Source organism: Pteronotus mesoamericanus, unplaced genomic scaffold, assembly GCF_021234165.1.
Source record: "Pteronotus mesoamericanus isolate MK-2021 breed Mesoamerican mustached bat unplaced genomic scaffold, CSHL_Meso_final scaffold_174, whole genome shotgun sequence".
NCBI classification, from domain to species: Eukaryota; Metazoa; Chordata; class Mammalia; order Chiroptera; family Mormoopidae; genus Pteronotus; species Pteronotus mesoamericanus.
In genome coordinates this window covers 31417105-31489193 of record NW_026555309.1, presented here as the reverse complement: position 1 = coordinate 31489193, position 72089 = coordinate 31417105, and the positions used below count along the sequence as shown (strand labels likewise).

Below are 72089 nucleotides of genomic sequence, written 5' to 3'. Positions count from 1 at the left end.
TAAATTCTAGCCACAAATTTATTTAGAATCTCTAAAAGTTTTTCCAAATACCTGTAATATTAGCCCCCCTTTGATAGACTAGAACTATATTTTATTTATTATTGTAGAGCACTAGGTACCAACCACAGCCCATGGTAGACTTGTATTTATTCATTTATTTATTCAGCCAATATTTCTCAATGCCTCTATTAAATGTCAGATATTATGTTAATCACTGGCATATACTTAAGGTCAATATAAAGTGACAGAAACAGACATTTTAAAAACACAGAAACCTATGTTTAATTGTAAATGTAGTTCGTGCTACAAACAAGTTCAGAATTCTGTGGGAGTGTGATAGAGGAAGCCTCATTGTGTGTCATTTAAATCAAGACCCGAATGAGAATTTGGCCCTTACTCTATAAGGAAGAAGGTGGGAAGCTTCCAGGCCAAGAAATAGAATAGGCAAAGTCCCTGAAGAAGAAAGCTGGGCCTTCTGACAGATAGAAACATAGCTGTAGTGAGAAAGGGGTACGGGGTGTGGGGTGGGGGGAGAGAAGTGTCAGAGGAGGCTGGGGAGATGGAGCTTGTAAGACATTGTCCACCATGGTTTGTATTTCGGATTTCATTCAAAGGGCACTGGGAAGTCACATGAAGGGTTTGAAGCTGGGGTTGTGACATCATAGTAACAAGTCAGGAATTCTAAACCCTTTATATATGTTAACTCCACAGCCCTCCCATGCACATAATTGGGGAAATTCGCCCTTACAAAATTTCAGTACCTGATGTCAGACAACCAGAATAAAAAGCTGAACTGGGAGTCACAGCTACGCAGTCTGGCTCCAGAACCCAGAGATCTCGCTGCCTCTGGTGATTAGCTTGGTGTTTCAGAGGAGAGCAGATGGGTCAGTGTGCTCCAGACACCAGCCATATCAGTTCACATTATAACATATTGTGCACATGAGTGAGCGAGAGTGGACTAAGCTTTCAAGAAGTAATCACTGGTCATCTATCTGCCTCGGGTACGTACAGCCGGAGGAGGCTTTTTGACAAATGTGAACATTACTGGCGGGAGTACTTTCTGCAATTCTCAGACATCTTGCACTTAAGAGGCTCTCCAAAAATGAGAGGCAGTCCCATATTTCAGCCACTTTCATTAAGCGGTCATATACCTTCCCTGTACCTCCTGCCTTATAGCAAGCCTTGGATTAATCATAAGATCTTCTCTTTACCTAGTGAAAGTTTCCCCCGCCCTCACCTGCCTAGCCCTCCTGCATTCTGCTCCTGATATCACAGTGTAATGATTTTAATGTGAGCTGCATAAGGTCAAACCCAGATCTGGGGCCCTTGGGTGGCTGTGAATCATTTAGCAACTACAGCTAACCTTTAATGATGGCTAGAAAAAGTGGAAAGTTTTGAGCTTTTCTTTCCCTCGAAGGACCTGTGCAACAGACCAGTAATAATCACACTCATAGGCAAATGCCCCTTTTCTGAAACCCTAGTTAAAGCTCTGCTCCACCCAGTTCCTGAGTAAGAGAAACAAGGAGACTATAGTAGCAAAAGCTAGTCATTTACCTTTGTTTTGTATATGCTTGTATATGGGAAATTCAAAAACTGTAGATGCATTTTAATTAACCATTTTAAGCTGCTGAAAGTGCTTGCTTTGCAAAGTTTATTTTTTAAGTAATATATTCACAATACAAATGCAAACACAATTTTCTACTCATTTCACTAAAAATTATATTTTTATATAATTTTTAATAATTTATATGTACATAAGTAAACTCTAGTCCCCCATTCTTGAAGTAGAATAAGTTGAGGCACATTCAACGCCAACAAGCTTCTTAGGTCATTTGGTGTTTTCAGGACGTTGTGTGTATGAGCTGCATTTATGATTCTATGGCTAATGAACCTCGGCACTATTTTGACTATTATTCAACAACCGGAAAAATTTTCTCTGATGGTACGTAGCCCTCATCCTCACTGTTAGTATAATTGGCTTGCTCAAATGAGGCGAAGTTCTCACTACTCCTTAGGGTAGTGGGTTCAGAAGACAGACTGCAAAAGAATAACATTAATTTGCTTTCTTTATTTCTAGTCTGCTCACGGCAGCCCTGCCTCACTGCCTCACCTTCAACAACTACCCTTTGGTGGTAATGAGGGACTTGAAGGCCCCCTCTTGCCGCGCAAGCCATTTTTCATGTTATTCAAATAGACCGATGAGCAGTGAGCTGCAGGAGGAGTACGTAGTTTTAGAGCCTGTGCTCTGGAATGACCCACACTTGGGTCTGAATCTCAGTTCTAGTACTCGATAGCTTTGGGCAAGTTACTTAAACTCTCTGAGCTCTTCCTTGTGTGTACCATGGAGGTTATCATACGTACCTCAAGAAGTTTTGTTAAGGGTTAAGGAGGGAAAAGTATTTAATTTCTCATCCCAGTACCTGACTCCTTGCCAGACACTATTATCATTGATATTACAGCAGCAGTATATCACTCTTATGATTATCATTTGTAGTGAGGAAAAGGTTGGACCCTTTTCTCTCCCTCCAACAGTCAGTTCAGTTATCTCCTGTCTCCTGTCCAAGACTCTTGAAGGGATATGCCAAGTTCAGGCTGTTATTGCTCTTTAAATGATTTAATACTCACTGGGTGCTGAGACAGTAAAGCACTTGTGAAGCAGCAGCGGAGGCGGGGGCAACCTCTCCCGCCCTGAGTGGGGCCGGGAGCGTGGAGCTGGCGGGGTTCACGGCCGAGAACAGCGCAGCCAGCAAAGACCATCTGCACCAGGGCAGCCAGGGCTCCCAGGAAACCTGGGGAGGTCTCTGACTAAACCAAGGCATTTGGCTTCTAATCAACTTAACATTAAAATTCTCCAAGCCCTCCTGTCCAAGACGCTAATTTCTCCTAAAGAGGCGTGTGATGTATAGGAAGCCATCTCAGTCAGGCTGCTGCTGTTTCTTCTGCCTCCTCTTGTTCAGCTGGATTGATCCACTGAAAACAGAGACTTTTTCCTTATGATAAGGCAGAACCTTAATTTGGATAAACAACACTGCCAAACCCTCACTGTAAGAGGCCTGAACACATTTGGGGGTTTATGGCCCTGCCATTCAATAATACTTCTCCAGGCATGGATGCCAGTTTCTCTTTCTTGTTTGGGAAGTAGGCAAGCTTTTTTAAACCACCTGTATTCTCTAGAACCACCCAGTCCCAGTCTTTTGTTTTTTTTGTCTTCTTTTTTTGTTTTGTTTTGTTTTGTTTTGTTTTGTTTTGTTTAGACAGAGGGGAGGGGAGGGAGAAAGAGAGGGAGAGAAGCATCAATGTGTGGTTGCCTCTCGCAGGCCCCCTACTGGGGACCTGGCCTGCAACCCAGGTATGTGCCCTGACTAGGAATCATACAGGTGAGCCTTTGGTTCACAGGCCTGTGCTCAGTCCTCTGAGCCACACCAGCCAGGGCGAGAACCACCCAGTCTTTAACTTTCAACCCTTCTAAATGTGCCTGAAGGCCAAGGATGTCCTGAATTCCAGCATAACATCAGTTTAGAATCTGTCTCCAACACGTTTATGTTAGGATCCTATACTAAGTTATGAAATGCATCCTACAATTGCTTCCTTGACTTCATTGCCCACTTCGGCCAGGTGAAAGGCACTCAGAGAAGTCTAACTGTGCCCACACTCCCACAACAAGTTAAGTGAGACCTTGCTATAAAACCCTGTATTATAAACTTGACCTACAGTGCTGGGGGAAGCTTGAGATCAGACCCTTGGCCTCCTTTTTCATTGAATTGCCTTGAGTTCCCCAGGTAGTATCCGGCAAATAAAAGCTGCTCAGTAATGTTTGCTGAACTGAGTACAACAGTTACTACCAGAAGAATTATTTTTCAGCTTCCATGGATTTTTATTTGCAACCTCACGGTCAAGTAGTCTTATAGGAAGACCTCGATGAGCAATTATCCACAATTCAGACAAGCAAACAGCCAGTGTATGTATAAATGTGTGTATTTTAGGTATGTTGGAGGTTGGAGAGGAAGGGTCACTATACTCTCATGGAAAGAGGTAAATCTATTGTACAATTTCTACAATATAGTGCCATGTAGTAATATTTGTAGTTAGTAATAACAATATATAATTATTATATATTATACTATGGAATATATATATTATATAATATGTAATATATATAAATAATGACAGATTATATAATCATTTATAATTTACAAAGCACTTTTGATCATATTATCCCATTTGATCTTTATAACAGTTGAAGGGAGTAAGAAGGGTCAAGATTGTTGTCTCACTTCTTCTTGTGGGGAGGCCAAACTGCAGAGACAGCTGTGACTCATTGACAGTGACAGAACTGGCTCTGCTGACGCCTGTCCTGTTATACTTCCTACCACCTCTTCCCATCTGCTCCCCTTCCTTAAGGGCTCAACTAGGGACCCATGAGCCACATCTATATTTTAAAAGTTGATATAGTTCATAGTCACTCATTCAACAAACTATCCTGTGATTACTTAGAGATGCTAGACACAATGATGGGTTCTGGGAGAGGATAAAAAGATAAATAAGAGAAAGACCACTGCTTTTGAGGGACTCAGAGTCAAATTGGTAAAGTCACATTGTAAATAACTATTTTTGTAGATGTAACAAATGCCTACAAAGCAAAGAGATGGAGAAACTAACTCTTCTGAGGGACGGAAGTCAAAGAAGCTTCAAAAGGAGTCAATCTTTGGCAAGGCCTTGGAAGATGAGTAGGAGTTTTTTTTTGTTTTTGTTTTTGTTTGCTTTCTTTCAGTTTTACTGAGCTATAATTGACATATAATATTACATAAGTTTACTGTATATAATGATCATTTAATAAGCTAACATCCCTCATCTCATATAGTTACACGTATCTTGTAACAAGAGTTCTTAAGATCTACACTCTTAGCAGCTTTCAAAGATAAAATACGTTATTGTCAACTATAGTCACCATACTGTACATTGCATCCCCTGGACTTATCTTTTAACTGGAAGTTTGTAGAATATGAGATTTTAAAGAGGAGGAGAGGAGAAGAGAGGCGATATCAGATTGAGAAATGAGCCAAAACATAGAGCCATGAACTAGTGTGGTCTACTCGTAAACAGGAGAGAAGCTCCGTGTGTTCTAAGTATAGGATACTTGGGAAAAGTGATAATAGATGAACCTGCTAAAGGAAATCAGGCCAGATGACCCAAACTGAGAAGTCTATCTTTTAACCCAGTATGTTATACATATTTTCAGAATTTAATTTTTTTAAAAGGCAACAAGATTTGCAAATAAGCAATTGTACTTCAGTATTGGTAAATAAACTAAAATTCCTTCTTTGGGACAAGAGTGTCCCAGATCAGGTATGGACAGGGTATGGGCCTTGAACTCAATGGTGGGGACTGTCAGGGTACCATGGCTTTTCCTCGGTGTCTGCATGAAGGAAAGGGACAGCTCCTATAGACCCAGAAGAGAAAGCCATGCCTTGAAAGCCAAAGGAAGGAAGGAAGGGATAGGGGAGGAAGGAAGACCAAATGTGGGTTTATTTTATTATAAACTTTTTGAAGCATTGGTGATGGCAGATGGGAGAAAAGCTCCAAAGGAGAGAGGCATCTCAGGAACATGGAGATAGTATTGGCTGGCCATCCAGTCCCCCACCTCCAAATGATGATTATCCCAACACTGAGGGCAGGAGATACTTCCTGAATGTAGTGCTTTGCATTCTGGCTCCGCGCGCGCGTGTGTGTGTGTGTGTGTGTGTGTGAGAGAGAGAGAGAGAGAGAAGGAGGAGAAGGAGGAGGAGGAGAAGAAAAGAAGAATCAGCCTTTCTTTTCAAGGGATTTTAGGGTACTTGGTAAATTTTTGATGAATTAGTTTGAAAATGTGTTTTGCCAAAATAATACAAGTCTATAGAATTGCAACATGCTAAGCATCCACCCAGTGGAAATCTGTGCACTTGCTAAAAATCCAGGTCCTTACCATGTCTTACAGGGCTGTTACGCATTGCAGCCTAGCTTGACCATCTTCCCTCAGCCTTTCTGACTAAGCTCAAGCACACTGACTCCTTGTTTTCCTCAAACACCCCAAGCTCTTCCTTCCGCGGGCCTCGGCACATTCTGCCCTCCTGTTTCCTCCACCCCTTCGCATGGCTGGCTCCTTCCTGACTTTCTGGCTCAGCCCAAATGTCATTTACTTGTAACAGCCTCCCTTGATCCCACACCAGTCGTTACCATATCATCTGGTCTCATATTTTTCTCACCACTTACCACTGTCTGAAAATGCTTTCTTTAGGTCTCTGTTCATTTGTTTACTGTCCGGGCCCCCCATTAGAATGTGTCATCATCACTCCTGGGTCCCCATGGCTCCCAGAGGACCTGGCACAGATTAGGCAGCCATTAAATAAATGTTTGCATAATAAACAAGTGGGTGAAAAAGCAAAGGTAGTTTCAGGGTCACTTAAATTCTGACCTACATTCCCATTAGTACTAAAATATCCCAATTTCTATTTGACTTTGCAAAGTATAGAGGGAAGTGGGCATATATTGTCACACCTGTGTCATGTAATTTCAGTGTCTTCCACCCAGAATATGTGTAACTTAATGAATGTTTTACGCTATTATCCCCAACCTCTTACCCTTCTCTCTACTCTATCTCATTCTCCGTTCCATGTCTTCATTTTCCCAGTTTATTCTATTTCTGTACACAGTAAGAAAGGAAGTTACACTCACCCTGTTACACTTATCCCATATCCTAGCACACCAGACACTATGCTAAGCATTTTATATGTATAATCTCAGTGCCATTTTCTATAAACACCCTCCAGATGTTGTCAGCCCCTACTAATTTGCATTGTAACTGCCCCACTGCTTTTATTTTTTTAGATTTCTTTTTCCCTTCTGTCTTTTCCAGTTTCTATTTATTTCCACCAGTTCCTTAAAATAACTGTATCTTCAATAGAATGAATCTAATTTTTAAAGGTCCTGTGATATAGGCCAGAAAATTTGTCTTGGCATATTTATATCCTCTGACTCTTCAAATAAGTCCATAAATCTTTCTCTTTAAATACAAAACTCATACTGTCCATGATACCATCAATGTGGTTCATAACTTCGTGTTTGAAGAACAGGAATCTATTTCAGAGAGAATAAAAGTTTTATGTTCTTAGTCAATGGTATGTGTAAGCTACCAGACTGTGAGTGTCACATTATTATAACAACCCTGTTATATAACAACCCTGTTATATAGGTGATTATAACAACCCTGTTATATAAATGTGACAACCCTGTTTGTCACATTTTATTGTGACAAACTTAAATCTGCTTCATAGTGTGGCCAAAATCATGCAACTAAAAATATGTCTTGGGTTAGAAGCAGAGTCTGAGTGAATCTAAGGCTAGATATTGAGTGTTTACAATGAAATATGTGGAAGAATTAAAATGCCTCACTATCTTGCTAATAACTATTAGGTCTGCAGGGTAAGGATATGTTTCTCCAGATTAGGTAATTCATTAAAAACTATTCCATGGTAGCCCATATGCTAAGTGTTACTGTTCAAAGATAAATAGGGAAGGACACAGATTGTCTTCTTTCTCAGGGCTGAGTGATATCACATTGTAAATTTATACCACATTTACTTTATCCATTCATTTGCTAATGGACATAAAGTTTGCTGCCACGTCTTAGATATTGGGAGTAATTCTGCTATGACTATCAGAGTGCAGATATTTTTTTGCAATACTGTTTTCATTTACTTTGGATATGTACTCAGAAGTGGGATTGTTGGATCCTATTTTAGTTCAATTTTTAGTTTTTGGAGGAACCTCCCTACAGATTTTCATAGTGGCTATACCCGTTAACATTCCCACCAACAGTGTAGCAGCAGTGTCCAACCTGTGGCCCACAGGCCACATGCGGCTCAGGATGGCTATTAGCATGGCCCAACACAAAATCATAAATTTCCTTAAAACATTATGAGATTGTGTGTGTGTGTGTGTGTGTGTGTGTGTGTGATTATGTGTTGCGGTGTATTTAATGTGTGGCCCAAGACAACTCTTCTTCTAACAGTGTGGCCCAGAGACACCAAAAGGTTGGACCCCCCCGGAAAGATTCCCTTTACTCCACATCCTTACATTTCGAGAGGTGTGAGGTGATTTCTCATTTTGGTGTTGGTTTGCATTTCCCTATGGTTAGCGAAATTGAACATATTTTCATATACCTGTTGGATATGTGCATGTCTTCTTTTGAGAAATGTCTATTCCGGCCCTTTGCTCATTTTTTGTTATTTTATTTTTGCTATTGGATATTAACTATTTGTCAGATATAGGGTTTGTAAATATTTGCTCCTATTCAGTAGGTTGTCTCTTTACTCCGTTTCGTTTGCTGCATTGAAACTTTTTAGTTTGATACAATCCACTTGTCTATTTTTGCTTTTGCTGCCAGTGCTTTTGGGGCTATACCCCAAAAATATCATCACCCAGACCATCATCAGGAAGCTGGTTCCCTATGTTTTCTTCAAATACTGGGTTGGCCAAAAAGTCCATTTGTTTTTTTCCATAAAATAAAAGAGACATTTTTCATTTTCACCAATAACTCTATTTATTTGGCTATTTTGAGAATGTCAGCCATCTCCCGCTATTGGCTTCTAGGGATGGAGGCCAGGGGTGCTGCTAAACATCTCCAAATGCATAAGACAGCCCCATAGCAAAGAATTATTTGACCAAAATGCCCCTTGTACCAAGAAACTTTACAAATCACTTATGACACATTTGATTAGTCACAGCACCTTCTCCATATACTGCACAAATCTTTTTTTGCATTTCAGTTGTGCTTTTACCTTTCTTGAAATAATAACACATAATATGCCAAAAATGTTGCATATCTTCTTCCATCTCCAATATTAAAATAGCCTCACAAAAATTCACCAATTTTGATAAGTTTTTTTTAAAAAAAACATCCTGATATAACAGCCGTCACAATACAATCTAACAAAATTGACTCTAATGAAGTTAAAGACAACTAAGTACTACTAGAGCCATCATACAGAAAAGACTAAATGACTTTTTTGGCCAGCCCAACAATTTTATTGTTTAGGTCTTGATTTTAAGGCTTTAATCCATATTGTGTTTACTTTTGTACATAGTGTGAGACAAGGGTCCAATTTCGTTTTTCTGCATGTGGATCTTCGGTTTCCCCAACACCATTTGTTGAAGAGACTCTCTTTTTCAATTGTGAGTTTTTAGCACCTTTTCAAAGATCAGTTGATTTCAGGTTTATTTTGGGGATCTAGTTACATTGGTTTATGTGTCTATTTTATGCCAATACCATACTGTTTTGATTACTGTAACTTTGTGGTATATTTTGAAATCAAGAAATGTGATGCCTACAGTTTTGTTCTTCTTGCTCAAGATCACTTTGGCTTTTCAGTGTCTTTTATAGTTTTATGTCAATTTTAGAATTATCTTTTCTATTTCTGTGAAAAATGCCATTGGAATGTTGATAGAAATTATATTGAATCAGTAAATAACTTTGAATAGTGAGATATTTTAACAATATCATTTCTTCTAATCTATTTGATATCATTTCATTTGTTTATGTTTTCATTAATATCTTTCATCAATATCTTATAGTTTTCTGTGTATAGATTATTTTTTACCACCTTGGTTAAATTTATTCCTAAATATTTTATTCCAACCTTTTTGGCACTAACATTCCAAAACCGTCTAATCTCCAAGTCACTGACGAATAGTGAGATCCTACACAATGAGAGGCATTTATACCTCAGTAACTGGAGAAAGAAGTAAAGTGAAATTTTTCACCAGCTTCTGGATCAGCAAAATCTCATCAGGAAATGTGACTAAGTTGTAATTTGATTACACCTAAGCAATAAAAAGAAATTATGAAATATATTTTTAAGGAAGAAGTGATATAGGTGTGTTTACTTCTCAGAATTGATGCCTAACATGAGTACTGGGATTTTTTTCAGGGTTTAATCATTCAGTTATTTCTTAATCCTTGATAAAAAATAAAAGTCTTGTACACTAATATTAATGTATCTAAAGCAATATTGTACTTCCTGATATGTGTCTGACATGTAGTTGATCAATAAATATTAGGAAAATGAGTTGAAGAATGAGATACGTGAACTGATTAAAAGTCTCAGGTTAGGAGATTAGAGGTTTTCTTCAAACTCTATATACTGAAGTATCTCTACTGTTGTGCAAATTTTTATACCCAGGTAAAATATTCTTCATAGTGGAGTATGTAGCACAGGAGCCCCAACCTGGGGAGCAGCTCAGGTATTTGTGATATTCAGGGGGAAAAAAAAGCATCTGGTAGGCTAGCAGATGTGGACATGCCATTTATTACTCACATTACAGGGCAGTGCACCAACGGTGGCTGGTCAGTGTGAGAGACCACATTTCTTCCTGTCTGAGGCTCATTATAAGGGTCCCAAACAAAGGCAACAAAGGTCCAGGTTGCACAAACCTACGTCTGGCCCAGAGCTACATTACATCAGTCTGTACATGCAGAAGGGAAAGGTCAAGAAGCAGTCACAGGACAAGAAACCACTTCCGAGAGAAGATAAGGAGGGAGATACAATCTATTCCCAAAACAATATACATTCCTTCATCACAAGTGATGGAAGAGCCACGTATTGACCCCACAGAGTATAAGTGGTAACTTCCAGTATATTTAAAAGCTATCAAAATAATAATGAGAAGGAGGAGGAAGAGGAAGAGACGAAAAATAATTGCATGCCCTCATTAGCTGTGCTTGATCATAGTGCCTTCCTCAAAATTTTTTCTTTACTTAACATTAAATATTATGTAATCTAAGACCATAAAAAGTCTTCTCCATGGTTTTATGTTTATAAATGATTGGAGATTGAATGGAAAACGAATCTGCTTCTTATTTCTTAATTCAGAGCTTACCGAGCCAGGGAAATCTCAACTGTCATTTCCTCATCCAAATTCCTACAAGTTGCTGAACTATATGAGAAAGTGGAAACCAGAAATAGAGGCTTCATCTTTCTGGGCCATTAATTATTCATAGAAAGTATTGCTCTAATGAAATGTCAATACAGGGTTCTATACTTTTCTGATTGTGGACTTCTGCAATGTCAGAGAAAAATTTGAAGTGGAGAATGGGACAGTAACAGGAATTCTTGCCAAAAAATCCCATATATTTGCCACATAAAATGCCCCATTCATCTCTGAAAAAATAGGGGAAGAGGATGGGGTAGGACTTTAGTTTATTAAGTTCCTACTGATTCTATTTGGAGAATGCAGTTCAACTTCAAACAAGAGTCTAAAGTGATATATGACTCCAATGCTATTATACAGGTTAACTCACCATGTTTTACAATATCTTCAAAAGAGCTGGTGCTCTTTCTTCTTCTATAATATCCCAAAATATGCCTAAACCCTACAGACCAAGGGGAATAACATTTGTGGTAGCATTAGACTGTGCATGTAGTTTTAATGGCTGCAAATTGGACAATTATGTTTTTACCAAATGGGTACCCCTTTGAAGAAAGGAAATATAGGGCAATTGATACACGTCTCCTTGTGCTTGATTGACACACTTGAAAGGGGTGCATTTCAGCTTGACACCTCATTGCCTCTTGGCCTTTATAGTTGAAGAAGCACAACTTGTTTGTATTCTACAACCGCCAAGGGCTACCGCTGCTTCTGACCACCATTGTTTTCCCCCACTGGGGTTTCACACCAATGAGCAGAATGGTTTCAAAAGTGTCGCTGATCAGCTTTGATCTCTCTGAAACCAATCTGCTCCCCAAATAGGTTCTTCCCTGCAAGAAAAGATTGGCAGTGGAAGAGCGTGTTCTTGTTACAGTCCTGATTGGTGTCATGAGAAACATTTTCTGTCACGATTTTAGTGATCAAAAGATGACAACTTAACCCAAAACACTTTTTCCTGATTTTGCTTTAAACAACACACTTTAACATTTTAAAATAATTTAAACAGGTGTCCAGTAACAGAATGACAACCGTTAAGTGTGAAATCTGAAAGTTGAGAAACTGAACCACATATGGTCACCTTTTCTGTTTTTTTTAACATCCGCCTGCGCTGGACTGTTGAGTGATTTCATCACTGCCATGCCAAGCAGGACTTGTAAAACCTGGGAGGTGGGCATTCCAAGGCACCCTTCGCTTGGTGCCTTTAATGACTTTTGTAATTCATCATTTAAACAGATTGTCCTGTGATCCAAAACTGGAAATGCAGGGACATAAGCTGAGAAAGTCATTTCCTGGAGGTACTTTAAAGCTAATTGCAGAAAATGAGGCTTGTCTCTTTGCAGGATTCTCTGGCTCCTATTTCACTGCGTGGGAACGGAGCTGGGGAGCAACATTCTCTGACAGTCTATATAATGTATATGCCCAGAGGCACTTTTTTTTGACACCAGAGCGCTAACGGCCTTTGTTGGCTTGCAAAATTTAACACATGTGTAAGTGATCCAAATAGGCAATGACAACTTAAGAGATCAGAAGGAGAGGAACCAAGGAAGTGACATCTTACAGAAACAGGGGGAAGGGAACCAAGAGATCCGTGGCTCTGCCTTCATTGAGCTGGACAGTTATACTTCGTTAATGCACTTTGAGTAACTAATTCAGCTTGCACTTTAGAGATAAAAGTAGAATTTTTCAGAGCACGTCAGAAAGGGACTCAACTATTTTAATGACTCCATGACTCCCTCCCTAGGCAACACTCGCAGATAACTGCCTTTATCTTTGCAAGCCTCCATATGAGAGAAAGGGTCCTTTAATTCTCACCCAGACATTGTCTCACTCTCTTATGAGAGTTATGTTGACGACTCAAAACCTTTTAAAAGTCTGACTGATAAAAATCTCTGTGTGTGTGCACACATACATACACACTCACTTCGTTTATAATACTAAATAATACTTAACATTTACTGAGTGCTAACTGCATGCTGTGCACAAGTCCAACCTCTTTAAGTCTCCTAATGCATTAAACTCATACCTCTGAATAGGGAGGCTTTGCTGATCAGGAAACAGAGGGCCAGAGCATTTAAGTAACTAGTTCAAGGTCACAGAGCTAATAAAGGGAAGAGCTAAGATTCAGACTCAGGCAGTCTAACTAGTGAACTGATGTTCAAAGTACAAACCTTCTTCCCTTCATGTCCTTCAACATCCCCATTCCCCATCTGTAACCAAACATATGGAACCCATAAATTTCTTTTATGGTCCCTAACATCACCATGGAGCCCGAGATAGATGTCGATTGGGTGCTGGGCGACAGAGGAACATATTGTGGATGGAGTGTGGCAGTAAAGTCGGTTGATTCCAGTAACTCTGAAGAATAAAGCGTGTTGGTTTGAAAGACATGAAAGATCATTAATGTTTTGATGGCCACAGGGAATACATTGCCATGAAGTCAAGAATTCTACTGCCCCCTCCCAATGACCTCAGTGGCCTGGAGTTCCAACCGTGCCAAGAAAAGGCAAAGGGAGAAGCTGACCTTCAAAACTGATGTCTGGCACATAAAGTCCCTCTGTGGCATCTGCTCTTTTATCTTACATCCTTGAAATCCCCATTGCAGGCTTTCTTGTGTTTTATCGCAAAAGCATCTACCATCCGGAGTTTTCAGTCTAGCCAACTAAAGAAGTGGAATCTCAGGGAAATAGCACAAACAGAGCGAAGGGCAGTTCCTTTGGTTGACATACAGATCCCCTTTCCTTATGATTACCTGGCATTCAGTGTGCCTCTGACAGATAAACATGATATCAAAAAGAAATCAGAGCAAAGAACTACAGTAGGATTATGTGTTTGCAAGATCATCTGGTCTTTAGGGTGCAGTCCTGCACAAAATATGGAAAAGCAAAACCATCCAGTGGCCCTTGGGACAGGAGAAATGATTGGGGTGACCTGTCCTTTCTGTGTTGAGAGCCATCTGAAGCAGGAGACATTAGGAACTTGAGCAGCTCGAATTCTGGTCGCCTAATCCTCAGCGCTTCCTGAGGTAGCAGACAAGTCTATTTGTCTCCCCTGAGCAGGGCGAGCTGTCAGCAGAATGCTAAGTAGCTATTTCAGTGGTGCTGATTGATTCGCGGAGACGGCACAGATGTGACCTCCTTGGTCAAAGTCAGTGTTTTCTTGGCCCTCAAAATTTCAGAAAAATACAAATGCAAATGACAAATAAAGACAAGGCCCACATATCGCCCCAGAGTCATTGCCTCAACAATCACTAATGCCTGCTAGGCCTCCAGCGTCCTGCTAGGTGCCAACAATGACGTAGAAGTCATTGCAGACATAACTGCTGGTCTCTACATCAGTACCGATACAGCAGCAAAAGTTATGTAGTTTTAAAGACCGCAGAGTTGAAAATTTCTTTTGCCACATGTATTCTGCTTTTTAAATAAAAACTAACAGGCAAACATAAGCATGCCTGGCACATAATCTTTTTATCTAGAATACCCTTTTCTTTATCAACCTGGAGAACCTCCACAAACAATACAAAGTCCAGCATGGCTGTCACCTCCATGACCTGAAGCCTCGGTGGCCATGCCCACACTTCCATCCTCACCGCTCTCCCTGTGCCCCCCTTACACCCCCATCCACAGCGTTGCAATGCAAGATGTTACTGTGAATATCTGACTGTGTGTCCGAATCCCCCATTCTGTTGGGTGAGGTTCTTCTACATTCTGGCTGTTCTCAGAAACATCTCTGGGTATGTTTAAAAAAATACAGAAGTTCAGGTTCAAATTAGATCCATTGGCTCAAGACTTGCAGGATAAAACCTGCACACTTTTATTTTATTTTACTCTCCACAGGTGAAGGTGCCTTACTGTCAGAGCATAGACCACTCATTGTGCCCGCTCCCTTTTTATGGCTCCAGTGCCAGGAACAGAGCTGAGCACACAGCAGGTGCTCAGATCACGCTTGTGGACTGAGTGAATTACTCACCTCCACTTATTTCTCTTTGTAGGTAAATATTTAAATTACACATGGCACCAACTACTGGGGTCAACTCAGACATGTCATAGGCTTATCTTGCAGTTCTCTGGGTTTCTACAGCCAGTTGCATTCTTTGGTTGGTCCCAATGCTTTTGCACTCAGGTAAAGGCAGTTATCTGAGGTAGAAATATTCTCTCTTGTATGGTGTTTTGAAATAGACAAGTTAGCATTTAAAGATACAGTAGAAAGGACTTATTGCCAAAAATGGGACAAGGAAATAAAGATTAGCTGTAAAAAGCCTTTCTGTATATTCATACACCTGCTCAGACTAGAGAAAAATCCCAAGAAGTTTTCTATTCTAAGGTTAATGACCAAATTTCTAACTGCCCAATGGACATTTACACATTTAGATAACATACTCAGAATGGGACTTACTGATCCTTCCTAAACACCTGCTTCTTGTTGGTGGCAAGGACTGCAGCTGAGATAGTGTGAGATGGTATTGTATGATCAAGGACTCAGAATGAGAGGATCTGGCCTTGTCACTTGCCCATCTTCCCTGTGGAGAAGAGAAGTTGCCATACAAAGAATAATAGCAGAATACAAATCAAAATATCACATTAGTACTATGTAGGTCTGGGTCCAATAACCCAGTGGAATATTTCATGGTTTAGAATGAACTGCTTGGACTAGAGACTGAAGCGAGCCATCCATTCCCTTTCTACTATTTAAATCTAAAGTTTGACAGCAGGACCTTCAATTCTCCCTGTGCAGAGAGGAAGTAAGAGGGAGAGATGGGAGATGGATGGTCAGATCTGCAGATAAGGCCTTGGTCTAGCCCACCACTCAGCTCTGTGCTCAGAGGAACTGGGAAAGAAAAGGAGAGAGCCATGCGTGGGCCTGAATCAAGGAGACACACTCCACCTAAGTTTACTTATCAAGGGAGCAAGAAAAAAAAAGATCAAGGGCAGGTGCCCCCTACCCCCCACTATAAAACCCAGTAACCCTCTCTAAGAGGAAAATAGAGCCCATAGATTGTCCTAGTTTCAGACAAACCATATTAATCCTTCTGCCCCCTTGATGGGGGACCTGGAATGAATGGAGCAGCCTTAGGTGACTTTTCGTCCCACTGGCCTCTTGTCAAAAGGCTGCCATCGACCATCCACAGCAAAGAATGACCTGGCCTAAAATATCAATAACGCTGAGGTTGAGAGACCCCAGATTGAAAAGAACATTTATTGAATGCTCACTTTTATCACACACAAAAACTGTTCTTTACATTTATTGTCTCATGGTATTCTAACAGAAACCCCTTGATGAAAAATATTGAACATAATCCCCATTTTTAGATGAGGAATTTGGAGCTCAGAGAACGTGAGGACCAGCTCGAGGTCACAGATCTGGGAGGAAGCAGAAAGGCACAACAACCACGGTTTCTAACTCCATCTCATGTGTACGTCCCCAACAGAGTTCCCTACTTCCACCGCATCTGCCCTTCGTATCCCCAGTGTTCCCTGCATAATGCAGGCTCTCTGTGGGCGAGGTCTCTTGGCAGGACAGCCCACAACCATTTCCATTAGTCCAGGTTTCCTCTCTCCTCAGCCAGACTCTGTGTAGGGAGGGTATAAATTTGGAGTCTCTTAGGATAGGCTGCATTAAGAAAACACTGTGAGTGCTTCACTTTTAAACTCAGGAATTTTTTCATCTCATTCTTTGGAAGAACATAGATTTGTCTTTCGCATGCCATTCTGAAATAGTGGCTCATTGTCAATGCAGATTATTTGGTCAAAAAGATTGTAATAACTATGTATAGGGCTAGGTGGGTACTTAAAATACTGGGGGACCCCCCTCTGTAAAGTACATGATGGTCTAACCACTACACGTCTGAAACCAATGCAGAGTCATATTGATTGTAAACTATAATGGGGGGGAAGAAACACCCAAAAAATAAGTGTTCAAAGATGAAGCATAGATGAAATTTTGGATAAAATAGATCTGGGTTTCAGCGACGTTCCCACTGGAACTTCCTTCTCTCGCCCATTTCATGTTTTGTGTTTTTTTTAATTCACTGCCTCACTTAGTGCCCCAGCCACAAGGTGCTCCTTCAGTTCCTCAGATGCACCAAGTCCGTTCCTCAGCGTCTCCAGTCATAACCTTGCACTTCAAGAACCAGCTTCCTCCTACCTTTCATTTACTTACCACTCACTTTTTTGTTCAGCTCTTAACTGAGAAGCTATTTCTTCACAGAAGCTCTCCATCAACTGTCCTGAATCTAAATCAGCTTCCCTTCTCTCGTCATCACACGTTGCTATTTGTATTACTTTCTTGGTGGTGTTCGGTGGTATTTATTACTATAAAGCCTGTCTCCCCAACAAAAGGGAAAGGACTCTATGAAGGCAAAGGCCCTATCAGCTTGGTTCACCAATGCTCAGTCAATAGCCTTCCTCAAAAAATATTTTTGAATGAATGAATAAATGACATGGTTAATTTGCTTAACCTGTGTGAACCTTATGTCCTTATCTGTACAATGACGGTATTAACTACAACTTCTCAAAATTATCATTAGAATGCAGTGAGGAGATAAATAGCCCAGTAATATACTTGGATAATAGTCAGTGCTCAGTAAATATTATTCAAGACCTGAGAGTTCTTATCTTAATTCTCTGATTAAATTATTTTCCATGTGACTTGGGATGAGTACTCTGCCTCTTTATGTCTCCTTATCTTATTTTATTAATAGGTCATGCCATTTGAAAACACCACAAAACAGTAATTACATAAATTTTAATTTATAAAGAATTTTAATATAGAGAAGTAAGATATAATTCAATAGTTTCAGACCTATGACAACATAACTTATAAGCAAGATGAAGAGAGGACATGCCTACCCCATTAGGTGAATAGTGGTGTTGATAGACAATGATTCAAAAGAACTGCCCCACTTTGGCTGGTGTTGCTCAGTTGGTTGGAGCCTTGCCCCGTAAACTGAAAGGTCGCAGGTTTGATTCCTGGTTAGAGCACATTCCTAGGTTGTGGGTTGGGTCCCCGGTGGGGGCGCATACCAATCAATGGTTCTCTCTCTCTCTCTCTTCCTCCCTTCCCCTCTCTCTAAAATCAATAAGCATGTCCTCAGGTGAGGATTGAAAAAAAAAGAAAGGCCCCAAATCATATTACTGCTTGACAGCTTGGTGGAAAATTCAAGTTCTTAAGAAGTATTAGGCCTCCAGGTTCTCTTTTACCTCTAACTGGGCTCTTCTTGCTTTTGTTTTTTGTGTTTTGGGACATTTTTGTGACTCTTTTCCTTGCTGCAGATTCCTGACTAGACTTCCCTGAGTTCATTTTCACCCACTCACCCTTGGGCTGTGCCACTGAAGGGCAATGGACTTTTTATTGCCTGCGGTGACAGACAGCTGTCATTTCAGCCCCCACCAGGAATGACCTGCATGCACATTCCTGAAATTGAACACAGCTACTGATGAGTTGATAATCCAATTGATTGGTGAATCTAAATTCATCTCATTCATGGTGGATGGAGCTAAATAAAGAAGTAAATAAAGAAGTATAAAATGTGTCTTGTATTGTGTCATCAATTTCTCAAACATCTTCCTTTGGTTCTTTATTTCTTATGTTCCAGAAACTGCAGAGCATCATTCAGTGACCTGTCACACTAGGATACTGATGGCGTGGCTGAACTAGTCCTGGGGATCTTCACAGAAAAGGCAGTCGGGGTCCTGGTCGGCTGGAGATTCCATCTGAATGGTGAGTGAATGCACAGGAAAGCGATTTCTGAGGGCTTTAGCGACCTCTCTCCGAACACCGTGGCTGTCCCAGCTGGCTGCTGTGGAAAAGGAACCCCAATGAGACTGGCATTGATTGCACACACATAGGTGACCACTAATCCTCCAGCTTCGTGGGGCGGGGCACAGGCCACGTGCTCAGAAGGAGGCAGGTTGGTCTGACAAGCATCCGCATCCACACAGACAAGGCAGGGAGGAAATTCTAGTGCAGCAAAGTACCCCATCACTACGGGAGCTCTTCCTCACAGTTTTCTCTGGGGCCTGGCCTTCCTATGAGCTGTCTATAGAAGGGGAAATGAGCCCTGGAAAAAGCCAAGATAGAACTGTTATTTCTTATACAACTTTGCTCACCAGTCCTCAGGGACCTCTGGGTTGCAGCCCTTGTATCTAATCAGAAGCCATATGAAGACTAGTGACAGGAGGCAGGAAGCATTTAGAGCTCCCCACAGACCTTTCTTAGAGCAGCAACCCTTACTCCATCTTTTCTCTTGTCCCCAAATGTGTCAGGAGGCTGTAAAGTTCCCTCCATAGTAACCTGATTACTGCATTCTTCCATTTGCAATAAAATATTGGTGTAACGGAGGCTGTAAATTCCCTGTAGCCAGATCTGAGCCTCTCAGAGAAAATGAGGATGTCTGAGAGAGCAAAGTCCTCAAATGACTGTCACCGATGTCCCTGTACCCTGCCACTAAGTAAGTCCTTGAGTTATTTTTTAGCAGCCTAATGTATCACACTTGACCTGAGCTGTCTCGTGAGGCAGTGAGGCTCCTCCCACTGCCCACTTTGTCAGTGCTGGGGCTCGTCATGGACAAAATCACCTTCTACTTGAGAAAGTAGTTTTTACAATAAACCCAACACCCTAAGTATTATCTCACATGGTTACAGAATTTCAAAACTTTCAGTAAAAAAAAATCATTAAGTTTTACTAGCATGTTTTTTAGATTGTTGGAACCTTAAGGATACAGCCTGTGTATTGTTCATCTTTCTATCTTCGGTGATAGGCAGAGTATCTCATGCACAGGAGATGCTCAATGGAGATTAACTGTTGAACTCATTCCTACTATTTAACTAACTGTTTGGGTGCCAAGTCAAACAGGTGAAGTCTAATTTTTCAGAGCCTACGGTCTTGATGTTTGGGTGGCATTTTACCCCTTTGTTCTACTCTCTACCCTCTTCAGTTGGCCTCAAGGGATGGCATCACTATCCCTGTTGCCTTGACGACATTGACAGGAGGGATGGTTTTCAAAGGCCCCCAGTAATACAAAACACTTCACAGCTGTTTTGACAGGCAGCAGGCACTAGGGGCAGCTCTACAAAGAGGAAGAAAATTACTGAGTTTTCAGAACAAGGGCTGAATTTTGTCCCGGGTGTTTACAAAACTCACTGACCTGCAGCAACATGTGCTGAGAGAATCACCTGGTTCATTGTGAGAGACCAGATGTGCAGGCTGTGCACAGACACCACCCCGTCCACTGCTAAGATGAGCTCTTTCACAGCATTGTAGCTCAGGTTCTTTGGCACCCCTGACAAAAGGAAAGAGTGGGAGGCTATTGAATGGGAGGTTGCTGTTGTTCAACTGAAAATAGCTCATTGACATGGCTAATTGGGTCTGCAGAGTCCTCACCCAGATACCAACATGTACCCTCCCATTTATGGTTTCTTATTTCAAATGTGTACAGATCAGATTCATCAACTGCAAAGGGTTTACAGTCCATCAAAAGCTCATGAGAAGTATTTGAAGATTTTATTGTGCAATAATCAACAACAGTGATCATCTTTCATTTGCAGGGTATATTATTAAACTGATTGTGCTTTTCCCAATGATCTTTGCTTACATCCTGGACGCAAAATGAAGTAACTTGGGATTTGGTATCAGATAATCCCAGGTTAGCACTCTGGCTACAACTATTTTGAATTTATCCAAATCTTAGAACTTCTCTAATTTTTAGCATCATTTATAATAAAATAAGGTTGATAAGAACAATATGTAGTTCACAGAGTTCTTCGAGGAGCCCATCAGAAAATAACTGCCCTTTGTAAACTGCTATGCTATACCAATGTTACTTATCCAACAGGTCACTTTAGTGAATTGTGTTAATAGGCGATCCTAACATTGTGATACCATTTTATTATTCAGCTTGTAAAATTTTAATAAACTTTCAAGCAAAACAGAAACAGACTCATAGAGGCAGAGAACAGACTGACAGCTGGGTGGGGGGAGTTGGGGAGCTGGGTGGAAAAGGTGAAGGGATTAAGCAAAAAAAAATTTCATAGATACAGAAAACAGTATGGTGATTGCTAGAGGGAAAGGGGGTGGAGGGAGATAGAAGAGGCTATAGGGGGATAAATGGTGATGGAAGGAGACTTGATTTGAGGTGGTGAACCCAATACAATATATAGATGGATTTTGAATTGTATGCCAGAAATCTATATAATTTTATTAACCAATGTCACTCTAATAAATTCAATAAAAAATTAAAATTAGAAAATATTAATTTAGATTCATTAGTTAGGGTTTAAAGTTCAGGTCACAGAATGTAATAGATTAACTGTCATCCTTGTTTCTAAAGGAACAGTGTGGAACGCACAGGAAGATGGGTGGTCTGACAGGCAGCCAGTGAGCTGTTCTTTGGGGCTGAAGGGACTGGGGTGTCTTGGACCTGGAGAAGGGCAGGCTAAGGAAGTAGGATCACTTTTTCTCAAACATTGCAAGGATTGCCATGCAGAAGACTAGAGGGTATGAAAAGTTTGAAGTTGCTTGCATTGGCTCACTACAGAAGGAGCCAATAGTTGGTTAGAATTATAAAAGATATCAGTTCGACCAGCACAACAATGTCAAAAGTCATTGGATGCAATAGTAAATCCTTGTCAACTGAAGATGATCCAAAGAGAATGCTACTGAAGAGATTTCTAACACTGACCACCTTTTAACCTCTACTTTAATCATATATATATCACACCAATACCTGGTGTGCTTGTTAAAAATAAATGTCTTTGCTGTGTTCCCATCATCCTAAAGAAAATTTCTGTGGATGAGGCTATGAAATCCACATACTTCCAGAGTGGCCCTCAACCTTGGATGCACAGTAGTATCACTGGAGATTTTAGAAATCCTGATGACTGGGTTACATGCAAGACCAACTAAATCAGACTCTCTGGAGATAAGACCCAGCATCCATATTTCCAATGTTCATTTGATGATTCCAACACAAAATCAATGTTGGGGACCATTGTATTAACATTTATAAGCCACCAGATAGTGTTTCTCAAGCTTGGCCACATGTTAGAAAACATCAAAGCCAGTCCGCACTCCAGTCAGTTATATCAGAATCTCTGGGTACAGCCCTAGGCATCAGTACTTTTAAAAAGCTTCCCAGATTGTCATGAACAGCTAGTTGAGAAGCATTTACTTAAAAAAAAAAAATAGGGCTTCCTTTCTTAGGAGTCAAGAACCTTGCTCATGGGGATTTTCTCCTTAGGGCTATTTTAATATTCCCTACAGTTTGAGTTCAGTTTAATCCTACTTCATATTGTTTCACAGAGGTAACAAAGAGCTGGTCCACATCTACTTTTACTGAATGAGCTGCACAAAGCACAGGATACCAGAAACAAATGAGTTTTTGTTTCAGATGAGCAATAGAATGTGTATGGACTTGTGGGTGAAGTTGTTATATTGTTGTAGTAAAAATAATGACATACCTTTATTGAGAACCTTTTGTGCTAAGCACTTTATTTATAGTGATTATTTTATTTTAACATTTACAAGAACTTTAAGTGCTAGTTATCAAAGTTACAATTGCTTTCTAACTGGAGGAAAGGAAATTGAGAGACAAAGAAGTTAAAAAGTATGGCTAAGGCTGCATGGATAAGTGAGGTGTCAGAGTTCATTCTCTGAGTGTGAAGTGTTATGCAAATGCTAGACTGTAGGTGTTGTAACCCAAAGTTGCCCATTATGCCTAGTGAGTCATCTCTGGGGAGTTCCCTTTGACTCTTGGAAGACCTGCTATCATCCCTCCAGGACCCTTGAGATGAGGTCACGATCCCATTACCCTTTGTCCCTCTTGCCTCCTTTATCTCTTTACATTTATGGAGAATCTAAGTCTACTATTACTTCTTTTACTCTATGAAATAATGCTGACAAGCACGAGGATGTGCCCCCACTGACCTCAGTGCTCCATCACATTCTAGAAGCCTTTTCTTCCCTGAGGGAGAGCCTGAGAAAATATTAATGCATCCAGGAAAATGCCCAAATTAGTGTGTAAAAAATAATTTCCCAGGTTAATAAATATATGAACAAATCACTCAACGTGACTCAAAGAATTGCATGTGAAGTCAAAAAATAAAAGATTTCACCTATCAAATTAGAAAAGAGTCAGCAGTTTGATAGCACCCAACGATGGTGAACGTGGGGGGAAATGGGCACTGTCATACTCTGTTGGCCATAAAGAAGTTGATAAAGCATCATTGGGAGACACGGCAATATCTGTCAAATTTTAAAATTCAAAGGACTTTTGAAACAGAAATAACATTTCTAGGATTTATTCCATAGATATACAAGTGCAAAAAATATATATGTACAAGAATAGTAATTACACCATAGTTTTTAATGCCCATCAATAAGCAAGTACATGCATACAGTGGAATACTTTGTAGCTGTGTAAAAAAATGGGGGGTTTCTATATATGTACTAATATGGAAAGATCTTCAAGTGAATGCAGGATCCCATTTGTTTAAAAAATACATACATACATGTATACATACACACACTATACATATATTACATATATGGTATACATATATATTTATATATAACATGTACATATATAAATGCATAATTATCTTTGAAGGATATATGTCAACTTATTAGTAAGCATTACCCCTGATGAATGGGACTGAGAATTCAAAGGTGGAAAAATGGGGAGACTTTTTAAATTCATTTTTACCTTTCCATATTATTTTAATATTTTACCAAAGATAAGTATTCTCTTATGTTAACCTAATTTGAAAACCTAGTTTAAAAATTAAGCATCTTCCAGATAGGAGTTATCTGACAGTTTCAATGATTAGCTGTCCTTTCTTTAAATAAAATAAGAAAGATAATCACCAGGGAAGATCTATCCTGAAGGACAGGGAGAGTAGAATATAGTCATCTCAAATTGTGCACCAATTTGTCTTTTAACCCCCTGTTAGTCAGTAAGTTCGATAATAGCAACAACAGCTGCAGCTCTGTACTTGGCCCCCAGGAAAGTAAATAGATGTATTCATGACTTGTCACCTCCAAACCAAACATTGTCACCTCCACAATGAGGAAGTTCCTTTGTTACTTAGTGATGTTTGACTCCATTTTGTTTCACTGCTGTCAACATTATCATCTGCCAGCAACTACAGCGCCCACTGAGAACAGAACCCCTAAATGTAGCCTTGCTAGTAAACGCTATGGAAATGTGAGCTGTTTGGAAGGCAACTGCCCTCTGGGATTGTATCTAACTTATATCAAAATACATTAGACAAAAAAGAAATGTTCAACCAATGTCCAGATATTTTTGGTCATCTGAATATTTGCTATACTGCAACCCTCTGGTTCTGGTTGAATTTTCTGGGTGTTGTTCACAGTCCCCTGCTATAGAAATCTCATTAGTGGTATGAAAAGACTAGTCCAGTGGTTCTCAAAGTGTGGTCCCCAGACAAGCAGCATCAGCATCATTAGAAACTCACATTGCTGGGCCCCATTCCAGACCTACTGTCTCAGAAACAGTGGACGTGGGCCCAGCCATCTGTGTTTTAACAAATCCTCCAAGCGATTCTGATGCCACTACAGTTGGAGGACCACTGGCCTAGGCTAACAAGGGTTTTAGGTAAGTCCTTCACAATGGTTACAGTGCTGCCCGAAGGACAGATCTATGCAGCCTTTCTTGGGTCTTTCCTATACGCTTAGAGATAAACTAATATCTTTGCAATGATTTCCTCCATGTTTATCTCTACTCTTTGTACATATTGTTTTTACATTGAGCCATATAATTTAACATTTATTGGAGGAAAAATAGAAGCCAATATTTTCTACTTGTTCCCTTCTGAAAGAAAATCATAGTATTTGTTTTCCCCCTTATCAATTTCAATGTTCTCTGTGATGCATATTAACAGTGAGACCACTCCCTTGTGTGGTCATAGGAGAGAAGAAACATGGATCCTGGGAATAATAGTAAAACCACTCCTACCTTCCATGAGTAAGATGGAGAAGTCCTTTAAGATGGTGATGGTGCTGATCAAAACCAGGATGGAAAAGACAAAGGTGCAGATAGGGTCGGCCATTTTATAGTCTGGCTAGAAAGTACAGGGACTTTGGTTAACTGACTCTGTGCCTCCTTGGTAGAAAATCTGATTAGTAAAATCAGTAAACGTGTCTGTTTCCTTCTCTCCCCATCGCCCTTTCACCCCCCTGACACTTGGCCTCCAACTCAGAGGCAACAACTTCTGAAGACTTAATCCTTCTTTAAGCTTTAAATGACCAGTAATGGAAGAAGAAAGACTACAAGACATGCTCTCCCATAATTTAAGAAGTAAAGCTGTGTTATCTTTAAAGGGAAAGATATCCTTGAGTTTTCTAAGAGGCCTGATTTAACTTCTCTGAAATTAAGAGAAGTACAGAGTGTGTGATGGACTGATTTGCACAATACCCAGTGACTTTGCAGCCTTAATTTTGATGACAGGAAAGCATGTCATCTGCTCAGAGGTTGCATATGACCAGGGTACAGCTGCAGCTTGGTCTTGGCAGACTGAGGGTAGTTGGTTTCTTCCCCCCCATATGGCACATACTCGAGGTAGCCATCTACCAGCCTAAGAGGACGAGCCAAGGCCTCATCCTTGCCTCGCCACCATTCAAGCCCTTAGCCGCCGGGTAAAACGCCTGCTATTCTTCCTCTGATGCAGTTTTGTGCCCCAGAAAAGTCTGTATCTCATTATCTCTAAGAAACTGGGCATCAACCTAACCTTTATAAGTGTACCCTCAAACTCTACTCACCCATATCAATTTGAAGTGTTTTGCCTTAAACTTAAAGCTCTCAGTGAGCATTTGCTCAACTGAATTCAGATATGTCTTTGTAATTTGCATTTACATGTTTTCATTTTTTAGCAAAAATAATGTAGAGTCCCCACTAACTGGGCAGTCATGATAAGAACAAAGATTAAGGCTTTTTTCCTCCATCACCTCCCCCCACCCCACTCTAAACCACCCCTGTTAGGTCTCAGAACTACCGAATAGAGGTCTGTAGTTTCTTAGGGTCAGAGACCCACATGGATCCACTCCCACCCTGACCATTTGGAAAGCAGTTACCTCTCCCCCATTGTGGGTAATATTGGTGGGACAGTCTCTCTCTCCCCCCACCACCCTCCCCCCACCAACCAGCAGGTTTAAGACCCAAACTAGGTCAATTAGACTCCCTTTCCCAGAAATATGAATCTTCAGCATAATGACAGGAAATGAAAATAAACTGGTTGAGTCACATTCATCTCAGCCTTGTGTCTGAGACAGGAGTTGGATAATTTATGGAGTAAGTCACCCTTATTTGTACCTTGATTTCTATCTGGGAGTACATTCAATGAATTTCAGCCTATATATATGGTCATAAAATAAAATATTTATTTACTTACTTACTTATTTACTTAAGTGAGTTAGAGATCGTTTCTGTTGCTTACAATCCAAGATCCCTAATGCATTCATGGTCCCACTGTGGTCCATATTGACCCCATGACAAAGGGAACTACTTTCTTGAACAAATAGAAGCCCTATAGTTAAAAAAAATAACCCTTAGGAATTTGGGAAGTCTCAGGTTTCAAGCTTTGAATGTATGCCTGTTTGAAAACTTGCAGAGTAGTTTTGTTTAGGCAAACATCATCTGTCTACCTTTGTTTAAATTAATATTGGAGGATCCACTTCTATACGATTGATCTATAAAATAACTAGGACTGTGGGTGAAATCAAACATACTCACCTTAAAATAGATAATAAGTGCACTGGTTAACACACTGATGCTCTGAAATAGATCTCCAAGGGCATGCACAAAGGCTGCTCTGACGCTGGCGTTAGCTTGCTCTTCCTTGTGATTGTGACCAGGACGTCTCTGGTGCAAGATCACACTTAGTCTGAATGAGAGAACAGCATTCTTAGCACACATGAGATTAACCCTTAAAAACCTACACAATGTATGGAAGAGTTAGCATATGTTATCCAAATTGGCAGATAATTGAAACAGTAATATTTTAAGATACAGTATTTTGGAATAATTTAGATTGCAAGTGGATCATAGCATTTACAATCTTTCACACAAGGACAGACAATGAAGATCTGCCTTAGTTTTTCCTTTCCATCCACCTGATTCCAATGTTTCACATTAAACCAGGAAATCATCACTTCTTAGATGAAAGCCAAGTGTTTGATGATGAGGAGGGAAAATTTCATTTATTAATGATCTACCACATGTCAGGCACTGAGCTAGGCTTAAAGCTGAGTTTTGGTGTAACTTAATTAAATGTGTTGGTGTCAAATGCAAAAAGCAACAGAAAAGGATAAAACAAAATAAGTAGTGAATTTCATCGGGGCTGGATTTTTTAAATCTTTTACTTAATTTTGTTCATTTAGATGAGAATTTGAAAGTTGAATAATTTTCCAATGGCCAATGATGAATATACTGTGCTCATGTATAAGTAGCTATTTATCCAGAGACTAAAATATATTAAAATATTATAAATGTATATGTAGATATAGATATAGATAGACATATATGCTATTTTACAAAATTTAACATTTCCTATTCCAATCAGAGGTAAGTGGTAGCCATTATAAATTATGTGCCTGATTCTATTTATCTACAGCTTCAAGAAGTATTAGACCAAAGGTAAAATGAGAACTTTTTTGCTGATGGCCAACAAGGATTGTTTTGCCTAGAAAATTTTTCTGTACATTTTGTTACAAAGGTTTTAAAAATCATGTTTCAGTACCTTGCACCTCTATGTTCAGTCAAGTGTCTACTAAGTCTCAGGCCGTCATCACAAAGTGAACTGACCGCACTCCACCAACATTTATTAATAACGTACGCTTTTTAGATTGTCAGTGTTTGGACAGAAATCTACCCCCAGTGAGGAGTTACCATTTAAGGTTCTTCAGTCTGCTACAGCTGGCAGTTACTAGATGCTCTTTCTAGGTCTGCCATGTGTGCTTATCACATTGTCATTCATTCTTAATTCATTTTATTTGAAAAACAGAAAATTGTACAGAGCCATGTATGCCAGGCACTGTTAAATGTCTGGGGCATAAAAGTGAGTGATAACAGACATGATCCTTCCCCATTGCGGCTTTAAGTATGAAAGAAACAAAGAGAACTTAAAAAGACGCATGTACATGGAAATTTCTAATTATAATAAGTGCGCTCAGAACTGCTGCTACAGAAAGTCAAACAAGGGAATCCGATGTAGTTAGCAAGACAAAACAATTGAGTTGCAATTGAAAGGTTAGAGTTCAAGAGGCTGAGAGAGGAGGGAATGTTTCTGGAAGAGAAAATTTAGCATGCAATAGCCTTAAGCCTCTGCCAATTATTTGCATCCTAGAATCCCTTTGCAGTCTGTATTACAAGTTTCTGTCCTGATTTTGCATCCCCAGGGAATAAATTTATTCCGAAATTATGGCTCAGATACCTCTATTCAGACAACACAGCCTCTAGCTGCACTGGAAACTTGTAATCCCAGTTCTGGGAGGAAATATTAGAGTTACTCAGTATCCTTATCCATGAATAACTACCTGATTGCACAGGGAAGTCAACGCTTTTCAATTCCCTCATCTTTCTTAACACCTGAAAATTAAGGTCAAAGTTCAAAAACAGTTTCAGTAAAAGAAAATGTAAATGGTGTATGTTTAGAAAGTCAAACTCAATCACTGAGGGTCCCGATTTATGGGGTCAGTAGCTAGGGATAGCTTTCATCTTCGAGTAGCATTGACTCTACTTAAATGACATATGAATCAGGGAGTTATAATATCTTTATCCTTCCTGCTGCCTTGTAGACATATGGTTCTCTTATGCAAAGATGATGTCATTGACCCCCAGTCAGGAGGACATGTGCTCTGCCTTGTCACCTAATGGTAACAGATTTGCACTGATATCCCCAGTGCCAATGTGAAACACATTTTCAATGTAACTGGAGGGAAACAGGTCTAATCATTGATGGCAAGTGAACTACCACTCTTCTAGTTGTTTAGCGCAGGGATTTTGAGCCATGGTTTGCAAACTAAGAGGTGAGGAGCAGAGGCAGGCACAAGGTAAGGGTATCAGAGTGACCTGAGGAGCTTTTTTGAACTGTGTGTGCTCAGGTTTCTCTCCAGTCTTAGAGATTCCACTGCACCCTCTTTTCTAAAATCATTGTTTAAGAAGCCATTTAGCTATCACTGTCTTCTTCACTTTCACATATAAATCTACTGCATAGCATGTGCTGCGTTGCATTGCAAGATAGACAAATAGATGATGCATAGATAGTGTATGAGTTTCCAAGTACTGCTATAACAAATTGCAACAAGCTTTACTAGCTGAGAGCAAGATAATTTTATTATCTTATAGTTCTGGTGGTCAAATCTAAAATGTATGTGCAGGACTGCATTTCTTCTGCAGGTTCTAGGAGAAAACATGTTTTCTTACCCTTTCCAGCTTCTAGGTGTCACTTACATTCCTTGACTCCAGGTCCTTTCCTCCATCTTCAAAGCCAGAAGTACAGCACCTTTCCTCCTTTCTGACCTTATATTTCCCTTTTATAAGGACCTTTGTGGTTACACTGGGACTATTTGAATGATCCAGGATAATTTCCCCATGTCAAGATTCAGTCTATATCACATTTTAGAAATTCCTTTTATCATGTAGGTTAACATATTTAGAAGTGCCCAGTAGTAGAATGCAGAAATTTTTGAGTGGCCATTCTTCTCTCTGCCACAGACGATAGGTAGTTAGACAGACAGACAGGCAGATATAGTTTTGAATAGGGTCGCCCAGAATCAGGGCAACCCTATTTAAATGGGAAGGAGCAAACTGACCAAAAGGATCAAAGCCCTGGCCTTAAAACCCCATTGTCGTGAGCAATCAAGTAGTTCATTTGGGGAAGAGCAGACAAATATGGCAATGATCACATATCCCATAAGAATGATTTAAGACTACCTGGTTAAGAGAATGGACCACCAGCTGGAAAATAGAGAGGTTAGCTAACAGAGCTAAAGGAAGAATTTTCATGTAGTCAAAATAATGCAAAGATAAGAGAGAGCACTTTTGAGAGAAATAAATTTTGTTATTAGTTCTGCTAAAATATATGAAACTAATGACCATTTATAGGGATGTTGCAAAAGAGAATTCAAAAGTAGAAACTGGGCTAAAGTAAATAAAAGGTAAGATCCCTTCCAACCCAGCTCTCTGGGAATGCATAATATGCTCCTGTAATAAAAACCGAATAGGAGTAAGTCACACCCCATATGGAACCATCAATGTGCATGAGAGACAGAACAGCTGGGACCCGATTCTGAGTGTTGTGGGTCTCGATTCAAATCCTGGCCCAATACCACCTCCTTGGCAATTTATTTAACTTCACTGAGCTTCAGTTTTCTAATCTGTCAAGTACGGATGTGGTGAACATTGAGCTATGTGACAGTCCCTGACACATAGGAAGCATTCTAAATGGTAGCTCTTAGAAGCCTCTATCAAAGCTCTTAAACTAGCACAGTCCACCTTCCTTTCCATCATAGAGACATTTGAACACTCTGTGAGGTCTCCACCATCCTCACCAGTGGAGGAACTAAACAAAAACAAAAAATAACAACAACAACAAACACACATCTAGGTCCAGAGAGAATTAAAGGCTGGAAGACTGGCTTCACAGGCAGTGTGTGTGGTGAGGGGGGTGCGGTGGGAGGGGACTTACATGACATTGGCTGCCACTGCACAGCCCGAAACGATGATCATCACGGTTGCCTGGATCTGGTAATCCGGGTACAGGAGGCGCTCACATGCCAGGTACACCAGCACACCAGTCACTGCCCAGACACACAGGACGGAGAGCAGGGCACCGAGGATCTCTAAGGATGTAAGCACACAGACATCCACACACAAACAATTTATGAATCACATTAACATCCCCAAGAGTCATAAGGCATTCATGTTCCCCCTCCCACCAAAAGAGGTGTCAAACCAGTTCACTCCGACTCACAAAGCAAAAGTTTGGAAGGATTTTAGCACCAAGATGGAGTAGTTTCATGTCAAGAAGGAGTAGTTCATTTATAAAACACCAGCATCTGAGTTCATTACATTCCACATTACTCAGTAATTCGCAGCATATTCTTAAAGCACATTAATTGCTGCCTAAACACACTGTTTTCCTTGGGATTTTAGTTTAAGCAGGTGCTAAAATGATTGAAACTTATTAGGGAATGAAATAATGCGACACAAAGACTGAAAGGTATTTAGAAACTTAATTTTGCCATAAAATGTTTATAATATGCCAGCACCAGTATCTTCTGTGGATTAAAATAGTAAAAAGGGAAGCCTTCAGAGGGTACTTGAAAAATGAGTTTCATTTGCCAACCCAACATACCATAAACACAGTAGTAAGCCCAGAGGTATATCAACATTCTTACTGCCTCTTAAGAGCAGCAAGGAAAAACAACATCAGAATGAAGACATTTACATTAATACTTAAGGACAAGATAGTGTTCAATCTACCCACTGAGTAAAGGGCATTTGCTCTCTTAGGAGTTCCTTAACGCCTCACCCCAATCTGTAACTTAACCTTGTAGATGGACTCTAAAAGCCCACGAGGGTCTAGAAACAACCTATGAGTCAGTGGTCAAGCACATTCCATAATTCTGACCTCCTCTCTTTAAAGCAGGACACTATAACATGTTTCCCATTGTGGGACATATTCTCTAAACTTTAGTCACTTACATACAGTTGTCATGATTTTTGCCATGTCCACTTGCCTCATTAGATACTTAATATTCTCCTTAAATAAATTCATTTCTTATTCTTAGCTTCTTCCTGAACAAAGTTATCCATGAAATTACATGTTTGATGTTCTAGTTGATTTCCACCTCTGTGTACTGGAAATCAATCACCCATGTCTGTTTAAACTGAAATTCAGTAAAAGTAAAAATCCAGTTCTTCAGTAGAACCAGCCACATAGTAAAGTGTTCTATGGCCACATGATGTTCTATATTATAGAACATCTCCCCTGAAGCAGAGTTCTGTTGAGCAGCCCTGGTCTTCTGGCATGTCTGCGAACTTCCATGACCAGGACGAGAAAAACAGCATTTGAAATTCTGAGCCCTCCCTATGTTTACAAAACATCCTATGTTACAAAACAGCTCTGGCCAATCATATCAGAAAAGGTTAAGTGCAAGTAATAATTCAGACAGACAAATGATCGATGCTCAGCTAAGAGTACATTGTTTTCCAAGAATAGCTCTGTTGAGGGACTGAGAAAGCATCTCTGGATCACATTGTCCCAAACTCTTTTTATCTGTGTTTATTGCCTTCTCTCTCACTGATTGAAACTAGAACTTCCTTTTGTTCTAAGCTTGCAAAAGCCCAGTCCACAGCTGCCGGCCTGTGGTCTGTGTGTGGCGGCACCTGTCCACAAAGCCTGGCCGTGTCAGTGTGTTGCCCACCCCTGCTCCACTACCAGTTCTCCCTCACTTCCTATTCTTGCTCTCCTGTGAGATGTTCTTCCATCTCTGCAGCTCTTTTTTTTTTTTTTTTTCTGTCTGTGCCTACTTTGCAAAATGGTAGCAGCTTCACCCCTATCCTCTCCTCGAGATGCAGAGTAACTTAATGAATCACATCATGGCTGTCACCACACATGAGACCCTGAGGCTGGGATGGTTGCCAGAGTGGTCCATGTGTTCCTGTTGTCCCATTGGAGTAGACATAGCCAGATTAATCTGGCTTTTAGCTGAATTAACACTGACAACACATGTTCCCATATACATGTCTATTATATCCTGTGCACCAGAGTTGTGCCTCTGAGGGATTTTCAAACAAGGCTTTGCTTTGTCCCTGTTATTTTCATCCTTGGTTTGACCCTGAGGCACTACACTCCCATGAATTCTCTATCAGTGAACTGTACCTGCTCGGTGCCACCCAAATGTCAGCCGCTTGGAGGGAGGTTTTGAAGACAACCACAAGGAGAAGAGGCTGAGCAGGAAACTGGTCAGGTCAATTAAGAGGTGGGCAGCATCTGTGACGACAGCAAGACTCCCAGCAATGTGGCCCCCTAAGAGGTGCAGGATACCACACGTGTTAGGACCCCAGACTGCAACTATATTCATATGCATACTTACCAGAGTTGGTGAAAATGCCACAGACTCACAGAGCCTTAGAAGAGAAGATCCACCTCATCTTCCCGATTTGACAAGTAAAGAAACTGAGACCCAGAGAGTGGGTAGGATCTAAGCATGCAGAAATGAACTTCGAGGGCAAGGCCTTTCCTAGGGGAGTACAGGCACAGAGATTGGAAAGTGTGGGCATTTGGGGGGACTGTCCCTGTTAGACTGGGGCATAAGGATTCAGAAAGGGCAATGCAGAAAGATGAGGCTGGAGGTCTACAGGCCACATTCAAAGGTTCTCACACTCCAAAGTGAGCACCCAGACTTTTGTCTGTAAACCAGATGACACAATGGCCCACTGATGTGTTTTTATTTATTTTTTTGAATTGTAATTTTACCACAGTCCTTACCACTTCTTTCTTTTCTACTAATTTGCATAGTCTACCTGAGTTCAAGACCCCTGTTGTGAATAGTGGCGGACAGTAAGAAGAAGGGCAAGCACCTTCCAATGGGATTCCTCAACACAACCACCCAGTAAAGCACAGGAAGAGAACTCAAGCCTTGAAATCCTTTTGAATGGCTCTTCTCTCCTTGTCCTCCAGTTCCCTTTTGAGAAAATACCTCCAGCCTCTAAAATTGAAGTCAAAGGAAAACTTTGTCTCTTCCTTCCAAAACAGGGCTTGTTGTTTGAGAGCAATAACCTTTATTACTCTAGTTGCATCTTCCCAGCAACGAGCTTTGCTGACTGATAGTCCTCTCCGCAGCTGTTTATTGCTTTCTGTACTAAAAAGCAATGGAGGCTGTCAGTCATTGGCCCCTCCATCATCAGACTCACCATGTCAACTAATGATTATAAAAAATTACATATATGGCTCATAATTGCGGTAATCCCCTCAGACTGCCGACTCTAGCTGCAGTTAATAACTGGTTTGTCAAAGTTTAATGGTCTGAAGCAAAGTAGTCTTCAAGCTTGTTACTGAGCTGTCAGTGCAAAAATCACAATGATTCATTGGCCAAAAAGCAACATTTTGCTAACAAATCAGCTGTCCTTCCAATTATCCTCTAATGTTGCTCTCTCTGCCAAACCAGGGCCTGATAATGAAGCTGTGTTAATAATGCATTATTTCTTGCCCAGGAAATGACTACACACAGATAAGCAGCATGCCACCATCTCAGCAATGAATGATGGTGGTGGTTCCATGAGCTGAGCTGAAATCATAGCCTAAGTCAAGGAAATGGAGTCTCGCAGAGTTTCTTCAACAGGCTCAGCTGAGTCAGGAAGCAACTGAGAAAGAAAAAGCACCTTGCTTTGGAAGAAGCATGTAAATATGAAGGTCCAAGAACCAAGAACCATTTTTCAACTATCAGAATTACTTTTAAGAACCATCCAAAAAAATTGAGCAATTATGCTGAGTGACTATGGAGCAAAGTTTTTGCAAGAGGCAGTTGCAACTGAACTTGCATTTGCTTCTGAATGCATGGGGTACTACTAACAATTCAGTCATGCATCCGTATTTATTGAGCCCTTACTGTGCATGTTAGAGGGACAGGACATACAAAGATAAAGTTAAAAAAATCACAGTCCCTCTCTTCTGTGATCTCACTGTCTAACACTCACTGCCCTGAAGATATGCTTGACGGGCCAGAAGAATAGAAAACCACCCTCACTGGGAGCACTGAGGAACTTTTCACAGGAGAGAGGGGTAAGAATTAGCTAGAAGAGAAGGGTTTGTTGGGAAGAAATAAGAGTGGGAACGAGAACAGAGAGAAATGAAAGAACATGGAACCTTTGCGGACAAGCAGGGGGAGTGGAGTGTTGGGGGAATAATGGAAAGACTGAAAAGGTGAGTTGGGGACCCTGGTGTGGGATAATATATGTCATGCTAAGGAATGGTAATGTTATCCTATGAGATAAGGGGATCAACTTATGAGGTGGAGGCAAGGTTGTGAAATGTTCAGATTTGTATTTAAGAGAGCGATCTTTGCCAGAAATATGGAGACTGACTTGGAGGCAGAAGAAGCTAGCAGTTAACACACAATGGTAATAGCCAAAGGAAATGATTATGAAGGCATGAAGTAAGGTGGCAGCACTCAACGTTCTGGATTATTTGGCAAGATGTAGCAAGCAATGCACATACAACAAGGTAGGGAAGGCCCTAAGGGCTACATTCTGGACATAGACCCTCCTTAGGGTCGTGGGGTGGAGACCACAGTAGGAGATCAGGAGAGCCCTTAGGCCTGGGTCTCATATTCACCTCTGATGCAGAGAGCTGGTGTTAAGTCCCCACGATGTTTGCTGTGGAGAACAGAGATATGCTGAGAGCACTGAAAGAAGTAAATGCTTCTCTGACAACATTAGCCTTGTTTCCCATTCCTGGACTACACCCTGGTGTGCCATTCATCCATATTTTTAAAAGTCTTTAATAGCATTATTATCTTATGTAGCTTGTTGTGGCAAAAACTCATAGAATTATCATATAACAAGTATTCAGAACATACCACCGTTTGCATAGGCATGTTTTGACAGTTCTTAAATTTTTAATACCAGGAACACAAAGAAATCTAAGTGGGGTAAGCTGCTGAGACACCTTGGCTCTGGTAGAAAGTAAGATCACTTATCAACTAAGCTTGTGGCTATCACCCCACCCAACTGTATCTTTTTCTTACTAAGAGAGTTTTTTCACTCTGAGGTGCTCACCATCTTCTCCCGCCTGCATCCAGCTCTCTGTTTCTTTCTAGCAATATGATGCTTCCTCCATCCTTGCTTAACTCTCAACAATCCTGCTTCAGGAGAGTGGCCTTTCCTGACTGTTCTCAATTTCTTCCAGCAATGGCCATAGCTGAGCTTATTTTTGTGAGTTCTCCATGTCTGTATGTCTGTCTTTTCAAACTGGGATACATGTTTATGTCTTCACTGTAACTCCTCTCTTTATGGCCTTTCTACAATGAGGAATTTTTCACAAGCAATCAGAGAGAGCCCCAATTCAACAGATTCAAAGCCCATTAATAGAGGACACATTGACACAACCTTCTTTAATTCCTTTCTCCCATCTGCTCTGAGAGCTGAGGCCAGTTCTCTCTCTAAACACAGGTCTGTGCCCTGTTATCCTCTGTCCAAATGTCACTTATGCCTCAGGACTTCAGAATGAGTCCGATTCCCCAGTCAGGCCTCATGGCCCTTGAACTCCCAACAACCATCCTAGTTTTATTCTCCACTAACTGTGCTTTACTCTACACCACTCCCTCAGATCAGTCCTGTCATTTGTAAGTCAATACTGCTTAACTCAAGCTAGCTTAAACAGTAACAATAACAAAATGATAGTTCATTAACTCAAACAACTGAGACCAAACCTGGGTGGGATAGGATTGGGTGCAGTCTAAAGTAAGGTTCTAAAAATGTTGTTTGGACTCTACTATAATAGCTCCAACTATTGCTATTTCTTGTTCCACTGAAGACAGACTTCCTCCTTGTCAGCAAGAAAAGAGGGCCGCTGGAAGCTCCAGGCTCTGGTCATTTCAGGATAGCATTTGTAAACAGAGGAAGCCTTTTCCCTAGCCTCCCTGTATAAATACCCAGAGACTGATTAATCCAGTCTGGCTTCTCGTACACAGCCTTGTCTAGGAGTGTGAGGTACGTCAGCCAGGAGGATCAGAGCTGCAACCAGTGCAACCAGCATGAGAAAACTTGCTCACCAGTCCACTACCAACAGTGGCACCAAAATGTGGCTACATATCAGACTCACTTGAATTGCTTCCTAGGAATACATATCTCCTGTCCTGTTGCAGACCCACCCACTCAGTCTCTCCAGGCAAGACGGATATTTACTACCTCTTGGACCACAGCAATAATCAGACGCTGCTCATTCAGGCCCTTCCCTCTGAAAGGCCCTTCTCATCTCCCTCGTAACCACCTCACAATTTCTACCCATCCCTCCAGGCTTTGCTCAAATCCCATATGCTGCAGGAGTGATCAGAGAATAATAATTGCTTTCTCTGACATGGTCAAAATGACTTTCGGGGGGAGGTGAGCTGTAGATTGTGCTCTTGCATCATGTCCAGGGTTTTGATGAGTGTGGGGAATGAGGAGAGGGATTTTTCATTCAAATAAAAAAAGGCATAAACCAAAGCTATGAAAACATTCAGGTACAACAATTATTTTGCATTCAATGAAAAAACAGCTGAAACAGAAGAGCTGGGTAGGAAAGTGGTTAAAGAAGAAACTAATAGTTTTGCAGCCAGGTGATAGAACAACTTGAAAGTCAAAGTAAGAATTTTTTATTTTGTCCAGGATACTAGAGCTTTCAATATATTGATTCTTGTTCCCCTGGGGTAGCCCATGGGCCCCGCCTCTTCTTGCCACAAGCATCCCGGCCAGTGCACCCCAGGGCTCAGGAACGTTTCCTATATCATCATGTTGGGGAACAAGTTGTGAAGGGCTGACCTAGGCGGAGGGGAGCCATGGAGAATTTTGAAGACAGAATTAACATGATGAGAGCAATGTTTTAGGAAGATTCACTCAAAATCAATACAGCTCCAATTCCAAATGGCTGTCTGTTGGTATCCATTTAATTCCTTTAATGACAACATCCCTTTCCTCTGACTCTAAAAGTCAGACCAGAACTCACAGGCTAATTATCAGGAATGAGAAGGAAAGGAGGAGACTGATTTGCTCAACCCAAGTGAATAACTTCCCATTTTACCCCTTGAAAATACAAGTCATTTAAAAAGCAAAGCGACAGAGAATTAAGAAAGGGTACAAGGAGAAAAGTGAGTTTTGTGAATGGAAGACCATGGCATTTCAAACTATTGCTTAGACATCAGCTGGGCAGAAGATGCCATTGATTCTCAGCATCCGTATGGATTCAGGGAAAAGCAGAGGAAGAACACAGTGGAGGAAACACACCAGTTTCTACTTCCTCCTGAGCTGTGTTTGCATGCAGTGGTGCCAGGCCTTTGTTTGGAAGGCTATGAATTTCCAGAACATCGCCTTTTCAAATCACATTTCAAATGGATTCTGCTTTTTAGATTTTCCATTTTGTCCTTCTGTTTCATGAGCAATTCAATATTGTCCACAATCTTACAAATTTCAATAATAAAAAAGAATACCCCACTGGCAAAGATGTTGGTGGGTTTCCAAAGGGTGTTTTCCAGATTGGAACAGCTAAAAGTAAATTATTTGCAACTCCACCAAGCTATTAAGTCAATTCAAAAGACTTGCCCTGGCTCTAGAAACTGTGTGGTATCAATTATTTTTGTAAACCAACTGGGAGAAGGTTATTAACAACCCTGGATTTGTCTTGGGCTGGATAGGTCTAAGTTCTTTTCCAGCTTTGAAAAGCTATAAAAGTCTGAGTACATAGGCCATAAGACTCCATAGCTTGAAGAAACCAATTAATTCTGATTGCTAGCTACTATAGTACAAAAAAAAAAAATAGCTTAGCAGATTCTATTTTCTTCCACTCTCAGATTATTATTAATTTATGCTTTTTTAGTAATAGAGAAAAAATGAAGTGAAAATATTGGTAACAAAGTGTAACAGATAACAGTGAATAGCCAGGTAGCTTATGTATAGTGTTTTTGTAAAAAAAAATTATTTTGGAAAAAATAATAAATATCATTGCATATCAAAACCTTCAGACCAAGTTCATAGATGCACATAATTTTATTAAGGAAAAGAAATGATAGCCCTACTCTGCTGAAGTGCAGTGGTTGCTTCTGCTCTCCCCCAGACCCCTGAGCAGAGGCGCATTTTACTTTAGGACTTCCAGTCAAGACAGAGGTGCAGGTAAACACCGCTCTCCTCCTTGCACAACTAGAGCAAAAATTACAACTAAACTGTAAAACAACTATCACCCAGAATCATCAGAAAATCAAGCTGTTGGAAAGCCTGACAACCAAGGAATTAAAGAAAAACATTCATCCAGATGGGTAGGAAGGGCAGAGTCACAGAGAAGAGCAGAGACACGGAGAAGAGCGGAGACACAGAGATGCAGAACAGGTGGTCCTATATCCACAAGTGGTGGATGAAAATCAGAAGGGATACCTCGGGAGCAAGGGATCCCAGCCCCACACCAGACCACCCAGCCCAGGATTCCAGCACCAGGAAGATAAGTCCCCATAACTTTTGTCTGTAAAAACCAGTGTGGGTTGGGGAGGCGGAAGAAACCATGGATTCTCAGGAGTCTCCTCTTAAAGGGCCCACATGGACTTAGGACCTACACAGACTCACTACCTCTGGGTTCCTGCACCAGGGCGGCAGCTGGAAGGACCCCAGTGGCATGTAGGGAGAAAATGAAGTATCTGGCATCAGGATGAGTGATGTGGACACCTTCCTCACAGACAAAACTCCAAAGGCCAAGCAGCAGCACTGCCCCCTTTCTGAGCCCTCCCACACACAGAGCCACAGAGCTGGACCCTGTCAGAGACTCCATCAACCTGGTTCACATGGGTTGCCTCGTCCTGGTCATTACCTAAGGCTACACCCCATCAAACTTATCAGTGTGCTTTTCCACAATAAGCCATGCTACCAAGACAGGGAGTCAAAGCAGCTCGACCTAATACATAGAAACAGACACAGGGAGGCTGCCAAAATGAGGAAACAAAGAAATATGGCCCAAAGGAAAGAACAGAACAAAACTCCAGAAAAAGAACTAAACAAAATGGAGATAATCAATCCAGCAGATGTAGACTTCAAAACACTGGTTATTAGGATGCTCTAGGAACTCATTGGGTACTAAAACAGCATAAAAAAGACCAGGCAGTAATGAAGGTACACTAAGTGAAATAAAGAAAAATTTATAGGGAATCAACAGTGGAGTGGATGAAGCTGAGAAGCAAATCAATGATTTAGAACATAAGGAAGAAAAAATTTGGAATCAGAACAGCAAGAAGAGAAAAGAATCCAAAAAATAAGGATAGGCTAAGGATACTCTGGGACAACTTCAAACAAACCAACATTTGAATCACAGGGATGCTCAAAGCAGAAGAGAAAGAGCAAGAAACTGAAAACTTATTTGAAAAAATAATTAAAGAAAATTTCCCTAATTTGGTGATGGAAATAGGCATAAAAGTCCAGGAAGCACCGAGAGTCCCAAACAAGTTGGACACAAAGAGGACCACATCAAGGCACATCTTAATTAAAATGCCAAAGGTTAAAGAAAGAGGGAATCTTAAAAACAACAAGAGAAAAGCAGAGGGTTAGCAATAATTTAGTCAATAAAATATACAGAAATAATGTATCAGTAAAATAGACATCTACCAAGTTAAATCAAGGAAAAGAAACTACATAAACAATATTAATATAAGGAAGGAGCTAGAACAAATAATATCAATATGACACTATCATATTCTACTGCATGGTAATGAATTTGAAAATTTCAATGATATAAATGAAAAACATAAATTGGAAAAGCAAAATTACCAAAATTTACTCAAGAAGTTGAAATTTTGAATATGTCAGTGAATGAGGAAGCTAAAAAATATATCAAAGAATTATTTCCAAGAATGTCTTCAGGCCAGACAATTTATCAGGGAGTTCTTAAAAAAGAAGAGATAATTAGTGTTGTATATAGTCTTTCAGTTTTTTTTAAAGGGTATTACCTTAAAATTAAACTTCTTATTTTCATATGCATAACTGATTCAAAAACTTAGAAAAATAGCTCCAAAATGGAAAACTACAGTTACATTTCCATTATTAATAAAGTTATAAAAATCCTAATGAAAAGATGAGTGACTCAGATTGAGCAATGCATTGAAAGAACACTTCACCACAGTGGATCTGAGAAGCACCATAGTGAGAGCCAAAGAGCCGAGTCCTGAAATCCAGACTGCCCTCCTACCTGCAGGATGTGATTCAAGTAGAGCACTTCACTTGTGTGCTTCAGATACCTCGTCTATAAAGAGCAATTCCTCATAGGACCTGCCTCTCAGGGATTTTGACAGGATTAAACAAGGTAATAAAATGGAAAGTACTCATTGCAGTTCATGGTTCATAGTAAGCATTAAATAAATATGGGTTATTAACATCATGATGCCAGAAATACAAAGATCATAGTATAATAGGAAATCTATGAATATAATACACATCCACAATGGGTAAAATTGTTTTCAACAAGATAAATTTAAAAGAAATGGTATTTGATAAAAGTCAACATTCATCCTTGATTATTGGTTAATCATTAAAAACTAGGACAAGAATATTTTATTAACACAATAAAAACAACCTCTCAGAAAAAAATTTTGTTTAACAGTTAAATAGTTGAAGATATGATATGATTTAGCATAACATTATTTAACATGTAAAAACATGAAAAATACAAAAGCGGTATAACTATTGAAAGTAAGGAAAGATACGGTTTTTGCACAAGAAAGGGTTATCTCTAGGGATTGGGGAGGAGGGAGGGAGGGATGAGAAAGAAACAAGGAAAATGGAATGAGAATCATTTAGAATGATATTTCAAATATGTACACTGTTGAATACAAAATGATTATACAAAATGAAAACTTGACAGAATAAAAGCTAACCATTTAGGGAAGAGTAGAGGAAAAAAAGAAGACCCCCACTCACCTCTAGAAAGAATAAACCAAGCACATCAAATAAGTAAAAATAACTCTTGCAAGAAATAGGCTGTTCTGTGTTAAGCCAAATAAACAAATGAAAACCACAAAACTTTGATAAGAGATGCAGAGCATTTGGGTAAATGGAGAAACATATAATATTCCCGGAAGAAAAACTGAGTATTTTAAAGAAATTTGTCTTCCCAAATTAATTTTTTTGCCTATAAAATCATAATTAGATTTTGGAAGAAACTGAACAAAATGATTCTCAAGTTTAATTAAAATAATAAACTGAAATAACTTTTTGCTGTTAAACAAGGAATAATAAGGAAAAAACAGGAGATATTATAACATATAAATTTGCATTAATTAAATATGTTAGTACTGACAGAGAGCAATAACACAGATCATGAAATGCCTTATAACCAAACCCTATTGCTTATAAAAATTTGAGAAATGATAAAAGAAACATCAAAAATCAATAAAGAAAATAATTATTCCATAAATTATACTGAAAACTTTAGCTATTTAGAAAAGAATTTTCAATCCTTAGAACATATCTAATTTCATCTTAGAACTGTAAAAACCTGAACAACAAAATATTTATCTTTTCAGTAGCTTATGAAGGCTTATAAGCACTACAGTAGTGAAAGAGTAGTAAAAATAATCAGCTAAAAACAAAATGTTTGATACAATGATGTATATAAAATTGAAAACTAAGAGCAAAAATTAAACAAAAATTAAAAAGTAAACAACAAACTGGAAAAGTAGTTTTAACAAATATATCAAAAGTTAATATTCTAATATATAAAGAGCTCCCAGAGATCAATAAAGAGAATTACAAATTATCTAAAAAACAGACACCAAGAGGCAAGCAGTTAATGCATTTACAGAGAAATACAGATCACTAATAAGCATGCAAAAAAATATTCTAGCAGTAGAAAATGTTAAAGTAAAGCATATTCATCTATACATTAACAAAAATTTTTTAAAGATTAGAATAAGTTCTAGTGAAGATTGAAGAGAAATCATTCCCATGTACACGTGGAAGACATATGAATTGTTTTAAGCTTTCTGGATGGCAGTTTGGCAATATTCATCAAGAAGTAATAAAAAATATTTGTGTCCTTCAACCAATTATTTCCACTTTTAGGACTCTTTTTGAAGGGATTAACAAAAAGGCAGGCAGAGTTTTATTCAAGATTTTTTTATTGCAGCGTTGTACCCAAGCAGGAAAAAAAAATCCCTAAATGTCTAACAATAGAAAGATGGTTATATAAATCACAGTGGAGTGTATATTGTTCAAGCATAAAAATGTTTCTAAAGAATATTTGATAGCATGGTCAGAAGCATTGAGTATGCTCTCTGTTATGTTGAAAAACACTGCGCTATGAATAGAAAATACATTGTACAGAAATACTTCATAATGTTTTTGGAGGTTATCACTCAAATGTGGGACAGTGATAAATTTTGTTTCCTTCTATTTTTCAACTTATCTACCATGAGCACAACATCACTTCATACTTACAGAAAATATTAGCTCTTACTTTAGAAAGACAGCCTAGCTAACGCTCCTGTATGGATGTAGGGTTTTGTTGGCTCGTTTAGTTAGAGAAGACTTCCAGGGGAATACTCACCCACGGCCTCAGCAATCATGAAGACAAAGCATATTCCCGAAGCAGCACAGAGTTTCCACCTGGCGTAGACCTGCTCCTTTGCCCTGTTCTCTGGGGCCTTGGCGTTGCCATGACAGTTATAGGTATCTCCAGACTCCAGCTCCTGTGGCTTCTCCCCAGCACATTGATCTTTATTCGCAGGTTTCTGCTGGAGATCTGCACTGTGGTTGAGTGTGACAGAAGCAAAAAGTGAACATGGTTGCGAACATCGCTGACAGCCCTACCCATTCTCTCAAGCCACTCTCAGGACCTTTGCTACCCAACTAGGAAGCTGTAATTCACAGCTCCTTCCACAAGAAATAGCAAGTGTAAGGAACAAGCAAGGAATTTTTCATCTGAAGTCTCAACTACTGTAAGTTTTGCTTTTATTCAGTCAAACTCTATTCAGTCTCTACCACCTGTAATTCAGAGATAGCAAAGCAACAGGAGAAAGAGGCAGATACACTGCGATGCATTTCCTTCTTACTTCATTTTGGAAAGATATTGGACACTGTCCTACAAGTTAAGAAAGGGAATGGGAACAATGTTGGATATGTGTGTATGAGCCAACCTGATGACTCAGATACCCACCATTGCATGCCACCGCTGTCCCTTTCTTCTTGACGACAACATTGTTTATAGACGGTAGCACCTTTTCCTGCTAAGGCCACATGGACCCTCAGAAACCTTCTTAACACAGCCTTGCATACAGTCTCTCCCAATCCATGAAAGTTATCACGACGTTGAAACTTACTTATACTTCCTATAGCAAGAAGTACGTATCAGTCCTGCTCAAATGGAAATCGTTATTTAGAGCCGTTGTAGAATTATAGTTTCACAGATAGAAAGCTTGTAGATAACGTTTAGTCCAACCCTATGGTTTTGTAGTTGAAGTAATTAAGTTGCAGAGAAGTCAAGTAACTGCCTGAGGTCAACAGCCAGGCAGTGGCCGAGCTGGGCTCCCAAGGGCAGCCCACTGAGCTCCCTACCTGAACACAGCACATCTAAAACTGTTCCTTACTGATGCAAATGTTGATGCTGATCTTGAGCTAATCAGATTTATATTTTTCAAATAAACTTCAAAGGCATTAATAAGACCCTTAGAATTAAGAACTTTGTATTCATGGCTTTGAAATGTGTAAAAACAGAAATAAATAAGCCTCCAGTTGAAGAGCTATTTCATTTGTCTTGTCACCATCTGGAATTAAAGGACTGTAGGCTTCAGCTTGGAGGATAACTTTGATTATGACTCTAATTATATTTGTTTTTTTAATGAAATAATATATTCATTATAGAAAATCTGAAATTACAGAAAAGCACAAAGCAGAGGGAAAAATCACTAGTAAGGTTACCTGGAAGAGACATGTTGTTACTTAACTTTGTACTATACAGACACATTTTTTTTTATACATAATTAGAGACATGTTAATTAGGATGTTTTTCACTGTAAGTACAGAAAACAAAGCTTCTGCTAGGTTGATTAATAAATGGGGATTATTGGTTCTGCAACTGAAAATGTCTGGAGGTATCAGGCTTCAGGCTGATTTACCAGGACTCCAAGTCCATTGCTTCACAGTTCTGACTGTGCTTCAATCTCAGGCTGGTTTTCCTCAAGGTGGTAGATGTTTGCCCAAGGTAGTCAGGGCTACATACTTGCTGTTCCTTATACAGGGAGCGAGAGTGTTCCCATTTCCAACCTCTAAGACCTGAGTTGCATGCTGATTTGGTCAAATGGGAATCAACCCTATAGCCAGAGGAATAACAGACCTTGTTCCAGTCAGAAGATTGGCTAAACCCAGACATGCTGAGTCCTAGAGCTGAGAATGGGGCAAATGCTGCCTACATCATGTGGTTGTAACTCAATGGGGATGGGCCGGAATGGATGGTGGATGAAACAACAGTGTTACCGTAGGATCCTACCAAAGATACAGCTTTGGAACCTGACTCTTAGCTGTGTATATTGTTAAAATTGTTTCAGTTTATTAAATATTCTACATCATTATTTTAACATGCAGAGATCATTATATTTAATATAAATATGTCACAACATACTTAACTGATTTCCTATTATTAGAGAACTCATTTTTTTCTAATTATTTGCTGAGATAAGTACCACTGTGTTTCATATTCTGATAGTTAATCTTTGCTTGATAGATTCTTATCTCCTTAAAATATAATCCTAGAAGGGAAATTATTTGGTCAAAGAGTATCTATATTTTTAAGGATTTTGATGCATGTTGCCAAATTGACTTCAGAGTGTTTGTACCAACTGATGTTAATAGGGGTTTGAACAGTTCCAAATAATCTTCATATTGGAATAAGAATCATTTGGCAAGAGGCACATAAAGAATTTGTATCCATACATTTTTACTTTTGTAATGTGATACATACCCTGATAATAAATTACCATATGAGGTAGTAGTGCAGGCTGCCAATGTTCCCCGACCCAGGGGAACCTGAGAACCAAGAGGAAAGCATAAAAGAGATGCCCCTTTCCTTGCACGGAGAAGGCAGCATGAGGAAGACAGGGTCACCGATCGTTCTGCCACTGTTTGTGTAACCACTGGTTTACTGTGGTCATGGAGGCTTTACTTGATTTTATATTTTTCATGAATCTTGTGGCCAGAGGAAACCAGGTGGTAAGTGGCCAAGAGAGAAGCCATCCTGGAGCAGTTTAGAAGGCAGGCCACGGCGGAATTCCACCAGGGCACAGCCTGTGGACAGTGCCACAAGGGGGAAAATGCAAGAACCCTGGCCAGTTCTGAGTTTGAAATACTGCTTCCCTGTAGACTTCAGATCAACAAATATTGCTATACTCTGAGCTGCGATTGAGCTTGAAGTACAAAGACAGATGTCCAAAAGTTGGTTTCACATGATCCAATGTCATTGGATGCAGAGTGTTCATATGTGTGTCTGTGTGTGTTTTATGGGGACATGTAAGAGTCCACAGGCTTCACAGGGCTCCCAAGAATCTATGATTCCAAAAGAAGTTTAAAATCCAAGTTAAAATACATTCTCAATTATCTTTCTGGAGTAAAGTAGTCTAGGTGCCCCTAGATGCAATACAGGCTCTTGAGCTGAAGGGTAACATGAATTCCAAGAAGAATTTTTTAAAAGTTTCTAGAAAACAATTGCTATGATGCATCAAAAATTAAATGTAAATTTTCTGCCAATGAATGTATCACCATAGATTCCCAAGTATTCTAATAAATCTGAGACTCCGAAGAGCAGGAACAATAGACCAGAGCAAAGAAATTTACTACAGAATCAAAGAGAAAAAAAAGGGAGAAACAGGCTTCTAACTGGTAAAATGAGAGATCAGGATAAATAATCTCTCCCAGGTTTAATTGTTTTAATTAGGAAAGAATATAAAAACAAGTTTGACAGTTATGATCATCGCTGTGACCTGCAAACTAAACCCATTTATGAGGCAAATGAGACCCTATAACTATAAATAATTGGTTTTATGTGCATAGCGGAATGCCAGTGGTCTACTTCAATGAGAAGGGAAATGCTGTTATTTCAACAATGTAGAGATGCTCTGTTAGGAGTGTCCATAGCATTAACAATTTGTTGTACAAAAATTCTGCCTGACCTAACGTGAGGCTTTATGGTTTATGATCGTAGTAAGTCACATGTAGTATTGATTTCTAAGAAAAATATTTCTTATAAGGTGAGATAATAAATGTGCTCAATTCTTTGTCATATATTTTCAAAGCAAAGTTATAAATATCGTAAGAGAAAGTTTTTCTTTGCAGTTGTTCAGACATTTGATCCTATCCAATACAATGTTGCTACTCTTTGGAACATTAATTTGGTTCCATGAAACAACCAACCTTTCACATATTATTAGTGGGTAATTATCTTCTTAAATTCTGCTCCTAACATGAACTTATTTCAGTATTTCATTCCTTCATCTGTTTGTGTTATGTTTCTCTTTGCTCCCCACTTGGACTGAATTCCCCAAACACACAGAACTCTCCTTCTTACAGGTCTGTCTTTACCAGACGATACCCCCATTTGAAAAGCTTTTCTTAACCCTGTTTCCTGTGTAAGGTTTCTCTAACCTTACTCTAATTCTCCTTTATTTTCCAGTTCTCCATCTATTGCTTCTGGGAAGCTTTCTCTGACTGCCAAAGCCCCACTGACACCTCGGTTTCCTTGAGATACTTGCGTTGAATGCCCCCAGAATGACACACAGGCCACTTTTGTCACTGACTTCTCCTCATACGTATTTCACATGAGACTCAAAGTTTCTAGAATAGAGATCTGGGACTAGGAATCTTTTCTTCATTATATACCCATTGTGTTCAATTGATAATTTTTAAATAAGAGAAAATGGTGGAATATATTGCCCATGGCTCCATGGAAGATATTCAAAGGATTCAGAACTATGTAGAACATTAAACTCGGCTCTTTTTAGTACAGGTGTGTCTATTTGATAATGGTAGTATATGATTAAGAAAACAGCAAATAATTTTAAAATCAATGTAACCACAATGTCGCATAGTTGAAAGGCCTTAATTCTTTCAAATATAATTTAATAAAATTTGCTATCATTTTAAAAGTAGGAATAATTGACAAAAAGAAGGGTAAACACATTAGATTGTGTCTATTTGCTGGAAGGAAATCTACAGATGAAAATACATTCGTAAAGTGTGTCCTTCCTGCTCTTAGGATATTTATGAATCAAATAAACCACATAGAGTACTGCATGCTTCAGGATATGAATTATACAAGGCAGCCAACAGTTTATAAAATTTTACAAAATGCCCAAAGTTGCACTGGAAAAGTTTCCCATTTTGAAGCTGTGGGACCTGGGGATTTATTGAGTATGGAAGACAGAACATCGTGAGGCAGAAACAGACATCTGTTACCTGTCTAATGTGAAGGCGTACATCTTGGTGGCTTTGTCATTCACAAGATAAGTTCTTTCAAGGAACTCCATGGTGGCAAGGCTGAGGGCTGTCGCTGCTGCTGGAGGTGTTCTTGTTATTGTGGCCGCTGCTGCTGTTTACGTCACTGTCCAGTTTTGAAAGCAAAGCAGCATTACAATTATTCACACACTTCCAAAGGGGAAAAAAAAAAGAGGTTTCCGGGACTTAATATACCAAGCCTCCTACATCAGTCTTGGTAGATGCGTGAAAATTACAGCCTCCTTGGAATATCACCTGGTCTCCTCCTCTCACCCACAGAAACTCCTTTCCTAGAGAGACTTGCAGGTAGGACCCTATGAAGTGTGTGTGTGCACGTCCCAGTCTAGCTGATTCCGTTGTGCTTTCTCAGAGGCAGAGGAGCTCAGGGTTTCCTCCTGCGAATTGCTGATGTAGAGGTTTGATCTTTAGAACATACCTGGGCGATCAGCAAACAGCTACCCTTCTGTACAATAATCTCATTTTTTAATTATATTTCCCTTTCCTTTTGGGGGGTGTCTCCCCGCCACCCTCCCTCTCTTCCCCAAAACATTTCTCTGACATTTAGTTCTAAGATGACCTCTAAGCAGCTGTCAGGATTTACTTCCCTTCTCTTAGGACCATTTTGGGATTTCACTGCTGAACAGAGGACATGGGTCATTAGTTACTGAAGTCTGTAGTCTAAAACAGTTCCTGGTGTGGCAGCTTTGAAACCACTTTAACAGGCAGAAGGAGGGCAGACTCAGCTTCTAAATAAATAAAAACCCTCAGCCATGCACGCCCTAGGATGATCTGAGTCCCCCTAACCTGGGCACGTCCCTCAGGATAAAAGGCTCACCCAAGGAAACGCTATCAAGCAAACAAATCGCAATTTTTAAGAATGGAGTTGGAATGGAGTTTGCTAAACTGATCTTGAGATCTTCAACCGCAGCCTCCTAGGAATTTACTTTTGATTTGATTACAAAGAACTTCCTTTTCCAAATAAGGAAAGATATGATAGCCGAAGGGGAACAGCCTGGCCAAAGGGCAGGCATTTTGCCAGTGGGTGGAGTGGGGGGCAGAGGAGAGCAAAACACGGGTCCAAGGCTTGGACAGATGCTCACAGGGGTGGGCAGTGCTGAGTGGGAAAGAACATAAACCGACCCCTGAGCCCTTGGCCCCTTCTCCCTCTGTCAGCACTTACATCTTAGTGAGAAAACTCAGAGGAATAGCCCAGTGGCCCCGCATCCTGACAGTCTGTCCATCTTGATGAGCAGAGACCGCAACCACCTGATAAACTAAATGTAAAATAAATATTATCCCCAGAAGGAGAATGGGATTCAGTGGCAACCGCAGCAGGTGGCAAGGGAGAGGGAGAAGTCATCTTCGGCCAAGAGTGAGAATGCAGGTCTCCCATCACATCTGTCGGTGGAAGCTCTACCTCCTGTGTAAGGTTTCAAATGCTAGAGTATTAATTCTGTGGTCTCTTCGTATGAGCCCATTGCCTGAATGATTATTAACTTGGCGCTGACACACAGAAACCAGAGAAATGGCTCGGGGAGGTCGCTTTCCTTGCAAGAGAAATGCCGGGTCTTTGTTAGTAGGATAAAAAACAAATTCCTCCTCATGTACTTAACTTTGCAACATAACACCTTATTCTGGAGAGACAAAAGTGGGAAACCGGAAAAGAATTCCTAATCCATCCATGTAACAAGTGGTCACATGTTACAGCTTGAATCATTTGTGAGTAATTTCTAGCACATAAAAGAAAAATAAAATTCAAGGGAAAGAATGGCAGAGAGTGAGGAAACGACTGAAAATTGGGTTGAAATCCATTAAGAATAAGTGCAAAGAAGAGAAGATAAGCATTATTCAAATGTAGGAAAGAGAATGTTTGGCTGTAAATATCAACAGGAAACAAATAGTCTGGAAGTTTGAGATTTCATACAAAGAGTTTCATCCCTAGCATGTATATGGATGCACAAAAATATTTGTGTGTGTTTGTGATTCTAAGACTGTGGAGGTGCAGACCATGTTGTTAACGTGGTGCCTGTGGAGGTGAGTGTAGAGGGGGCATGTCTGAGGAGGGTTGCATAAGTGACATGGCAGAGGGTAAGGAGGAAATGGAAAAAGAGGGTAAAAAGACAAGAAACTACTGCACCCAAAAATGTATTTTTGTCATCATTCTTATTTATTTGTAAGTTGAACCATATAAAATTGCCATTTTTATAGGCCCGGTGTGGCCTACAACAAGCAATTTCATGTGATTGGACTTAAAAACATATGCACACATATCTATACACCTATAAATGTGTATGTGTACATGTATTATACATTTAAAAAGAAAAATAGATGTGCATATTTTAAAAGTATTGGGAAATTAAGTACCATTTTCATCAAAGATTTGTGAATTTCCAAGTGCTACCGTTGAAGATCACTATAATACTTTGCTATAAACCAAAGCTTCTGATGTAAGTAGCAGAAGAGTAGAGAGTAAGGGACGATGGCAAATAAATGTTTATGTGGAAAAAAAGTAAGTTTTGCTGCAATAAACTTAAATGTAGATCAGTTATGATCAGAAATTGCCTGCATGCTACATTATGTAAAATATTCATTTACGATCACCTTATCCTCTTACAAACTCATTTTACCTATACCATAATCCACTGCCCCTCAGCGTATTGTCAACACTATGTTTATGAAAAATTTCCCATAATCCTTGACTTACCTTTGGCCACCTTTGGCATTCACTGCCAGCCAAGGGCCCATGGTGCTGATCAGACTCCACGGGAGTCGCAAAATTTGATGTGGAAAGCAACGCAGATCAAAAAAAGCACTCCCCCATCTTGTTGACAGTTGGTTAGGGTGGAAATTATGCTGCTCATCCCAGTCCCCTGGGCAACCAGCTTCCCAGCCCTCCTGAATTACAGGTGGCCCTCTCTGCCCACTCTCCATCACAAGCTTATAGCAACTGAAGGGGCAAAATGCACTTTGTAACAGTTACCTCTGGGAATAAATATCCTGTCAGCCACAAGAACATCTCATCTCTGATCCAACCAAGAACTATTTGGGGTCTCCTGTGCTAGCTATTGTTGGCAACAATTTCTTAACAGGATTTAACAAACGGTAGCTCATACTTGTGCAAAAGCAATTTACGTAAGTGTTTTACACTTCGGTAGATATTTCATTTGCAGAAAGGATGTGTGTACCTGTGCAAAACAACTTGATCAGCCTATGTCATTAAAGTACCAAGTTCTCATGGTTTGCATTCACAAAAGTTAAACTCGTATTTCAGACACACTTCATGTTGCCATGGTTTGCATGGAACTATGCTTTAAAAAGAGACATGGAAGTGTACTTGTTTTTAAATAATGTGGGTTTGTTGTCCTGTATGGCTCTTTCTTGTTTGTGTGGAGAGGCAGGCAGTATAGTGAGGTAGCTCAATGCATGGGCTTTCAAATTAGACTTAGCTTCAGATTCTGGTTTGACCTCTTTCTCACATGTGTGACCCCGAACAAGTTACCTTTCCAGCTTCTCATGTGCAAAATGGGTGCATTAACAGAATCCATCTTAGAGAGTCCTTGTGAAGGGTAAGAGAGATAATGTGTATAAAAGTTCTTAGCATAATTATGTGGCATATAATACTTTTTATATACAAGTGAGTTACTATGGACTTAGCCTTGTCTAAGTGAAATGTCTTGGCTGTCCCTGAGAAACTGGCCCCAATCTTAGCAGAAGACTAAGAACTACCCATGAATAAAAGAATCCAACAAGGATGTAGAGTTTTGGGGGAAGAAGACCTGGGGATTTTAACCTGCCATCAGCCACATGGCATGGGTAAAACCCTCAAACTTTTAGGGCTCAGCTTTCTAAAATAGTAGATTTGTGCCTGCTTCATACTACCTGCTTAGCCATTCAAAATGCATCCTCATTACTGGCACAATGGGAGAGAAACCGCAAACTCAATCAGTATAATCGCCTGCTAAAGATTCTGTATTCATGTATTTCCACACAGACTATAAAGATATTATTTCCAAGTTGGGTAGCATTTCCTTAAGAAGGTGGTTTTATGGTTATTACTACATTGTGAGGTTTTTCAAAAGTTCCATCCAGGAACTTGAAAACAAAGACATTGGAAATTTAATTAGATTGTATTTTAAAGAGCGGTATGAAAATTTCATTTTAATCTAAAGTCAACATGTATAAAACATAAACCAATCCCTGATATTTCACACCTTACTTCAAAATGGAATGAAAGTCATCTGAATTTTATTTTCTTTTGATAAATTGGCACTATATAACTCTTTTTTTTTTTTGCTATTTTGATTTTTAAAGATATTAAGCTGTAGAAATGTTCCAGTGCAAATACAATTTGTACTTGTTGAAAAAAGAATGACTTGATAAAATATTGATACTAAAACAATAAAAGAAAGATTTTATTAAGCCTGATAGATGCAAATAAATACTACGCAAATAAACTAGCAGTTTGTTGGTGGGGGAAAATATTAGGGCTAGGTGGTTAAAATGTTTATGAAGTGTATATTTGATTGATCGGGCTGCATGTCCCATGCACACCTTCCTTTCCAAGCACTCTGCAAACGTAACTAATTAACCCTTAAATGCACCCTCTGAGCTAGATATGCCCACCTATGTCTGGCAAACTCCAAAGCAGTGTTCTGCTGGCTTCATATTCTCACAGCCATCTATGTCCCTCTTCTTTATTTTTTCTACATTGGCAAGCAAGAGAGTGTTCCAAGAACCTAAGCCATTAGAATAAGAAATAGAGAGAAAAACCCACTTTCAAATAGTCCACCTCCTCGATCTGCAAGTGTACGGAAGGGTTTTCACAGCAGACCCACATGAACGCCAAGAGGGCAAAGGCATGCTCGCGTTCTCCACAACCTGGATTGATTTGATTTGAGGCTGACAAGACTGCCTCTCAGGAGAGAGTCCAGGAGACAAGACAAAAGCCGCCTGGCAGCTCTCCCGTGAAAGACCAAGCCATTGCTTTTCATGTCAACCCCAAAATGCACCAAGGGACCGTAGCTGCATTTCCCCGCATTGCAACTAATTTATCTCTTTTTTTCGTATCAGTGAATTTGCTTCCATTGAGTCTACATTTTTATTTTATTTTTTAATTTTATTTTTTATTTAATCTTTATTGTATTTTTTTCCTGTTACGATGTAGTCCTCTTATGCCCTTTTCCCCTAAGTAATCACTGCATTGTTGTCTAATGTGAAGTGCTAATCCAATTGTAAGCCAGTCTCACCCCAACCAAGAGTGGATGAGTTCTCCAAATTTGTACCCAACCCCAAACAAGTGAGATTTCATCTTACCTTTTGTATCCCTAAACCCTCCACTTTACTTCCAAGATATTGGCCAGTGAGATGGTGGTACCTTCCATTTTCCTCCCAGTCAGCTAACTCCAAAGGAGAAGAAAAAGATTTACTTAATTATAACAAGCAAACATATAACACACTATTGAAAGCATACTTGCAGCAGGTTTTTTTAAAGCTTTATGTGCCTGGGATAATATTCCCCTTGACCCTTCAGAATCTAAAACTAAGATTTTTCTCAGTGCCTTCATCAGAATTGTGATTCTTCATTATTCACATAATAAATTTTATTTTTAAACATTATATACATTAAGATTAAACTGCTACAAAAATAGTATCCAAAACACAAACAATATCAATGTCTTCCTATTTTAAGTACTATATTGAATTGGCCAAAAAATCCATTTAGTTTTTTCCATAAAACAAAAGACATATTTTTCATTTTTACCAATAACTTTATTGATTTGGATATTTGGAGTATGTCGGCTATCTCCAGCATGGTATAGTATTGATTATTCTCAAGTAATGTCTTGATTTGATCACTATCAACTTCAACTGATCTACTCAAACATGGAGCACCATCCAGCAAGAAATCTCCAGCAGGAAACTCTGCAAACCACTTTTGACACATTTGATCAGTCACAGCACCTTCTCCATACATTGCACCAATCTTTTTTTATGTTTCAGTTGCATTTTTACCTTTCTTGAAATAATAAAGCATAATGTGCTGAAAACATTGTATATTCTCTTCCATATTCATTATTAAAATGACTACACAAAAATTCACCAAGTTGATAAATTTTTTAAAAATGTATGCTGATATGACAGCTGTCAAAATACAACAGAACAAAATTGTTTCGAATGAAGTTAAAGACAACTAAGCTCTATCAGAGCCATCATATGGAAAAAAAACCAAACTTTTTGACCAACCCAATATGTGCAACAAAAATCAATAGTACAAAACTCTATGGACAGTTTTTGATGGAAGTTGGTAAGAACAGGATTTGGTACAAACATTACTTCCTAGTTACAAGTTAGTTTCAAAGAAAACTGATAAATGGTAAGCTCAGATGCCCCTTTGCCATTTTCTGTTGAAAGAAACAGAAGGAGAAATTGATTCTATGATTACTGTAACGTCCCAGTGAATACTAAGTCTGTGTCACTTCTTAAAATCATCGTTATTATGGATGTTACTGTCAGTAACTGAGGAAAAGTTATTTTTAATCTGCTTTATACTATGTAGTCATTTCTTCTTAACTTTTTAATAAAAATTGGGCCCCAGCTAAAGGGAGGTTTAATGATTAGACCCAAGGTTTAAATACATTGGATTTATTGTCTGCTCAAATATATCCTTTCCACTGTTGACTGGCCAGATTACAGGCCTTTGGGCATTCCATTCTAATCCACATGGTTATTTACTACTAATTCTAACTCTTTGCCAGGTAGATGTGATTATTTAATTCCTACTCCCTGGCTTAGACAATATGGTATTCTTCCGTGTATTAAACTCATCCCTGACAATGCTTTGCCTCAAGTCTAGCTTATTTGACCCCTGAATCCAGCCCTACCACCATTTTAACTGAGACAGCCACTAAATTGATCATGCTGTTATGCTAAATGCAGCCAGTAGATAAATTGGGGGCTGCAAGTTCTGATTCTGTCCCTTTTTCTGATTTCCAGTATGTCCATGAATACATTTGCTTCTTTCTGCCCCAATTTCTTAACCAGAAAAATTTGAATGACAGTAGTCAGCCAATTCAGAAGACTCTCAGGAGTAAAAATAATCCCCATTAACCTCCAGAGTAACAGAACATTTCCCAGCGTTTAATATTGTTAAATATATGAACTATTGAGAAGGCACTTATAGCTAAAATAAATAAAATTTACCATAAGATACATACCACCTAAATAAACATCTTCAGCATATTCTTAATTTAAAAAGAAACATATATACACAGCAGAATATCTTTAAAATTCAGGAACGTAGATAGTCAGCCATCCTGCATGGGCTAAGACCCAGGGAGTGAATTGATTTTAAGAACATCCTGAATAGCTTCATGGAATTCTGTGGGCATTTATGGGCTGTGTGCATAAATATACACATGGACACATACTTTTCTTTAATAGTCCAATTTAATGTTTACTTTAAGAATGACTTATAAGCTTGTCAACCGTTAATTAATTACATCATTTCTTAATTATTAATAGACTTTATTTTCTACAACAATTTTAGATTCCCAGAAAAATCGGGCAGGTACAGAGGTTCCCCATATACCCCTGCCCCCGACACATGCATAGCCTCTCTGGTTATGAACATGCCCACCAGAGTGATCCATTTGTTACAATGGTGGGATCTGCATTGATACAGCATCACCCCCAATGTTCTTACATTCGGGTTCATTCTCGGTGTTTGGGCAAATGTATCATGGCATGTATCTGTTAGGCAGCAGCTGGGAACGAGCAGCCAGAGGGGAAGTGAAGGTAGGGCCCTCGCCATTACAATCTAACGAAGAGCCCAATACAGGAGGCAGGATGCAAAAGGAGGACATGTCTCACCAACTCAGTCAGCAGCCTGAGTTCCGTGAGATGACGGCTGGGTGCCCCGAGCATCACAAGCAGAACAGCGCAGGAGGAGGGAGGCCTGGAGACTGGGCCGAGAAGGGGCTTCTGAACAGTCCCACTAAGGCTGCCGGGTGTTCTGAACACCACAGGCGGGAACTGCACGGGAGGAAGAGGGGGGCGTGTGCTGGGAAAGGGGGCCTCTGGAACAATTTCACTAAGCCAAAGGACCTTTGCTAACTGAGGAAGTGTTGTAGCTGGACATTATTCCCAAGATGTAGAAGGGGAAGAAGAAGGGGTCCCAGGAAGCTAGCTAAGCTATATAACCCCTGAACCCCAGCATACTTAGTCGACATACTTAGATTACCTAAGTACCCACTTGTAGCCTCAGCTCAAGTGTATAGGATAAACTCACTACCTTACTAACAACTTTCTTTCCCCTGTATGTGGCGTGTTTAGACTAGCTGGGTGCCTGCTGGCAGCTTTGTGCTCGTATGTATTTCATAAATAAACTTGCTATCTCATTTCTACTATACATGTCTGATTGTCACTTGAATTTGTGTCTTGTGAGTGAGACAAGAACCAAGGCAGAGGAGGGGGCCTCGTGACTTGGAACTCTCTCTCCTCATCCGTAACATATCCACCCTTCTAGTATCATACACAGTAGTTTCATTAATCTAAAATTTCTGTCACACACTTTTTTAAGCAAGACTTTGCCCAGTTTTTATGAGGCTGCGTCTGGTGAATCCTAAGGTAGCACCGATAATGAAGCTATGTTCTTTCCTTGTGCTCTTGCTGGGAGACTCCCAGTCCTCTACCTACTGGACCAAGAAGACCACATGGTTGTGGCCACTGTTCTGTGTCTCTCCCCCACGAGTCAGCACGGACAGTTCCATGTCCCACCTCATGTCTTGTTTGCCAGCCATCGAACAGGCTCAAGTTCACAGTTGTTGCTTTTCACTGGGATAAAAGTGAAAGTAAAAAGCAGGGTGCCCTCGGAGGCACGGCTCAACCCAACGACTGGCACATCCACCCCATCCTCCTCCTCCGCCCAAGCCGCGATGAAATTCCCACTGCTGGTAGCTAAGCTCAGAGCTCATGCTCAGTGAGTGCTAGTGAGTTAGACAGACACCATGCCTCCTCCCTGAGAACTTACAATGCAAGAGAGAGTTGCTTTGAAGAGCAATTCATTTGGTACTGGGTGACATACCGTTGTAATCACAAACTAGCAAACATGTCACAGCACTGCCAACATATTTATGCTGGAACTGTATCACATTCGTTCACAAAACCCGAACAGACTGAATGGCAAAGTGAATATCATCAGCCCAGTTATCTTCAACGCCAGCGCTACAAATGAGAAACTCCTGTCTTAGCCCTGTGGGTTATTAGATCTGACTCTGCCAATCAAAAGCAATATCACATATCACACATTATCATATTCTTTCTCATGGCTTTAAAGGGAAAATCTCACTCTCTGGAGCCTGAAATTAGACACCAGAGCTTGTAACGTTGTTCTGAAGAGTTAGGCAACTTAAAATTGAACATTTACTTTGTCATATGAATCCAAATATTTTCCTGTCTCTCAGAGAAATGTCACAAGGAGGTGAATCTTTTCTGGCTCAGTCTCAGAGTCTTTTCTGCTTCCACAGTGCAACAGCTTGCACCGTCTTCTCCGTTCTCTTGGAAGCACAGATATAGTTAGGACATGCCAGTTAGCAATGCAATTTCAAGCTTAATATGCTTGCCAGCTCCAAGGTTTTTTTTGTTATTTTTTTAAGGCAGAAAAGTCCATCCTCTATAGCTTTTTCTCCATCTTAGTTGACTTGACAACTAGATCTAAAAGTCCTTTGTGATTTTTGTCCCCATAGTTGATCAGGCAGAATTGTCTGTCTGGCTACAGGCTGGTTTTATGTATGAAGTATTAATATGCATATATTTTATTTATTCAATAATTATCTTTACATGTGAAATTCATTATATAAGTTATTACATTTAAACTTTATAACAATCTATAAAAAAATAATTATCCAATTTTTCAGATAAGAAAACAGGTTCAAAAAGGTTATGACAACATACCTAGTGAGTAGAGTCATACCAAATCTTCATGAGTTCAAAAAGTTTACTCTGAGTCACTATGCAATAATTCCTCACCAGTAGGCTCCATCCATCCTCCATCCATCCATCCAATCATTCATTCCTTCACTTGCTGATTTTTAATAATTATAGTATTTACCCAGAATATGCAAGATACTCTCTAACAAGAACTGGGGAGACAACAGTGTGGAATAGCAATGTCCCTGCCCACGAAGAGCTTACATTCTTGTAGGAGTAGATGAGGCCAGAAACAAAAAGATAAAGAGAGTAAAACAGGAAGTGAGTAAAGGCTCTGAAAGGACTGAAGAGTGCCCGGTCCGGAGAGACACTGGATCTGGGGGGCTGAGACCAAGCACGTGCTTTTCACAGGGAAATCTGAAGGGCTCTCTGAGGAGCTGACCCTGCGCTGGCAGTTGCCGGACGGAAGGTGGCGCCCACGTGCACAGACAGGAGGAGTGGCGCTCCGGGAAGAGGAGGCCGTGTTGTGGAGGTGTCTTTATGCAGAGGGAGGGCCCGTTACAAGTAATGGGGGCTTCCACGTTTGAGGGCCCATTTCAAAAACCAGACAACTAGTTCAGTGGAAACTACAACCGATTATACACCATGCTGCTCCCTAGAAGAGGGGCCACTGGACCTGTCCTCTGGCTTTTGTTGATTACACGAAGGCTACTATTACATTCGCACGTGTTACTTTTAGATTTAAATAAACAGAAAAACAAACTGAAGACTATTATATGTACCACAGTTATTTTTGAAACCCAGGAGAAAGCAGTCTCAGGTGGACATTCTTAGGAGAAAATTATGGGCAGGTGACACTTCTAATCAGCCTTTCTACATTACCTAGTGTCTTAGTCTGATTTTTTTGATAGCCTTCCCATTTCCTCTCATCTTTGAGTAATAAGTTGTTGAGAGTTTGTAAATGATGCTGAAGAGTAATACCTGAAACTCTCTGTGAAAGAGATCTTCAGTGTGGAGTGACAAGAATAATTTTGCCCTTCGGGTGTTGGAAAAGAGATTATTTCTTGCGCACTGTCATGACTTCAACTATTAGACTGAGCCAGAAAAGACTCACCTCCTTGTGACATTTCTCTGAGAGACAGGAAAATATTTGGATTCATATGACAAAGTAAATGTTCAATTTTAAGTTGCCTAACTCTTCAGAACAACGTTACAAGCTCTGGTGTCTAATTTCAGGCTCCAGAGAGTGAGATTTTCCCTTTAAAGCCATGAGAAAGAATATGATAATGTGTGATATGTGATATTGCTTTTGATTGGCAGAGTCAGATCTAATAACCCACAGGGCTAAGACAGGAGTTTCTCATTTGTAGCGCTGGCGTTGAAGATAACTGGGCTGATGATATTCACTTTGCCATTCAGTCTGTTCGGGTTTTGTGAACGAATGTGATACAGTTCCAGCATAAATATGTTGGCAGTGCTGTGACATGTTTGCTAGTTTGTGATTACTACGGTATGTCACCCAGTACCAAATGAATTGCTCTTCAAAGCAACTCTCTCTTGCATTGTAAGTTCTCAGGGAGGAGGCATGGTGTCTGTCTAACTCACTAGCACTCACTGAGCATGAGCTCTGAGCTTAGCTACCAGCAGTGGGAATTTCATCGCAGCTTGGGTGGAGGAGGAGGATGGGGTGGATGTGCCAGTCGTTGGGTTGAGCCGTGCCTCTGAGGGCACCCTGCTTTCTACTTTCACTTTTATCCCAGTGAAAAGCAACAACTGTGAACTTGAGCCTGTTCGATGGCTGGCAAACAAGACATGAGGTGGGACATGGAACTGTCCGTGCTGACTCGTGGGGGAGAGACACAGAACAGTGGCCACAACCATGTGGTCTTCTTGGTCCAGTAGGTAGAGGACTGGGAGTCTCCCAGCAAGAGCACAAGGACAGAACATAGCTTCATTATCAGGGCTTCATTAACTCTGACATTCACTAGTTAAATTATTACATGCCTAGATCTTATATTTTTTTTTCTTCTCAAAGTACAGAAACTTACTGCTTATTTCTTTTGCTAAAACTTGCAGAATATGCTTTATTCTTGCTATTTAAATTTATAAGCACATTTTGGACAGTATAAATGTACATTTTAAAATATATGCAGAGAGAGCCAATTTATTATAAGACAGGCGGAGTTCTGCATTATTTCTCATTGGTGCAAAACTAATTGGCTTTTCCCAGTCATTGCACAAATATTTATTTTTCCATTTTATCATCCTTATAATAGCAGCTGAAATTAGAAGAGGGCACATCCACCTGGCAGAACCTGGAGCAGAAAGCCTTGCAGTTCCAAGCCTCCTAGCCACATTCATTTTCCAAGCCTCGAGCACCAGTGCTGATAAAGGTCCCTTACTCTCCACAATGCCACCCCATTAATGACCCCAACCCCAGTTACTCATGTCTTTCTCCATTCACAAGAACATTTGATCAATTTTTCCCTTGGGCTGAAAAGAAATCCCTACAATATATGGGTTGTCTAAGGTTCCAGAAGTAGGAATAAAAATTGGTAACAAGAATTCCTGGCTCCTCCACTGAACACATTAGAGTTGTGCAAAGTCTTTGTGTGAAATGAGAATGAATGGTGAAAAATATGAGAATGGGAAAAATGAAAAGAACTAAAACCCATGAAACCAAGTTAACTTTTCCTATTTGGGAGCTAGACTCACGAATCCCAATAAATGCAACAAAGAACTTTCTTAAGCACCCACATTTTTTATCCTGATAGAAACCTTGGGTATATGATGTTATAACTAGCTGGAGATCTCCTGGCTCCTTGAGATATTTCACTTTAATGCCAAATTCCATGGTCTATGGAAATTCAAAGTCTTCCCTGTATTCTGGCAACTTCTAGGGGAACAGAGAGGGTACAGGGAGCAGAAGAGGGCCTGCCTCCATGTTCTGCTTGTATGTGGCAACGTACTAAATCAGAAAAAAAAAACCCTTCAATTTTTCACAGAAGAAACCAATGCACACATTGTTTTGATAAATGTAGCTGACTTACTCAAGATTGAGGGCAAAGATGAAGGAGGAGGTTAAACTACAACCATGTGAAAAATCTGAACTAGAACGAGAGTCATCATTGTTCTGTGAAGATACTACAGTCTTCTTACAAATAGGCTTAAGGTTTTCCCTGGTCTTTCACTCACCTGTCTCGGTCTTCTCCACCTTGCTGACTTCTGTCTCTACATTCTTTTAAAAAATTTTTTCTCTTCTTCCTCTTGGAATCATAGCAAATTTTTAAACTTACCACATTCAAAGTAATTCAGGAATAATCTTCAGTTGCCTGGTTAGTTAGCTCTCAACCCTAACCCTAAGATGTTTATCAAGATATTTTCCCAAATGAGGAGAGTTCTCTCACTGAAAAGAATCCTGAGGCCAGACGTTCTCTGTCTGGACCTTCTTCCCCCTTATTTCATTAAATAGTGCTATATATGTGGCAACATTTACTGCCATCCACTGATTTTTACCTTCTCACTTTCTAGACACAAGGGAGAACTTCTCTGCCCCCTTGAAATTGGATATGGTCATGTTTCTAATTCTGCTCAATCGGTTAAGGGTGAAAATCACATTAATTACTTTTTGGTGGAGGCATTTAAGTGCCAGTGTAAGATCCCCCAGTACTGATTTTGCCCAGCTGTGGCTAGAAATTGAGTCTACTTCAACCTAAGTGACAACAGTAAATGAACAGAGCCTCTCTATTGACCTGCGCTGGGCAGGGGAAACAAATCTTTGTTGCTATAAGCATCTGAGATATGAGATATGTGGCTTATTTGTCTTTGCAGCATAATCTAGCCTCTTCTGACTAATACAATATTCTGATCACAAAGGGGTGGCACCACTTTCCTCTTCCTGTGGCAAAAGATTGCATCCCCTTGGACCAGGTTTAACACTCAGTGGAATGAACACTTAACACAAGTTCTATCCTCTGACAATGTTCTCTCTGAATCCCAAGGCCTGAAAAGTCACAATGTTTAGAGACATTTATTCATAAGGGTCTGTTGGTCCTTCTGCTCATCTACTCCCTTTTCCACCTTTGCCTCTGCTTTGATCATTGCCTATCAAGAGCCCATAAGTTGAAATTGACCAGGCACTTGCTTCTAAAGCGCAAACAGAAAGCTGAAAAAAGGGAAAATTGCTCAGAGCAAGTCAATACACAGTAGTACCAGCCAATGCCCAAAGCAGGTTCTTTGTTTAGTTTCTTCATCAATACTTCCCAATGTCTTCGGTGTTCTTTCTGTGGTTTGTATCGTCAGACCTGAAAATGCAATGAGACATTAAAATGAGCCTCTCTTATATGTGAGCTATGTTAAGAATGACATGTTGTATTCTGAAATTAGAATGTGAGGATATTACACAACTATGGAAATGTATTAAAAATCTTTGAAGTATGCACATAAAAAAGTGACTTTTATGATAGGTTCATTATATCTAAAAATATTTTAGAAGGATAAAATGGGATATATTATTGTTTTAAATAAAGTATAATTTTAGAGACCAAATATTGCTTTATATTATGGAATTTTCATATTACTTGGCACAAAAAGATACCATAAACTTTTATTTCAGTATTTCAAGAATATGATCATGTCCCCAAGATATTAATAGCTAATGGAATTAGTTCAGGTTTCTAATTAATGTTACAATTAAAGGTCCCATGTTTTATGTTAATACTGATAGCCTGTTTATGTAAATGTCATCATTAGTCTGATCCTGATGCCTGTTTATGCATTGCATAAAATCAAGGAGATGACATTTTTAAAATATGAAGGCCAGGAAAACAGGCCTTTTCATCTCTGTGTTATCTGAGTAAATGGGAAAGCTTATATTTGGCACATTCTGTCTACTGTCTTGTATTAAAACTCGGTCCCAGAAAAGGGTGGTTAATTTCCCACCCTTTGGCAAGGAGCAAATGGTGGCAGTGGATGGGATGAGGCCCGGCTGCAGTACACCCTCTAAGTTAAGACAGAAGACACAGAAATTTCCCATTAATTCAGTCCACAAATGTTTGTTGCACGCCTGCTCTATGCTAAGCAACGTACGCAGTGCAAACACTGCAATGGTAACCAAGTCCAAGAGGTCCTACTCCTATGAGTGTATATTCTGAAAGTAGAGAGGAATGACCAGTACAATGTCAAAAACTATGACAGACTCAGGTATGATTTAAGGAGCAACTGACTCAAAGATTTCCATACAGAGGAGCACAGCTCCCTGGTGGGAATGGAGACTGAGGTCCTCTGTGAAGTAAAGAGAAAATGTGGTCACCAGTAAGGACACAGCAAAGCTCCATGATCCTGGTTTGTTAGAAAGGAGATGAAGGCTTCAGTGAGGAGTCAGGCAGCTCAGGGGTCTTCCATGGACCACCCAGAGCTCGAGTGTGGTAGAGGACCTCATGCCAGTGCGTGTATGAGAATGTTTAAAACTGCTTGCATCAACTCTGGCTTCACCTGCGGCCTGCAGTGGATGTCAGGGCCTCAGATGAACAGTCTTTGCAGATGGTGAGCCCACCTGCTGGAAGCTGAGACGAGCACGGACAAGGAGAAGCTGCGTGGCAGTGGTTAAGGTATGAGGCCTGGGAGCAGAAAACCTCGGTTTGAATCTTAGTTCTGCCATTTATGAGCTAGGTAACTTAGGCACATGGTTTGATCAGTTTCCTTATATGTAAAAAGTCGATAATTATAACAGCATTCAATTATTGGATTATTGTCTTTATCAAGTAAGATAATATATGAACAGTGCTTAGAATATTACACAACTCTCCACAAACTCTCAAGATATATTACTATTATTAAAGGATGGCAGGCCCTGGCCAGGGTGGCTCAGTTGATTGGAGCATTGTCCCATAACTGAAAAGTTGCAGGTTCAATTCCTTGTCAGGGCACGTGCTTAGGTTGTGGGTTCAATTCCCAGTTTGGGTGCATATGAGAGGCAACGAATCAATGCTTCTCTCTCACATCAGTGAAAAAAAGTGTCCTCAGGTAAGGATAAAAGAAAAATAAAAATTTAAAGAATTTCAGGACCTAACCTTTGCAGCTGCAAACAGGCTTTTAAATCTCATTTGCCCATATAAGAATCTATTGTAAACCAATTAGAGTGAATCTACAGGCCATACAAAAGCCAGTCTCACGGTTCCTAAGCCTTAGTTACTAATAAGTAATTAGCTCGAGTATAAACATCCAATAAAAAGCAGGTTCAAATGTAAATGAGCGCTCTAATACCATGGTTTCCTTTTCAGTAAAAATGCACACACCCTAGACAAGACCACCTTACATTTTCTATTAATGTGCACTCTGCCTTCCAAGCACTAGAGCTTCTACCACCTTCCAACACTCTAGTCCCCCTGAGAGCATTGTAAGGTCTTCCCTGGTGTTATTCATGGGGAGTGAAACTTAACTTAATGACCTCCCTTAGGACCACACGATGTGATGCAGGAGTGGGGAACCGAGAGGGCTGCAGCATAGAAGAGGAAAGGAAGGCTCCACGGGTGGGCAGGGTGAGACAGTAGAATAATTCTCAGGAGGATCCATTCTTCTCACTCTCCTCTTAGCTTCCTCTTTGAGTGAAGTGAATGTGGCAAATGAGAGAGAGACTTCGGCATTACCCTGGCGTCTCCTTTCTCGTTTGAAAATCCAGTCTAAGTTATGAAGATGGAGGAGTGGCAACATTGACTGAGTCCCCCAGAATTCTAGCCCCGAGTAGGCCTCAGATGTTTCCCTAACACAACATGGGTGAATTAAGGGTGTCGTGGCAAGAGCTGGAGCTTTGAATTGCTTTGTGAACACAGTGGGACGCAGTGGAACTCTGAGGTTATTGTTTAGAAAACACCATCCACAGCTAACCTCATGGTTTATCAGTACCACAATCAGTTTCCTCGTAGGCTGTAAGTAGAACCTGCCTGAAACCCCTTCCAGAACACTCTTCTAGTGCAGGGAATCAAAACTTAGATCTCTCCTTCTCAGATTGGGATTTCTGTAGTCCTTGGTGCAGAAGACGAAGACAAGGGGATGGCCTTGTTTGATTTCTGCTAACACTGACACCCCCATGACCTTAGGCCTGTCTCGTGGGTTTGGAGGCCTTTGCCCTGTTTCAGTACCACATCTCTGTGTTTCAACTGTACCTGAATTGTTTACAATAGTTTCTTTCTATAAATTCACCAAAATTTTACCATCACCTGATGGCAATGTAAAGATGAATGACTCAAATTGTTGTTAGATAATAAAGACCAGGTTAATGAGTAGTTTCACACATAGAAAGAAAATGAAAATATCTTTAAAGTGAGGAGGCATGCTGGTGGAAGGAACCAGGTATATTTAGAGACATTTGCCCTTGGGGTGGCTGATCCTTTTAAATATATTTGTGCAAAAAATAAATAAAAGGGAGCTGCTGTAAAATATTACTCCAAATCTACATTAGCTTGGGCCATTATAGACTTTCAAATTCTGAAAATATGACTTATCTGGTCTGGCAATGCATTAAGAATGCTCTGTGGTTTAAAAAAAATGAGCTATTGATCTTAGGAGATTTTAATTTAGATTAGTTCACTTAAAAGTGTAATAAATGACAGGGCTCACATGTTGAATCAGTAAGGCAGCAATTATTTTAAGAGCATCAGTCATCTGTGCTTCCAATTTAATCAAATCTCTTTATAGAGGTTTTAGACAGTATTTGAAATAACCATATTACCTGTCTGTGAAAAGATATTTGGAGTTGTATGTCAAAAGTTAAAGAGAAATTAGAAAGACAACTTATAGTTTTAAAAGACCAATGATGACAGATGGGTAGTTGCTTTTATTTTATTTGTGAGCAAATGTTGTTTTGTTACAGTTTTTTTTTCTTTTGAGAGCAACAGAGAAGGTATAGTATCTGAACTAGAAAAATCACCCAGAATGTTTCTGAGTAAAATTTGCAAAGGCTAAAAATCTTAAAGAAGTTAGAGTAGGAGCAATTACCTACTCTACGTGAACTCTAGGAAATGAATTCTTGGTCATGTTCTGAAGGAAAAGGCAAATATGATAAAAAGAGAAAAGATGAGAAAGACCTAGCTGTTAGCATTAGCTTGCAGTTTTGTCTTAGAAGCCTAGTATTTTGTCTGAACTGCTTTTTACCTCTGACCTTTAAGGTTTCCATGAAGAGTTCATCATCTTGGTCCCGCAGATGCTAGCGGTTCCCTGCTGAGATGAAGACAGAGGGGCCTTCATGTCTGGAGCCGAGACCTTGAGCCCACTCTTCATCCTATAAAATTCTCGTCCTGCCCTCTTTCCTGACATCCGCACATAAAGCAATGTAAAACATGACCATATAAATGACATCTGAGGGATTCATCTGAAATTCTAGTTCACTGTTTAATAATTAAAAGTTAAAAACCTCTCTGTAGCTTTATAGCACTCTGTAAGAAGAATAGATTTTATCTATGAGGCATCCTCCTTCCCAACACTGGAAGCCGTTGGCAATTTCTACAGAAATGAGTTTAGCATTTAATGAATCATGTCCTCTGGGATGTGACTCCATGATTGAAGCTCTTATTGAAATACTGTTACATATTTCAGAATTCCCAAATATCGACCCATTTATAAGTGTTGAACTGAGCACAGTGTCTCCTTTTTTTCCTTCCTAGAATAGGGTTGAGCAATAGCATTATGCTTACTACACGAGACTGTTGAAAGGATTAAGTGAGTCAATATAAGTGCTCAGAACAGAGGTTGGCATACAAAAGACACTACAAGGGTTGGCTATGGTTATAACTGTTACTTTTTTGTGCTTGCAGAGAAACCTTTTTGCTTCACATAAAGGAGAAATTCTCAGGGGAGAGACCCTTCTAGGAGGACAAAAAGGATGGTAGCTACAAATTGTTTTTCACTGCTATTTGAGTCTTAAGCATTTATGGAGTGTCACCGTGTTAATTTTCAAGAGCCCAAAAACCACCAGTTAGTCAGGAGAGGGAGACGTGTTCTAAAATAGGACCATAGGCAACCCACTGTGGTTGGAGAAATTTCAGGAGTTCTGTTGGTCTCAGCTCTGACTCAGGCTTGAACTCACCCACAGCGAAGCACAATCTTCATGTGAACCCATTGCCCCCGTTCACATACACATACCTGGACCATAAACATTTTAAGTTGCTATTTCCCACAGACACTTGAGTGTCAACAAAACCATCCTAACTGTTCCCATTTCACTGTCATAGCCACCTGACAAGAGATTTTAATGGTGGCAAGAGGAAAATGAGGGCCCTTGGGGATAGGCACACTATCTACCAGTTTGTGAAGGACTCTGGGAGTAATGTGTAATTAACTATTCTCATTATTTTATGTAAAAATTAGGCAGATTTGAAAGTAATATCCATAGCTATGCCACTTGTGTATTCTGGTATGGGGTTTTTTGTTTGTTTGTTTGTTTGTTTGTTTTTGTGGGTTTTTTGTGGGGGGAGCAGAAAAGAGAGGGCTTGTAGCTAGGACACTCAGAATTGCCCACATTCCACCTTGTATTGTAGCCGAGCCACAGCCCTTATAAACAGAAGTCACACACACATGCCATTGGCAGGGGAAGTTCTTCCCCCTTCCATAAAAGTCTCTACAAAACCTTCCCCATGCCACTCACAATAAATGTACAAAACACACGAAGAATGTGCTTGCTCTGCAAATGCCACTTCTGGATAAGTCCTGGCCCCCCTCCCCCTTCCTATCCACTTACCCCCAGACTCCAGCGTTAAACATCAGGACCCACCAATGGCTTCATATGCGTGGTTCCTCTGTCTGGGGCGGTCCTCTCCAGATCTCAGGATGGCTGGCCACGTCCATCCATTCGTCTCAGCTCATCTCCCACCCCCTCAGCGAGCACTTATTCAGCCGCCCCAGAAAGTGGCTCATGACCCTCAGCTACTGGCTTCAGGTTTTCTTCCCCAAGTTGCTAAATGCAGTGAACCTAGTTCATTTATTGGTTTGGTTGGCAGCTGCTTCCCATGCCCAAAAGGAATCGCAGGGAGGAAAAGGACCTTGTCTGTCTTCTGCCTGACACATAGTAGGTACTCAGTACCTGTTTGTGGAGTGAAACAATGACAGTCATGACGGAATATTTGTAATGTGAATATCTGCTGCTACTAAAAAAAAAAGTGGTAACCTGGTGAAGGGCCTGGGATGTGACTAGGGTGGATCCAGGGTAGAGGGGGCACGAGGGAAGTAAGTAGCGCAAAAAGGAACAAGGGAATTGGAATGGGAGGCTGTTGGGAGAAGGAAGGGCAGAGGGCAGAGCCAGAAAATGCTTGGCGGAGATCACCTTAGTGGTCACAAATGTGCCTGCACCACATGCTAACCGGAGCACTTCTCTTGCTGGTTTTCCATTTAGAAAAACAAGGTGGTTATCTTGGAGAGCCTAAAATTTAATTCTCACTTCTGAGGCTGCTTGACGCTCCTCTATCAGTTGCTCATTTTCACACAGTTATGGAATGTTCTAGGGCTGGGGAGCATAGGCCCCAGAGGATGGTTTTCTGTCACCCCCAGCTTGTTCTCCCAGTAGCCTCCCGTCTCCCAGTCTCACGCAGCTGAGAATCAGCTGGATGCAGGGAAGCAGGAACCTCGGGCCTCCGGCTCAGCAAGCAGCCAACTCCTCCACTTTTCAAAATGAAACACCATGCAATAGGAAGGCGAGCGATTTAAAGCTGACAGGGGTCAACTTAACCTTTGACGGGGGAATTCACTGCAGCGACTACCCCACTGCGTAAATGTTCAGTAATAAAACTTAATTCCTCCAGATTGATTTCCCACTCTCCATCATCGCCCAATCATGGCTGCTCCACAGAGTGGATTCCCCCTGGGTGCTCCAGCGCTGTGTTGTGGAGCCTGAATAACAACTCAGAGGAGCCAGATGAGAGGGCGCTATGAAACGGGAACGCAAGGCTGCCAGGTGGTGCTTGTCAGTTGAACATTCACATTGTTTTTCTCATCGAAATCCTCATCTAATTTCATCTAACAATTGCTTCTACCTGTGGATGGGCAGTATGATAGCACTTACCTGGAGAAACTTTATAAACCATGACAGAGAAAACTAGCCCTTCCTGAGCCGTGTACATCTGAGTTCTCGACTTTGATGGCTGATAGGACAAGGGGTTCCTTTCCCCTGGAGCTGGGTCATCACTTTCTAGTGATCTGCTGATAGTTTTCTCCTACACCTGTGGGGGTTTCAGGATCCATCTGCCCTGAGATTTTGCTGAAGGGGCAGGTAATAAAAATGTAGTCTCTAAGTAATCTTTTGTGTTTTTGTTTTATAATACTTTGGTTTTGCAAATCTACCCATATCTTCACGATTGTCTTAACCTACATTATTGTACCATGAATTAAAATTATTCTTTGAATTACATCATTCTCCTAATATAAACACTTGTGAGGGTGGGAACCAAACCTGCCATACCCAGTGCTTTTTTCCCAGTAGTCAAGCTCTCAATAAATGTTATTGAAATGAGTTGAATATAGAAAATGTCTCCCACCACCATTTCTGTGTACATATAGCTGAAAAGCAGTAAGATCTCCCTGAACGCTGGCATCTTAACAAACCCGTTATTCACATCTCTGAATCCTAGAGATAAGAACGCCTTAACACAGAATCATAATGCAGGAAATTGTTCAATCAGAATCAAATTCCAGTGGTTGGGCAGTGCAGCCAGGCACAATACACAGAAACGTCTCCAAATCTTAAATGTTATAAGAGCAATGCCTTGCTTTTGGATGGTGCTAACACTTCTGCAACTGTTTTCTCATATGTTCTTGACAAGAGCACATGGGGGAGGAAGGGCAGATACTACTAATTCCATTTTGAAGATAATGCATTTCATCATAACATCGATAAGTGACTTGCTCCAGTCCCACAGCAAGAATCAGGGCAGAAGGCTGGCAACCTAGGTTTCCAGACTTCTAATTCTTTCTTTTCCAACTAAACTGCGCTGTGGCATCTGCCTTCCTCATGCTCTACTTTCCATGCATTTACATGCATACAAAGTGCCTGAGGATCTTATGAATACACAAGTTCTAATTGAGTATATCTGAGGCAGTACCTGATATTCCGTATTCCTAACAAACTCCTCGGGGATGCTGATGCCGCTGGTTTGAGGTTTGAGCAGTGAGGTGCTAGAGGGCAGGGACCATGCTAACCTACCTTTATATCTCCACTGCTTGGCACATACTAGGTGCTCAATAAATATTTGTTAACTTAATGAAATAAGTCAACAAATCAGTCAGCCATGCTTGATCCACTTTTGGTATGTCTAGTGCTGAATGCCTAGTAAAACAGCTGGGAAATAAGAAGTGAAATAATGAATTAATCAAGCAGTCAACGTAACAAGGAAAGCACTGACTGTAGAATTCCATGTGCTCGTACTCAGTGGTAGAACAAAGGGCTTCTGGAGCAGCGGTGCCCAGGCGACACACCCCAGTGGGCGCTCTGTGCTAGCGATTGCGTTCACACTGACACATTTTGCTTCTGTGTTCCCATCCATCAGAGTATTTCTTGACCCCATAAGTAACATGATGACTTTTTTCCAAGTACTTTTTGTGCTTTGGGATGTTGTCTCCCTCAGACTTCCTGCCAAGGCTCAGTGAAGTAAAGCAATTTCAGCATCCTCATTTTTGCTCTGGGAAAAGAAATCCAAATTTTTTCCAGTCTCTCCAGCAGAGCTGAAATTAGAGCCTGGTCCTTCTGCCTCCCGGCCCAGATCTTGACACTCAGCTGAGTCTCAAGGGGTTTTTCATATACACCAACTCCTTAATCTGCACAAAGCTCCTGTGTGGTGAATAGGGGTTTGTGCTTCAAATGAAATATTTAACTGTTCTCAACTGAGTTGTGAAATAAAGGGTTTTATTAAGAGTAAGGGATGAATAAAACGGGGCTTAATTAAAATTCTCTGAACAGTTCATAAGAGAGAACAATGCAACCCACATTAAACCAGTTCCCAGCAAATTCATCTCAAGGTCTGGGGCACAAGACACGGTGGCTTTTTAAATCTGTCTCAGGAAAGCATGAAAGCACTTGCCATGTATAAATCAACCCATGAATTATGTTATCTTGATGAACTCCTAACAGCAGCAATTACATTTTTCAGGGAGAGGGGGAGGGGCAGGAACCGGAATAGAGAGGAATGGAATGTCGTCCCCTCCTTCACAGAAGGACTCGGTCCAGATGCTGCTGCGGCCGCAGCCTACACTCACCCACCGCTGCGACTCGGTTACCCCCAAGGCACAGAGTAGCCCCATCCCCTGGGACATCGCCAGGTGCCGCGCAAGAAAGAGATTTTTGGAATTAAAAATCAAAAACCCTTTTAATTTTAAAAAGAACAAACGCCTCCACCAGGAGCACAGCTGGTGTGCAGTGCAGATACCTCAGACCAAGTTGCTGAGACGCAGCCCCCCTCCATCTTTCCGCCCTGCGTCGCGCAGGCTGGCTATCAGGAAGGGGCCGCTCAGACGGCAGGATGGCCACCAGCCGGTCGGACCTACATTGGAATAGCTCAGTAGCTCCAACGGAAAGAGAGTGCCTCCTTTCTAGAAGTTCCCACGAAAGTCCTGGGCTTTGCTCTAATTTGGGTAGCTTAGTCTGCTCTCCTAAGGCAAAATCAATCCGCGTAGCCAGGAAGTATGATGCTCTGCTTGGCCAGGCCTGGCTGAGCGCCTCCCCTTGGGCTGGAGAGTCAAACTCCGCTGAAGCACAATAACCAACAATATGAAAGCAGGTGTCCTCTCAAGGAAACTTGAAGTGCTGCTGCAAAAAAAATGAAGGAAGGGATGGCGAGGAGGCAAGCAAGAGAGATCTACTACTGAGTTCGAAGTCGTATTTTGTCTGAATTCTGGTAGCCAGGTTTCTCCTTGGTTCCAAAGCCCAGGCCCTAATTTGAACACTATTTCTGATAACTGGCTCCCTATCTTTCTTTATATCTGGGTCCTCTCTCGATAA

The 72089-nt window shown here is 40.3% G+C and overlaps 1 protein-coding gene across 1 annotated transcript; it reads right to left on the bottom strand.

Moving 5' to 3' along the window:
- Positions 1-18611: 18611 nt before the first annotated feature.
- SLC30A8 (solute carrier family 30 member 8) lies at positions 18612-48216 on the bottom strand. The gene is made up of 8 exons (XM_054590079.1): positions 48146-48216; positions 43251-43450; positions 32859-33005; positions 30660-30813; positions 26705-26855; positions 24932-25037; positions 20105-20239; positions 18612-18757 (listed from the first exon to the last, which is right to left on the bottom strand). Exons 1-8 carry the CDS (start codon positions 48214-48216, stop codon positions 18612-18614), a joined length of 1110 nt encoding a protein of 369 aa, XP_054446054.1.
- Positions 48217-72089: the final 23873 nt, after the last annotated feature.

Coding starts and splice junctions, on each gene's coding strand:
- SLC30A8 (XM_054590079.1), bottom strand. CDS start 48,216: ATGGAGTTCCTTGAAAGAACTTATCTTGTGAATGACAAAGCCACCAAG. Junction 25,038..26,704: donor CACTTATTATCTATTTTAAG/GTGAGTATGTTT, acceptor TGTACTTTCTAG/CCAGACTATAAAATGGCCGA. Junction 20,240..24,931: donor CTCCATCTTACTCATGGAAG/GTAGGAGTGGTT, acceptor TCCTTTTGTCAG/GGGTGCCAAAGAACCTGAGC.